Source organism: Parambassis ranga, unplaced genomic scaffold (genome assembly GCF_900634625.1).
Source record: "Parambassis ranga unplaced genomic scaffold, fParRan2.1 scaffold_160_arrow_ctg1, whole genome shotgun sequence".
NCBI lineage: Eukaryota > Metazoa > Chordata > Actinopteri > Ambassidae > Parambassis > Parambassis ranga.
The window spans coordinates 1-62,701 of NW_021144725.1; the positions used below are offsets into that span (position 1 = coordinate 1).

At 44.3% G+C, this 62,701-nt stretch overlaps 3 protein-coding genes across 5 annotated transcripts; all 3 read left to right on the top strand.

The window, feature by feature from the left end:
- Window positions 1-1,570: 1,570 nt before the first annotated feature.
- On the top strand, window positions 1,571-9,418 carry LOC114429584 (serine/threonine-protein kinase H1 homolog). Its single transcript, XM_028398319.1, is given in 5 exon segments — window positions 1,571-3,298; window positions 3,390-3,819; window positions 3,822-3,848; window positions 3,851-4,314; window positions 6,410-9,418. Coding segments are annotated over 5 exon segments (1,308 nt in total). The 5' UTR covers window positions 1,571-3,229; the 3' UTR covers window positions 6,728-9,418.
- A 1,028-nt stretch (window positions 9,419-10,446) lies between these two features.
- On the top strand, window positions 10,447-33,133 carry mbtps1 (membrane-bound transcription factor peptidase, site 1). 3 transcript variants are annotated; one of them, XM_028398317.1, is made up of 25 exons: window positions 10,447-10,605; window positions 11,243-11,289; window positions 11,509-11,637; window positions 13,540-14,092; window positions 14,741-15,004; window positions 20,532-20,747; window positions 20,856-20,966; window positions 21,081-21,190; window positions 21,323-21,439; window positions 23,090-23,157; window positions 23,404-23,506; window positions 24,069-24,220; window positions 24,895-25,056; window positions 26,919-27,063; window positions 27,261-27,449; window positions 27,592-27,764; window positions 27,870-27,985; window positions 28,097-28,253; window positions 29,144-29,268; window positions 29,622-29,699; window positions 29,806-29,946; window positions 30,030-30,161; window positions 30,458-30,584; window positions 30,752-30,882; window positions 32,244-33,133. In XM_028398317.1, the coding sequence occupies exons 4-25, from the start codon at window positions 13,864-13,866 to the stop codon at window positions 32,450-32,452; spliced, it is 3,255 nt and encodes a 1,084-aa protein (XP_028254118.1). In that variant the 5' UTR covers window positions 10,447-10,605; window positions 11,243-11,289; window positions 11,509-11,637; window positions 13,540-13,863; the 3' UTR covers window positions 32,453-33,133. The 3 variants fall into 3 exon arrangements, with proteins under 3 accessions (XP_028254118.1, XP_028254119.1, XP_028254117.1); XM_028398318.1 differs by lacking the exon at window positions 11,509-11,637; XM_028398316.1 differs by lacking the exons at window positions 11,243-11,289; window positions 11,509-11,637.
- A 16,317-nt stretch (window positions 33,134-49,450) lies between these two features.
- Window positions 49,451-52,591, top strand: LOC114429585 (putative sodium-coupled neutral amino acid transporter 8; the record flags this gene model as incomplete). Its single annotated transcript, XM_028398320.1, has 5 exons — window positions 49,451-49,700; window positions 50,484-50,682; window positions 50,936-51,092; window positions 51,309-51,413; window positions 52,534-52,591. Coding segments are annotated over exons 1-5 (717 nt in total), but the record flags the coding sequence as incomplete, so codon positions are not given.
- Between the last annotated feature and the right edge of the window lie 10,110 nt (window positions 52,592-62,701).

Genomic DNA, 62,701 nt, shown 5'->3' on the forward strand with positions numbered 1-62,701 from the left:
CCCCCTCCAAACCCAACAGGAAGTCCGCCATTTGAAGGTTTGTGGCCATTTTTGGCGATGTGTGACCCTGCTGCCAAACTTTTCACGCCTCGCATACGTCATCGGATTGAGCTGAAATTCGCCGTGTCCACTCAGGACACCATAGGGAATAGACGCATTCCAAAACTCTTACAAAAGTCTGACGGTGGTGGCCGGGGCGTGGCCTCAAAGTTTGACCATTTCTGAGGACACAGAAAGTCTCTATAACTTCTTCGTTTTCTGTCCGATCTGTACGAAATGTCACATGTATGATCAGAGTCTGACCCTAAACACATCTATACAACAATATTGAGGCTTTGACAGAGCGCCACCTACTGGCTACACAAAATGTTGTGTTTTCATAGGTTTTTCTGCCTGCCCCCCTGGCCTGTTTTGTAGGAGGGTCATGAAAATTGGTACACATGTGTATCACCCCAAGATGCACAAAAAAGTCTCTTGGACCCCCCCTCCAAACCCAACAGGAAGTCCGCAATTTTGAAATTTCTGTTAATTTTTGGCGATTTTGTGACCCTCCTACAAAACTTTTCACGCCTCGCATACTTCATCCAAATGAGCTAAAATCACTGGTCCACTCAGGACACCATAGGGAATAGACGCATTCAAAAACTCTTACAAAAGTCTACGGTGTGGTGGGGGGCGTGGCCTCAAAGTTGACCATGTCGCCATTACAAAGGAACTCACTGTATTTATTGCCCTAATGCATAGCCCCGCTGGCCAGTTTGACACAGGATCATGAGAATTAGCACACATGTGTATCACCCCAAGACGCACAAAAAAGTCTCTTGGACCCCCCCTCCAAACCCAACAGGAAGTCCACCATTTTTGACTTTTGTGGCCATTTTTTGCCTATTTGTGACCCTGCTTCAAAACTTTTCACGCCTCACATACTTCATGCAAGTATGTCTGAGGAACCTCTCTCTGTATCCAGGAAGTGACGGTGGGGACCTAATGGGGTCGAAACAAGTCGATGGAGGTCGTCCCGTCTCTACAAGGAAAAAAAACGAAGGAAAAAAAAGTTGGGTGGAAGAGGAGAGGTGCGTCCAGCTGCGCAGCAAAACATCAAGATGCACAGGAAAATGGAGGAGTCGGCCTTCAAAGTAAGAGTGTGCAGATATGTTAAATTTGTGAAGGGTAAGAACAGGCTTACAAAAGGGCTACGTTTCTAGTGGTGACCTTTGTTTGAAACAAGTTAAAAACACAAATTAGCCCCTTAATCGATCAAGCTACCTGTGATATGTTAAAAAGATCACAATGTCTGATCACATTCAGTGGTCACAATCAAGAAACTTCTAAACTGAATTATGGGTAAATGGGCCCCTGGCACAGCAAGGTGTACACAATCCCATTTTTCTAGTATGTGAGCCATGAAACAGAATGTCATGTTTATAATCTCTGGGACTATTTTGTGGCACACATTTTTGTTTTGTTTGTTTTTATTCTGTGTGTCTTTTTGGTCATTTTATACCTGCTTTTGTTTATTTGTCATCTCCCTTACCTTCTTTTTGGCCTGTTTTTGCCCCTTGCGAAATAATTGACTGTATTTGTAGTCTTTTGTGGCTGTTTTGGCTGTTCTGAGACTCCCGGAATTTTTAGTTCATCTGAGGGCTTTTATTTTGAAGAAGCTAACCGGAACTTGTGCGCAGACTCCGTCCCGTTTGTCTGTACTGTGTGTCTGTGGGAAGGTGGTCCTCCTAGTCGAAAAACACCGTCCAGGAAAGCGACGGACGGGGGTAACTTTACATGCTCATGTACACTACCTTCACACCTTTAAAAGTCTACAAACCACTAAACTCCGGGGCTGACAGACAGAATCTCCAACAAAGGCCGTAATGGATTGGTCGTGTTTGTCCTCGGGAGTAAAGTTGGGAAAGGAGGTAAAAATGGAGAGCCTAGCTGAGTGAGAGTGGGGTGAGGAGGCTGGATTTGGCAAAAGTTGGGAGTCCTGCCCTGCTGCTAACTAGCAGGCTAGTAACTAGCAGGCTAGTTAGCATGCTCAGAAACCTGGCTGTCTCGGGTACGTTTGAATTCGAGATTTAAAGTTGCCTTTGCACTTTTAATTTAAGATATTGTGTATTATGTTACTATGTGATGAAACAAGAGTAAAAAAAAATAACTTTTAGTCCTAAAGAAACATTAAGATAAGTAGGGCCTTAGCTTTTTATTTTAAATAAAGTTGAATACAGATCTGTAGATGAATGTATTCATTTCTTTAAGCTGTAGAGTAGTTTTAGGTGTGTTGCAATAAGATTAATATTTAGTGCATAAACCTTTTAACAATACATGAAGCAGACTTCCAGCTCAGATATAAGTGACCATCTGTGGCAGTGCTGTTATTATTCACAGCAGTTTTCTTGCCCATTTGAAAACATGTCTGGATAGCTTTAAACACATTTTGGCTGAAAGGCTCACAATATGGCCTTATACAGAAACCTTCAGTCCTAAAACAAGCCTGTTGCTGTTATTACTGCATGGTTTAAATTTTTATGTTATCTGATAAATATGAACATAAACACATATTTCATTTTGCATTTCATAGCTTCCCTCTGCTCTTCTGCAGCTTGTGATTTCCCCAGATGAGCTGCTTTAGCTGTGGCAACACTGTCGCTGACATTACAGCTTTCCCAATGGATCCAAGTGTTGTTGATTTTCTTATTTGCTGTGCAAGTTCTCTATAATTCCCAGTGGTACATTTCTACGAAAGGCACCCACTTTTAAACTTCTTTAAGAGGAGCTGGATGCCTGTAGCAGAGCATCCTTCCTGATCAATCATTTTTGTATCCATCACATCCATACTGACTCTACTCTGCAGTTTTCTCTGTGAATTGCAGAGATGGGACCTTAGTGGGGTCCTCGAGGGGTCTTACCTCTAGCAGCCAACTGTGTGCAAAAACCTGGGGTACAGAAGACAATCAGCGCTCGCTGAAGGACAAAATTGTGCAAATGTATTCATGAAGTCTTTGGAGTTTTTCAGATTAGATTTAGTTGTATTCACGAACTTTGCCTGCTGATGCCAGCACATTGGTACCTGTGTGGGTGTAATCAGCTTTCTTCACAAGCCCTTTGTCTGAGTGTGGATACAGCCTGGATATTGGATGTCCTGAGTGTGTGGAATCAGCTGTTGCGGTGATGAGGCAGGGCTCCTGGTGGCCTGTGTGGCTGGCTGGGCAGTGGCCCAAGGTGATGTGATGTGATGGGGTGCCGGAACAGTAAGGTCCTCCCTGAGCCTCCAGGGGATGTTCAGCTGGACCTTGTCAAAAAGGTCAGTTGTGACTGTAATAATGACTAGATTTTGTTTTTAGTATTGTAGTTCACTTCTTGTATGCATGAACATGTGTTTATATATTTTCCAGGTTGATCCTCTCCAACCTCCTCAGACAGATATCTATAAACACTTCATACGAGGGGATGGCACTGGAAGCAAGATGGGTGTGGCTGGTGGAGGGGCGAGTGACAAGGCAGAAGTCACCTCCCCGTATCAAGCCCAGGCACAAGCTGCCACTCCCACTGCCTCGGGCCAGGCCCCAAAGGACCCATCTGAACTATCAGACCCTCAACGGAAGAAGGTGGCAAAATACCGGGCTAAGTTTGACCCCCGGGTCACAGCAAAGTATGACATCAAAGCTCTGATAGGCCGTGGGAGTTTTAGCCGAGTTGTTCGCGTGGAGCACAAAAGCACGAGGCAGCCGTATGCCATCAAGATGATTGAGACACGTTACCGAGAAGGGAGGGAGGTGTGCGAATCAGAGCTGTGTGTGCTGCGTCGTGTTCGTCATACCAATATAATCAGCTGATGGAGGTGTTTGAGACGGCGGACGTGTCTACATGGTCATGGAGCTCGCCACCGGAGGAGAGCTCTTTGACCGGATTCATCGCTCGCGGCTCCTTTACCAGAGCGAGGATGCCACCCGGGTGCTGCAAATGGTGCTGGATGGTGTCAAGTATCTTCACACTTTGGGAATCACTCACCGAGACCTGAAGCCTGAGAACCTGCTGTACTACCACCCTGGAGCTGATTCCAAGATCATCATCACTGACTTTGGTTTGGCAAGTAGCAGAAAAAAGGGAGACGAGTGTCTGATGAAGACCACCTGTGGCACACCAGAGTACATCGCCCCAGAAATACTGGTGCGGAAGCCCTATACAAATGCAGTAGACATGTGGGCACTTGGGGTGATATCGTACATCCTGCTTAGTGGAACCATGCCCTTTGAGGACGACAACCGCATGAGGCTCTACCGACAGATCCTAAAGGGGAAGTACAGTTTCTCTGGAGAGGTGAGGAGTTAGATTTGGTCTTCTTACCACAGATTTGAAAGACATTCCTCACCACTGCATGAGGCTTTGTCAACAGATTTCTAAGAAGTCAGCTTTCCTCCATGAGATGACATAGTTTTAAGAGGACACGATTTTTTAAGTAACCCTTCGCTTGTCTCTCCTAACTCTTCTGATCTCTTATTTAAACTGCTGTCTGCTCTCATGCATGTATCTTTTCTTAATCAATATGTTCTCTTTGCAAGTGTGTGCACACTTATTTGCATACATGTAGTTAGAAGAATGCTGAGCAGCCTGTTCCTTTGTTGCACAGTGTGGGATGTTAATGTTGTCCTTGGTTAATGTTTGCCCAATACTGCCACAGCAGCAATAATAACAGCTGAGTAGTTTTGTAATATTTAATGAGACACTGTTGAATCATCTCAGGGATTTGTCCAGATTTTCTTTTCTTTAAGTGTCTGACAGGTAAGTTAAGTTATACCTGACACTTTTAATAATTGAAATAACTTACAAAGCCAGTATTTTAGCTGAGGTCTGCAAGTATTGAAGCTGAGCTGAGTATGAAGAGCAGAATGTCCAGAGTGCATTAAAGGATGTTGCTGTAGCTGAGTTTGCCAGCATCAATACAGACTATAACCCCAAAATAGGAAGGGAAAAGAACCCCATATGCATGGGCTCCAAAATATGTCGATATCTAGAGAAATATTTTTTTTCCATTAACGTATGCTTTTGTATTCTGCGCAAATCACCTTAGATGTGAGATGAAACATTCAGCTCTGTTTAGTTCTGATATAACACTACTGTTGTAGCCAAAGCTAAAAATAAATAGCTTGTCATTTAAAACTCAGATGTAAACAATTATCTTAGCTCTGTTCTCCTATTTATTCTTGTTTGCTCTCAAGCCAATATCAGTTTAAACATGGATGGAATGGATGCTAGCACTCTGGCACTGCCAAGATGGAAATGGTTGGGGAGGACACACTAAACTTTTAAACTGTGCTGAAATCTAAAAGAGTAGTTTCAGGATTTTATTTACATTGCTTTTAAGTGCTTTTAAGTGCTTTAAGTCGGTATATAAAATAAGCCTGCAGAGGTTGCAGGATTGTGTATCAAGAGAATCCTCATACAGCAGATTAATTAAAACTAAACTGGCCCTTGTGGTCCGAGTGTAACTTTGGGTGATACTACCTCAATGTAGCTTCAGCCTTGGCTTAACCTTTAAGCAAACAACTTCATTCTTGAGGGGCTGTATGGAGAGAAGGACATTTTTTTTCTTTTCTCTATTATATTATGGCCACATCAATTTGTTTTTTTAAAAAGAATAAAATCCTGAAACTACTCTTTTAGAAATGCCTGTCCTAATGGGAGGAGCTGTGGTAGAGCAGGCTTGAATGCTCTTCCCTTTGGGACACTTTTCTTTACAGCTGTGATAAATAATGTTCACATTTACAGCTGCAGTTCAGGAAGTACCGTAATCATGGTCCAGACATTGTTGTAGTTGGGAGAGAAATGTATGTCGTAGGGTTATATATGTGTTGTGTATCTTTAGCCAACACTGGTGATTTACCTGCTTTGTGAGAAGAAGGGGAGGCAGTTGTCTACTGGGAGACTGAAAACACAGCTGGTTGCCAAGCAGGACATTATGTACTGTGTGTGTGTGTGTTTGTGTGCAAAGGCATGCAGCATTAATATTACCAATTCCTGTCTAAGTAGGGGGTAGATTTTGACTCGTGCTAAATACAGTCCTTGTATCAGAAAGTCACCAGCTGTTACAGAGCTGCTTCAGAACACATGAAATGTACACAAGCAGGGGCACAAATTCTTTAACCTCTGACATATAAAATATCTGGAAGGTAATTAAGTCAAAATGTGTAACTCAGCAGTACTTGCAGTTTAATTCCCTTGCTAAAGCTGCAGATTCTTGCTTTTGTGCTTCTACTGCCATCTGGTGTTTAGTGGATAAAACATGCAGCTTTTAGGAAACCTAACCTTTAGCAGCTTAAATAACAATTATGTTTTTGCTGTTATTGATCTTGGGGTAAGAAATGTTCAACTTTTTTTAGCTGTTTGTTAATTACAATCTTTTCTGTGGTCTCAGCCATGGCCCAGTGTGTCCAACCTGGCCAAAGACTTTGTAGAGCGTATTCTGACGGTGGACCCAAGCGAGCGGCTGACAGCTGGCCAGGCCCTTAAACACCCGTGGATCGTCACCATGGCAGCCTCGTCATCCATGAAGAACCTGCAGCGCTGTATATCTCAGAACCTCCTCAAACGGGCGTCCTCACGCTGCCACAGCACAAAGTCAGCTCAGTCCACCCGCTCCAGCCGCTCCACCAAATCCAACAAGGCCCGGCGTGTGCGAGAAAAAGAGCTGCGTGAGCTGAACCGCCGCTATCAGCAGCAGTACAATGGTTGAAACACAGACTGACAGCCAACTACCACAAAAGACCTTTCTCTTTTAGGGGAAACAATGACTGACTTTTACAATGACTCCCATCATTGTAAGTTCTTGCCAGTGTTAGAGGCCAAAATGGCAAAATGACCAATGATTGCCTTTAAAACAGGTACAATGACTTGACTGAGGGCTACAAAAGAATCTAAATAGCAGCTGCTGCCATGGAGTGTGTATGACAAGTCAAATAGACCAACCATTGAACTCCAATGGGAGCATGTTCCTAATGTGAACACACCAGTGCAGTGTTGTGCTGAAACAGTTACATCATCTCTCCATCCATTCATTCACCACATATGTTTAGCAGGATGGTCCCTTCCACTCCTTCCTTTATTTTCCTTTAGTCTCTGTGTCGCTTCATATTTATTTATTATTGTTGACTCTCCATTCAAATGGTCACTAGATGATGACCTTCCACACGGATCTGTTGAACAGAGTTCTGGATGCTGAAGAAGAGGTGGAATCAAGTTCCTCTCGTTCATGTCTGATTGAAATTGCTGTGAATTTATTATTGTATTAACTATACAGACCTTGTCTTAAAGATGTGGGCAATCATATCACACTGCAAACACAACCACACCCTTGAAGGCCAAAAATGAAGGCATAGTTTTTAGTCACTTCTAAGCTTATCTGATCTTGCCATTTTTGCTTTATGAAAAGATTGTGAAGCTGTTGTTTGTCAGTCGATGTATTGTGCTTGACAGTATTAGGTCACACAGACAAGTGATTTTTCTTCCCTTATGAAGTAACAGCTATGAGCCTGCCCTGTTGCATAGAAGTGATTCATTTGTAGTAGCTGCTCAGGTTTCACCAGCTCTTTGGAAGTCCAAACTTGTTATAATGTAACACCTTTTACATTATACAGAAAGGCAGCCAGTCTTTGCCATCTCAGCCAAAAACACCATCTGTCAACTAGTCCAACCAGCTAACTTGCTAATTGACGTAACTAACTAGTTATTACTTGACTTATTGCCAAGGTGTAGGTGTAGGTGACATGCATCAATATATAAAGGAAGCTTAACAGTTTTAAATGTAAAACAGTGTACTTCTTGTAAGTATTATGCTTAGAAGTCCATACGTACACCAAGTTGTGCACTCACTCTTAATGATGGTAGCAAAGCACTTGCCAGCTAACCTGCTAGCTAGCATTTTGTGCTTTTTAATTATGGCAGGCCCAATAGACTGTAGCTTCTCTCTAACAACTCAAACTGCCCCATCTTCCCGTTGACCTTTTGCTCTTTGTCCCTCTTCCTCTGCTTCAGTGCCAAATATGGTGACCATTAGGAGGAGGAAGTGGCCTTTGTTCCACAAGCAACACTACAGTGCACTACCCAGGTGCACATAGTGCACAGCATGTCATGACCCAAAATCTTAGCTGGGTTAGCATTTTCACTCATTAAAACTGCATGAATGCTACATGAGCATTGAAGTGTGAAGACAACAGCAAAGGATGATAAGATAGCTTTGCTCCATATGGTTAAATTGTTGGAAGGCTGTGATGCTGGATGCTAGAATGGTAAAAATGAATTTATCTGAAAGTAACTACAGTTTTCTATTCTCACAAATCTGGTCAAAATATCATGAACTGCAGCTAGAATGCACTTCTGAAGTCTGAGCTACCATTTGCTACTGTAACATCTACTTTCAGTTGGTATACACTCCGAGTAATTATAGGGTACTTGTAATTATTTGTGTGAATGGTAGTAGAATACTATCCACACAGGAAATCCACAGCAAATATTTATTAGCTGGGGGAGGAGGGGATGGCAGTGCTGGCAGAGTGCAGTAATGTGTCTTAAATTACAATATTATCAACCAAGTACATACAGTTTGTAAATCTGGTGGTACAGAGCGATGCCCCCCCCCCCCCCCCTTCTTCTTGTTTTTTGCTGTGATCTGACCCACAGTTAAAGGTGTGCTGTTGTTGTGAACTTTGTATAATGTACTGGAAATCCTATTGAGCCATGTCACCTGACCTCAGTTCTTTCTTTCTCTTGTTTTTTTTGTTGTTGCCATTTTTCTGACATGACACTTTCTCTTATGGTTTATTTTTCTTTCTTCCTTATTGCTATTGACTGTCCTGATATGTCACCTCCTGTGAGTAAATTGCTTACACCTGTAAGACCTTAAGTGAGACTTTCATTAGAACTGGTAGTGGTGCCCTCAAATCTTCACTCCACCTACTGATGATATGTCTCAAATACACCCTCTGCAGGCTTTGGACATATTTAAAGCAGCTGTAGTCAGATTTTGGTAAAGGTGTCCTGCATCATGCAGGTATTATTTTAATGAATTTCATCAGGAGAGTAGTATCTACATGAATTGAGATATTACGGTTAATAAAAATCATTTGGAGGAATTGTAATTGAATTAGTCAGCAGCAGTGTTGAGTGCCTATCATGTTCTGTATTTAATGAATAACCAAATCAGTTTGATTTTCACAATGTCAGCATGTGTTGTAAGTGTGTTTCCTGTTTTTATATATCTCTGTGATTTTTATATAAATGCTGTCTTCCTAAATGAAGTAGCCAACTCAACATTGTTACCTGAACCAGTTGTGTTAAAAGACGATAATACTTTGATTCCTGTATCATTAATTTTTTTTAATGTCTTCAAAACAGTGAGCTGTGTGTGCCAATAAAGCACTCAAACCTGCTTCTTTGCATTTGCACAGTGTCCACAACGATCTGATTAAACGGTAGGCTTTGCTGCAAATTGCTACATAATCTAAATGAAAGTTGTGACATGCAGCAAAGACTTAGTCTTTTTTAGTTCTCTGTTTCAGGGTCACCACCAAACACCTAACGGCACTCCATGTCATTCTTGTAAACAAGACATCTTGTGGGAATTTTACAAGGGCACAAAAGTTTGAGGATAAATTAAGAATTTGGAGGTCAAAAAAGCAAAAACACAAGACACATTTTTACCCATAGGAAACTATAGGCTAGGCTTGATGCTGTATTTTACATATGTGAAGTCTCATTTCAGGAACACTGAGCTGTAAATGACAGAAAAGGACACTCACTCATCACTGCTTCGCCACCAAGAGGTCCAGCGGGTCATCTAGGACTTTTTTCTGCTCTGTCCAGCAGTGGGTTCAGACAGCAACCTTACCTGTCTATAAGCTGCAGCCACATAGCTCTTCCAGCAGGCACAGCAGGGTTCAAACAATACATTTTCCTTTGGACATTCTTGAGGTCAACTCAAAGAAATTAAAAAAGTTATTTATTTATTTTAAATTAATCTAAAATCAGATTAATGTATGGTTGGCATTCATGCTCTTGAATTTTCATGGACCTTCTTTTGTCTTGCTGAGCTTTGTGGGCCTTGTTATTTTACACAGGGTTGGTGTGTACTGCTGCCACAGATTCTGGTGTGTATTCTGACAGTAGAATAGCGCCCACTGTGGGTGAAAATGCAGCATTGACTGTGAGGCTGCATTTAGGCCTGTTGGGTTGCCAGGTTTAGTAGAAAGCTTCACACACCCTGACTAAAGGTTTATTTGAAAAGGGTAAGAAAGTATCATCGACTATAGTGTCAGTTATGGTTGTAGTTAGGTGTTATACAATGTGGCTTTATTAGCTTTATAACCCTTTATTAGCAGACATGTATGGTGCAGAAGACTGTGGCGGTGGTTTGAAGAGGATAAATTACTCAAACCTGGCGCCCTTTGTAAACCAGACGTCAGTGGTCTGCGGCTGAAGCATTCAGTGAGTTTGCTGCTAGCTTTTGTTCGGGAGACATTTATCTAACCCTCGAGAAGTCGTCAACACATCAGTACACGGATATTAAATGGCACAAAGCTACAGATAAACGTCACGACCGGGACGTTCCTGACCGCGGTGAGTACATTTAGCACACAAACCACTGGCAGCCACTGTAAAATACTACTGAGCTAGCAAGCTAACGATCTACATGAGATAGACTGCTGCCTCTGAAAAATCTATTAGCACATGTTCTTGTTTACAGTTTCATATGGTAAGAAGCAGCTGTCAGGACATTTACGCGCCCAAATCAGGCCATTTACTGTATTTGTCCTCCATGAAGATATTTAACCTCCGGCATAAACATCTGCTGGATGTTTATGCTAATAAAGTCGTGGTGGCTACATACGGTAGCTTTGTTTTTTTTTTGGCGTAGTCAGCGAGCTAGATAGCATTTTGTTAGGCTCAGTCTGTTGTGTAAACGTCGTGTTACACCGCAGAATTGCAGACGAATCATTTACGAGGAGTTGTACCATATAGTACGTATTTAAATCCCTCGGAGCTTTCATGCACTGTGTACACCATAATTTGCAGGTATTCAGGTGTGTTGTGTCTTGCAGTGTGTTTTGATTTGCACTAGAGTTAACATCACCTGTACAACACGAGGCGTCCTTAGTGAAGCATTTGAATTGTTCTGTGTATATGAGGATCATACATGTTGTTATTAGCTGCGCTTATACGCTTATAAGTATTTTTTCCGGTTTTTTTACCCCAGAAATTTCACTGATCGATAACACTGATGTTGGTCTCCTGTCTTAAAAGGTAGGTTTGGGTTGAGGGGGTAGGGGAGGGGGGGGGGGTCCTCTTTATCTTCTGATGTTGCCTGGGGGGGGGGGGGGTTGATCTAGTTTTGTGGCTATGCGTCATGTTGACATAAGTGGTCCAAGCCTGTCTTTTACAGCCCAGCCCTAACCAGTATGACTATTTTTAATGCATTGTGTATAAACCAGTAGTCATTTGGTGCCGTATTGTCTGTTGCAGCCGTGGATCCTGTCCCTGAGCCGGAACTAGTGATTGATCCACCTCCTGTCAGACTAGACGAGGGGATTTAATTACATCTTCTACTCCCCCTAACCCTTATCTCAAGTATTTATCCACTGTATCATTGAGGTAAAGCTGCAGGAGGCATGTCACCACACAGAGAATGAAAATAGAACATCTGATTGATATAAAAAATACTTATGGATAATTAGAGTACTAGTTCAGGGTTATTATGACTAACTTGTTACCACATGTTAAACTGCATGAGAAAAGCAGCAAAAAATGACTGCGGTCTCACATCTATGTTTTGACCTACTCAGCATGCTAAATTAGCTAAAACATCTGTCTGTGGTGGGAGACCAGCTGCAGTTAACAATGGCTTGACATTGATCACCAACTGGTGACTGTGCCATGTCCCTTAGCATTTGAAACTACTGCAGAGCTTTACATGTTAAGTTTGAAGAGCTATTTATCAAAATAATGATCAAGGTAACAGCATGATACAGAAAATATTTCAGCTGTGTTTAGACACCATCGTTTGTTTCTAAAGAAACAAAATGGCTGTGTGACTTTTTCATAGTAATGACTGATGTGTGAGACAGTTTTTTCATCCTGTCATGCAAGTGATTGATTTTTCATGACAATATTAACAATACAACACAAGTACCTGGATAAAATGCACTATTGCTGCACGTGGCTGTAAAGCTCACAGTGTAGCTGCACGCTCCTTCTTGGAACATGATGCACATGTGCTCTGTGCAGCAGTAAACCTCAGCAGTCAGACAACAGCTGGTTTGTGACACAAGACTAGTTAGTGAGCAGGTTGATAAAATAGAACCTGGAAGTGAGGATAGGTGGGCACTAAGTAAACATGTTTTTATCAGTCAGTAAAACTGCACCTACTTACTGGGCCAGTCAAGCCTCAGGCCAGAAGGAAATGATCTGGCCCAGAATTCCTCTTCTAATGCAGCCCAGGAGGAGATGGGACTTTGTGTGTGTTTCTAGAGTCATATATGACACACAGTTTCAGGTTAGTTAGATCTAGCTGTTTCCTTTTGTGATCAATGTTTCTTTAAAATCTTTAGTGTGTCTGTAGCCCTTAGGTCCTGTAAGGTAGATGTAGGATGAGATTAACAGTGTTTTTGATGAGGACCTTTAGTTTTGAAGCAGCTTATAACACATCAGATAGATATAGGCTTGCTTACTGGGAATTTAGTTGCTTGTATCTGCATAATTCGGTGAGCCATGTCATCCTTACAGGTAAGATAACTTTTATCTCAGTTTACGTGCTGCATCTGGTTACAGGGCTGATCCCTGAAGGGCAGCACAAACTCCTTATGAGTGGCCAAATGAGGAAGGATTGATTCCTAACACGTTCTACATCCCTGCACCTCCCTTCCTTTCCTCCAGCACTGCAGAGGAAACGCTCCATGGCTGAATAGAAATAGAAAAAATAAAACCATTGTATTGCTGTTTGGTCTGGGATAGTTCATTATTTTTGTTGGTTTGACAGTTAGCTGCAAATCACCGGAACATGAATGGTTTTCATTGAACAATATACACAGTTCGACCCAAGGCCAAGGAGCAACTGAACAGATTAAAGTTGGCTGATGTATCACAGCAGATATCATATCTGCCTTGCATAAATGTTGGCAGATAGGCAGAAAGAAAAGAAGATAAATTATATTTTAATGATTCTTAATTACAGTTGTTGGGCTTCAACCTGTGTTACTGTGCCCCTGGTCTGATTCTTGGATTTCTGCGGACAGATTGTTTTGCTGCCACAGCTGTGGAACTAATGGGCACTTGCTTCCATATCTCTGAGTGTGTATGCAGGGTCACAAAATCAATTTGCTATTAATCTCAACTGATGAAATGAATGTTGTTGTGTGCCATAGGAAGTTTTCAAATTGTTCACTGCTGGTAGTCACTGTGCTCACTGATTACCTTCTACTTGGATACCATGCCATGTACTACCATTTGTCACCAAGCTGTGTTCTAATATGTGTTTTTTGTCTCTTTTCCTTGCAGATAAAAACAGAAAGGATTGGAGAGGAATTCTGTACTGGAACGAGTGTCTACTCCATCGCTGATCCTCCTCCAACCATCTGCTGCTCTTTATGATTTCCTGCTTCCTCTAGCTATCAACATGCCATCTTTGTTCCTATCCTGGCAGTGCTGCTGAACCGCCACCCTGGGCTGCCACCATGGAGAGAAAACGCAGAAAGAAATTAATCTAGGTTCTCAGGCCATTTGTAGTATGGACTTATTCTTGGAACTGTGGACCTGAAACGCTCTGTCCCAACCACTGATCCAACCAGGTGTTAGCTGCTGCGGCTGCTGCTAATCAAACTGATGATTTGCACTACTTCACAGCTCAAAATGCTCCTGTTTTATGTGTGGGTGTCCATGCTTTTGGGGCAAATGGCAGCCCTCTTGCCTGTGGTGGGGATGGAGCCAAAGGGAGGAGCTAAATTAAGTCCTGATCACACAGTCAATGATCAGCCCCTCCCCTCACAGCCTGGCTCCAACTGCTCACAGTTAACACTCAAACTGGAGTTCTCCTCCAAGGTGGTGGAACATGGTAAGAAGTCACTTAAACTGCTGGAAGTCATTTTTATTGTGACTTGTGACTGTGACATAAGTTAAATCTACCTAATTTGTTCAGTTAATTGAGCTTATAGGTACATATAGGTATTAAAAGTAGAGACTAAATCTGTAATTTGTGAACACAGGCAGCAGTGGAAGAATTGTGGGTTTTAGGACATGACCACAGTTTATTATATAAAATCATAACAAGAACTGTGGCCTTGTAGTGTCATCAAATGATGATCTAGCACACCCCAGGACAACTTGATATTCAAGTCACATGTTATTCTGATAGAGATTCTATTGTAATGCTGAATTAACCTGCTCGTTTATCCAGTTTAGAAAGTAAACTGGTTTTCCTTTCAACTGATTTCCTATCTCAGAAGCTTACAGCTTCTGATAAGTTAGTCATATTAAGAGGAACTTCACACTTGGTTCAAATACTTTACATTTTTTGTATTCCAGGTGTAGCTTCTGCTGTTCAAGCAGCAGTGTTGATCTGGCCTAACACATTTGAACTTGAAGTTGAGATTGATGTTTTTGTCAGTGAAATGTTGCTCACCTGTGTGTACACACTACAAATCTGCACGCTTTCCCTCTGGTCTGCTTCTAAAAACCATCTTCTTCCCTCCTCCCTATCTAGAGTACATAGTCACGTTTACGGGGTATTTCTCAGCTAAAGCTCGCAACCTGTACATCAGCAGCGCCTTACGGAATGCCGGTGATGGCACATTGGATTGGCACATCGTCCCCAGAGAAAACCCAGCTTCCGTCTTCCCCAGTGACTTCGAGCTGGTCCACATCCGTCAAGCTTCACCCAGCAGCCTGCTGACCTTAGAGGACCACCCTTACATCAAGAGGGTGACACCGCAGCGCAAAGTGTTTCGCTCTCTCAAATACATTCCCTGTAAGTCTGACAATATGGTGTTATTGTGTAGAAATAAGGGTTACAGTGTTTGTAAAGTTGGCGTATCTCAGAAATATAAAACTCTGGACAGATACAGAAAGCTGTCTGATGGCTATAGTTCACAGTTCACTTTGTTTATTTACTCAGAGGATGTATTTCTCTACCCCTGTGTTTGTCCTGTAGAACAGGATTGTATATCCTAATGTGAAGTGCAGGCCAACTTGGGGGTGTTGATGCTAGACTGTGTGTGATTTTGGGGGATGGGAGGAAGTACAGAGAAAGTTTGTGTTTGCTCTCCCTGGGAGGGAATAGGTGAGTCAGTGTGGTGTGGCTGGCCTAGACAGGAGGGTACGCCCTGAGTCTGGCACTGGATGAAAGACTTTAGTGTGCCCCTAGTCTTACATGCAGTATCAGTATGGAGGCCATATGTGATGTATGTAGTTTTATTAGGGCCTGAGCACCGAACGGTGCAAGAGCCCTATTGAAACCTTAGGAATTATTAGGGTCCGAGCACCAAATGGTGCAAGAGCCCTATTGAAACCTTAGGAATTATTTTTCAGGGCCCGGGCACCGAATGGTGCAAGAGCCCTATTGAAACCCTAGGGATTATTAATTTTCATTAGGGCCCGAGGACCGAATGGTGCAAGAGCCCTATTGAAACCTTAGGAATTATTATTTAGGGCCCGAGCACGAACGTGCAAGAGTCCTATTGAAATGCAAGCGTTTCTTCTTATTATTATTCCCTACTCTTGTTCCGGCTCCGGTATCGCCATTTTGACCCCCTGAGCGTGCTCAAACAATTAAAACAACTTTGCACAAAATTGACACTGTCGCCATTGCACACCCCGCACTTTCGCGAACTCCTCCTAGGGGAATTGCTTGATATGGCTGAAAATTGCACTTGCCCTTAGGGGATTCGGGACCAAAAGTTATCAAAAACGCAGCACTTCGTCACACGGTCTGGCTGTGGCATCGCCACGAATTTGACCCTTCCCCAATGCACAGGAAATGGATGTATTTGTGCCTGTATCTCCCACATACTTCATCCTATGTGGATGAAAAAAATCAGGCATGCTGAGCCTGTCATTCTGAACAGATTGATATGCTAATGAGCTGATACACTCACCTGCCACCTACTGGCAGTATGATTTCTGTTCAGGCTGATTTTCCATGTTCCACACCTCGTATTTTAACAAACTCCTCCTAGGGAAATACTCTGATAGACCTGAGATTTTGTCACATGGTTCTGAAGACATGGCTGAGCAAAAGTTATCAAAAACGCAGATCGAACGCCACGAAGTTGACCCTTCGCCAATGCACAGGAAACAGATGTTTTTGTGGCTGTACCTCCCTCATACTTCATTCTATGTGGATGCAACTTTACAGTTATGCTGAACATCTGAGTCTAGATGCATTAATATGCTGATATGCTACAGTCACTGCGCCACCTACTGGCCGGAGGACTTGGATTTTGTATTTGTGTGTTTTGGTGTACTCTTCTGCCCTGCAGACCACAGCTCGTGCTGGTACCAGGGGAAAGATAGGACGTGGGACGATAGGGGACGGCCCCTGCGAGTCCCGGGGACTGCAAGGAGTGCGAGGGCCCGTCATCACTGCTTGCAGCTTTAATTAGGGCCTGAGCACGGAATGGTGCAAGAGCCCTATTGAAATGCAAGGAAGTATTATTATTAGGGCCCGAGCACGGAATGGTGCAAGAGCCCTATTGAAATGCAAGCGTTTATTATACGTATTTCTTGTTCCGCCCACGGTATCACGATTTTGACCCCCCTGAACGTGCTCAAAAACTCACCAAATTTGGCACAAAATAGTCCCCCGACGAAAATCGCAACTTGACACTTTCGCCTTTGGTGGGCATGGCAAGAGACTTTTTGGTGCGTCTTGCTATGATAAACATGTGTACCGATTTTCGTGCACCTACTTCAAACTAAGCCAAATGCGAGGGGTGTTTTGAAAATTTCAAGGGGGCGCCATAGAGCCATTTTGCCCCGCCCCTTTGCAGCGACCACAAAATATCGAATTTTTCGCCACCCCTGATGAGTGTGCAAGGTTTTGTGAGTTTTCGTGTATGGCAAAGGGGCGAAAATGCAGCGTAAAGAGGCACAAACAAAAATAATAATAAACACTACAATTACAATAGGGCCTTCGCACCACTCGGTGCTCGGGCCCTAATAATTCCTTGCATTTCAATAGGGCTCTTGCACCATTTGGTGCTCGGGCCCTAATGTGCGAGCAAAATGTGCAGTCCTATGTACAGAGGGTAAAGTGTTATCAGTGTTTAAGGTGCATTGTTTATGCATTATTGTCAGAGGTAGGACGTTTAGAATGTGCAAATATGTTAAGAGATGGTACATGCAAAAACAATTATGTGCAATTTTTGCACTTTTAGTCTGGTATCTGATATCCTGGCACCAACTCTGACGGTCTGGGGTCTGTCTGTGAGGAAGTCCTGGACCCAGCGGCAGAGGGGGGATGTCAGTCCAAGAGTGAAGAGCTTTTCAGCCAGTGTGCTGGGAATGACAGTGTTAAATGCTGAGCTTTAAGCTGGATCCATACTCCGCGAGACAAAGACATTTTCCCCCCCTGCAGATGTTACGCCCACAAAATGACGTCATTTTTTGTCTCTGACCGCCCGCTGATCCGCACTTTTGTGCACAGGGTCCGGGCCGAACTTTGTCTTTCAAGGCTGTGCGGCAACCATGCTGTGATTGGTCGGAATTTATTGTGGGCGTGATGAAAGTGGAGAAGCGCAAGAGCCTCTCCAGGTATATAGGTAGGTGTATAAACAGCACTGATTCAACAGATTTAGGTAAGACCATACTGGTTTTGCATGATGAGCAATAAAAGAAAGAAAGAAAGGCAAGTCAGGGTGATTTGTCACCAATAACTCCAGACAGCCATTCACACATACCAGATGGTGACTGTTATTACCATTCTATATACTCATACATACCCGGGCATAATAGGCTCGTTAACAATGTCTGTATATCTTTGCTATTGTTACTTTTAATGTCGCATCTTCACAGCTCATCACCGGACAGTTTGAAGTATCGCAGGCACATTGGAACACAGTAGATGTGCAAATGTGGTCATAAAGGCACAATCACTGAATCTTTGCTATTGTTACTTTTAATGTCGCATTTTCACAACTCATCGCCGGACATCTCACGCTGTTGCAGGCACCCTCTCTGTATAATGCCCTCTTGCCATGGCACAAGTCCTTGTGGTGTGTTAAAAAACTCTGTAAAGTCTTTCCTTATAGTTTCGTGGGCGGGCCGTATGAGGAGTTCTGCACACACGCGTCTCGCGGAGTATGGTACCTCAGTGCGGAAAAGACCTTTTTTTTGTATCTCTTACCACCTGTGGAGCGCGTTCTCCGCTCTTTGTCTCGCGGAGTATGGAACAGCCTTTAATCTATAAACAGCATTCTAACATAGGTGTCTTTGTGTTCGAGATGGGACAGAGCTGTGTGGATGGCTGCATTAACAGCATCGTCAGTGGAACGGTTCTGACGGTATGCAAACTGCAGGGGGTCTGCGCACCTCAGTTGAAGTCACAGTGAGTGAGGAGCTCTGTGCTGCCTCTGCTGGTAGAATCCCTCTGTGCTGTTTTGTGTTGAGGGTGTCGAAGCGAGCGTAGAACTCATTCAGCTCATCTGGTAGTGTTCTGTGGCTGTCTGTGACCGTACTGCTCCTCTGCTGGAAGTCTGTGATGAGACGTAGGCCCTGCCACCTGCTCCGGGAGTCTGAGTTGTTGTAGTATCCCTCCAGCTTCAGTCTGTACTGCCTCTTGGCTTCCCTGATGGATCTACGTAGATCATATCTGGCCTTTTTGTAGCATCACCAGAGTTGAATGCAGTGAAGCTTGCATGCAGCATAGAGCGTACCTGACAGTTCATCCAGGGTTTCTGATTGGGAAATATTTTGCAGCACTTGGTGGGGACAATGTTATCAACACAGGTGCTGATGTAGCTGGTGACGGCTGATGCATATTCCTCTAAGTCCACAGAACAGTCCTCCTCTCTCCAAGGAGCAGTTTTAAACACGTCCCAGTTTGTAGCATTAAAGCAGTCCTAAAGCACCATGTCAGTCTCTTCATTCCAAACTTTGATGGTTTTGCTTACCTGGGGGGCTTGTTTGAGGAGCTGTCTGTAGGCTGGGTAGAGGAACACAGAGATATGGTCACATTGTCCAAAGTGGGGGCAGGGCGCGGCCTTGTATGTGCCCTTCACGTTGCTGTAGACCTGGTCCAGAGTGTTGTTGTTCCTTGTGGGAAAAGTCACATATTGGTGAAACTTTGGGAGCACAGACCTGAGGTTGCAGTGGTTAAAATCCCCGGCAACAACAAACACAGCATCTGGGTGTGCAGTCTCGTATTTGCCAATGATGTCATGCAGTAGTCCTAACGCTATGGTCTGATCGGCCCGCGGTTGGATGTAAACAGCCAGCAGAAACACAGCACTGAACTCCCTTGGCAAATAAAAAGGTCTGCACTTCACCATCAACACTTCGATGTCCGCACAGCAGTGTTTCTCCACCACCTGAGCGTCAGTGCACCATCTGTTGTTAACGTAAACACACACACCGCCACCTGTACTTGCAGCAGTCCATGTTTCCGTGAAGACAAGAGCACAGCACTCTCTGACCTCACGTTGAGATGTTGTCCTTGTTCGTAGCTCATCCATTTTATTTTCCAGAGAGCGGACGTTACTACCCAACAGAAGGCTGGGTAGTGGTGGTTGTGTGCCTCTAGCCTTTAGCCTAGCCCTCCTCTCTTGCCCCGTTTCCGTCTTGCTGTTTGCCGGTCCCTTTGTTTACTCGGGCCTTGTGGTGGTGCGGTCTGCCGGCTGGAGTTGGTGGGATCCGTGCAGAGGAGAAGAGAGCTGTAGTCCAAAAGTTCTGAATTTAGTTCGTGGTAAAGTTTTCCGATGTCCAGAAGTGATTCTCTGCTGTACGTGATCCTTGTAAACAGGCACTGAACATTTGCAATCGTTATACACACTAAAATAAACAATAAACAAGGTCGATGTCGGGAGCTCCTCACAAACACGTCTGCCACGTGGGGTGCCGTGACAGCACAGTTTTGATCTGTAAGGTTAGTCTTTCATACAAATATTTGGAAAAGTTTTTGTTTTATATCTTCAATGTAATGATTCATTAGAAGGAGAGATAAGAAGGAAGACTACACCCATGTGCTCCACTCCTATTTAAAAATTATCAAAAATCCCTGCAGGGCTCACTTATGGTTGCTAATGACCTGATCATAATTTGATCTGTCCAAGTGTTTGTTATGAGATTTCATTAAAATAAGACTTTGATCAGCCTCTCATTACAGCTAATAGAGGCACAGAGGAGGGTGGGAGGGTGACGGATGTAAAAGAAATTACTTTCAATGACAGATCAGAACATGATAAGCATCATTAGTTTAGCAAGAAAACGTTTAGCCAGCAGGCAATGAAAGTGTTATCATAAATATTGTAATACATTCAGTCGGTCTTTTGTGTCCTTAGCACCCGAACCAGCTGCACCCTGCAACACCACTCATGGTACTCAAAAATGGCAGTCGTGGCAGTCATCCCGCCCTTTCAGACGGACCAGCCTGTCACTCGGTTCAGGTTTCTGGCACGCCACCGGTCGCCACTCCAGTCGACGACTGCTGCGGGCCATCCCCCGCCACGTTGCTCAGATCCTGCAGGCAGATGTTCTTTGGCAGATGGGACACACTGGTAAGAACAGCTGATGCCTCTCTCTCTCTTTCACGACATCTGCATCAAAATGTCATGAAATTAAAGGACTGCTGTTCATGGATCGATGATGTCATCTTGCACATGCAGGTTCTGGTGTGAAGGTGGCAGTGTTTGATACAGGCCTGAGTGAAAAGCACCCACATTTTAAGAACGTGAAGGAAAGGACAAACTGGACAAATGAGAAGACGCTGGATGATGGTGAGGAGGAGGAGTGTATTAGAGGAGTGTAAAAGCATGAAGGCACAGTCATTGTGTCTGGAATGTATGGGATACAGAGGGATGGATGTTGATCAGCTGACATTGCTTTCTTAGGCCTGGGTCACGGTACTTTTGTAGCAGGAGTGATTGCCAGTATGAGGGAGTGTCAAGGCTTTGCCCCCGACTCAGAGCTGCACATCTTTAGAGTGTTCACCAACAACCAGGTACACACTTCTCAGCATTTGAGTGCAGTAGATCATTAGATTCGAAAAATAAACAAACCTCCTCAACAACCACTCTTGTTTTCACATGAGGTGCATCTGTGTTTAGATTCTGAGATTTCTCTCATCTTGTAGGTTTCGTACACCTCATGGTTCCTGGACGCTTTTAATTATGCTATCCTGAAGAAGATTGATGTTCTCAACCTCAGCATTGGAGGACCAGATTTCATGGACCACCCCTTTGTTGATAAGGTAATACACTCCTGCTACCCAGAAAAATCTTTTTTTTTTTAGCACAAAGGAAGGCGTCTGATAAGGAAAAAAGGTGGATCTGAGCAGACAAACACATCAAACCTTCCTAACATGGTTGTCACAGTGTGTTGATGAGCAGGGAACTAAGCAGGTCAGCTGTCAGGTGTCTGACCCATTATCTAAAAACACATTCTGTAAAGTGTTTACTGCTCACTGCACACTAAATACTGAATGTAGAAATATCTGCCTTGTAGCAAGCTGTTAATCCAAATACAGTGTGTAATGAGAATACTCATTTGTATGATGGGAATGTCAATTGGCTTGTTGTTGTCAAAATGTGACATGTGACACGAGTAACAGACATGAAAATCCCTCACCTTTCGGCGAAATTCGCCGTTTTGAAACCAAAATAGATGATCTACGTGAATCGTGTAGATCTGATAAGAAAAAAAATGGGGGTGGGGGGTGTTGAAGCGAAGGCAAGGCCATAGCGTCCGGACCTCGGTATGTGCCGACGTCCCACTCATTGCGAGTTTGTTTGTTGGAACGTGCATGTTCGCAGGAGTGAGACCTTTTACTGTTAAAGATCTTTGTTCAATACGGACGTGAACCGCCATACGGACAGAGTCAGACCTCTGTCTCTCCTTTAGCTGACTCTAGATAGAAGATTAGTGTAGCTGACTATGTGTGAGTTTAATTCTGTTAACGTGTAAATGACTGTCTGCAATAATACATCCCGTCTCCCGGTGTTTAATGTGCGCGTCCAGCCACTGTAACGCTGTGATCAATACTGGGATTAATTTTTATCGCCACCTTTTGGACAGACACTCTCCTCTGTGCGCCGTGTTTCTCCTTCCAGGAGCTGTTTGCCAGCAGCTCATCTAAACTGTCCATCATCGCTGTACGTCCTCCTACGCACCTGAAGAAGCTTATGTGCTTCACCACATTCATCACGCCCACTAAATTCCGACCAATCACAGAATTCTTCTCGCACACTACTGACAGAAAAGTTCTGCCCGGGCCATGTGTCGAGACTCGAGAACAGGCTGCGAGAGCTGCCGAGCAGGCGCTCAGAGAGCGAGAAGAAGTTCTTTGTTCATGTGCTTAAAACACAACTAAGGGGATTTCTCACAAAGACCCGTAAACTAAGGGTTTACTACTGTAGGTAAAATAGGTGTTTAATGACCTGTTAAAATCCACCAGAAAAACAGGAAATGAAAAAATCCCCCCCCCCCCCCCCCCCCCCAAAAAAAAAAAACAAAACAAAAAAACAAAACGAAAAAAAAACAAAGCTCCCCCCATATTTTTTATGGCATGACATGGGAGGACAAATAACTGGCTTAGATATTTAGTATGTTCAGACTTGACTAGTTTGCCAATAAATGTTTTAATTTAATTGTGTTCATCAAACACAATCAAAATTAATTTTATTATGATATGTGATCATTTAGCCTGCTCATATATTTCGTGCACCCTTCTCACCTTTTTCACCTCTGACCCGTTTTCATGTCTGGAGTAGCCATGGAAGTGGTTTACAAAACTTTAAAAGAATCAGTTCTACACTCCTGATTTCAGCCTCATTAAAAAGAAATGTAAGATTTTCCACCACCTCATCTTAGTTTATGATTCTCTGGTATATTTCACTGACAGGTGTGGGAGCTGACTGCCAACAGAGTGATCATGGTTTCTGCTATTGGCAATGATGGGCCTCTTTACGGGTATGTTATTCTCTCTTCCAGACGACATTTATGCTCAAAAGGAAAGAATACATAATCCTAACTGTGTTATCTTGTCACAGATGTTTGACTGCAATATCACTATTGATGTTCCTGACATATATTAATGTAAAAATACCATTTTGAAGTATAATCAATCCACACTTCAATTTGTCTGTTCTTGTACTGATTTTATTACCCAGTGCATTTTCGTCACTTTAAATTATGTAAAATACATTTTTCTTTTAGCACCCTGAACAATCCAGCAGATCAGATGGATGTGATCGGAGTGGGAGGAATCGACTTTGAGGACAACATTGCCAGGTTTTCTTCTAGAGGCATGACCACCTGGGTGAGTTATTACAGAATACAGACCGTTATCGGGTGAGAGATCTGTCATAATGTCCTGATCCCTCATGCATATCCCATTAACCAGCTAGGCCACACACACACCTCTTCTTTTAATACTCCAAGGGAGACATCTGATTAAGACCTCCATGATCCAATCAGTTACTCTGCCCACTGTGTCAGTTGGCCACTCAGCTTCTAACCTGCATTCATTTTTGCTCGGTCTCGCAGTCTGTGTTTTTTTTTGTGTTAGTTATCAATCACAATTCAAACCACCCCTGATGTCGTACAGAGTTCTACTGCCTTAAAGAGTAGTGAAGATTTAGGAGAGTCATACCGCGGCTTCAGTGTGACTCCATAGTGTAGGCATAATGACAAGTGGAACATACATTTAAGCGTGTGAATACTTAGACACAGCTTGTCTGTGTGTGTATGAATGTGTAAGAGGCCAGCGCATCTCATTTCAAAACACTGAAGGGGCAAAGAAAATTAGTATGTTACCTACTTTAAAACCTCTTTAAACAGCATATGTGTCTTTTGTTGTGTGTTTTTGTCCCTCTGTGCAGGAGCTGCCTGGAGGATACGGCAGAGTGAAGCCTGATATCGTCACCTATGGCTCCGGTGTCAGGGGTTCAGGAATGAAGGAGGGATGTCGCTCTTTGTCTGGCACAAGTGTGGCTTCTCCCGTGGTGGCTGGTGCTGTCACACTCCTTGCCAGGTCAGTTGCCTAAACGGGGGATGTATTCATCCTTCCCGATCTGCTGTCCTATCAGAGAAAAGGGGCTGTGCCTAAAAGGTAGTAAGATGTTTTTGACTTGCTGCCTTCTCAGCTTGTTGCCAATGCCCGTCCAAAACAAATGCCGCTGCAGCATAGTAACTCAGCTGGCAGTGCATGACTCAGCCACAAAGTTGCATCTAGGGGAATTTTACCATCTGTGCCTGCTTTATTCAGAAGAAGTGTGGAGCTTTCTGAGGCTTTCTGAAGTGTTGACAGTTTAACTCAATGTAGTGTAATCTTAAGGAGTTATAGGGTTTAATTACCTGTGTTTTTGTAATCCTGCCTGCACAGGCAGTGAAATGAGTCCCAAAGGAAGCAGGTGTGTCACTGATTAATGCTCGGCATTATTCCCAGCCTGTCAATATCCTGTCGTTACATGGTGAAAGCCTTCTTGTTCCAGAGCTGTAACTGAGCTCATCTGTGAGTTCATGTTGCCGGGTTAAACATCGCACCACCCTTGTTGACACTCTCCCTTCTCTCAGGACATTTACACACACACAAATAACATCCCTCCAGCACTATTCTCAGGTAAATTCTGGAGAGTATGACACCAGCAGAGTAACTGAGATACACACACACACACAAAAATCAACCTGTTCTTTTCTTTCCTCCAGCACTGTGCTCAACCGGGAGTTGGTGAACCCAGCCTCCATGAAGCAGGCACTGATTGCCTCGGCCCGCAGGCTGCCTGGGGTCAACATGTTTGAGCAGGGCCACGGGAAACTAGACCTGATCAGAGCCTACCAGATCCTGAACAGCTACAGACCTCAGGCCAGGTAAACGTCTCCAACAAGACTTTGTTTGTGAAGACAGAACCCCTTGAAGGAGAAAAAACTGCAAAAAGTCTCTTACACTTGCTGTCATATTCAGCACATTACGTCACACTAAAGGAGACCAACCCAGTGTGTCACTGCTTAGATGTAAAGAGCAGGCCCAGACCAGCAGAACTTTTAAAGGACTAATTACCAAAAAAACTGGTTATTCTATGTAATATGCTTACAGTTCCTCCTTCATGCAGGGCTGCAGGTGGGTCTGTGGCTATACCATGATATGCTGCAATACTACTGCATGTCATTGATTTCAATTACCACAGTAATTATTATTGAAAAGCCATTTTTAGTTCATTGTTCCTGCTGTTCCTATATTTTTTATTGGAACTTAATGACTAAAGTAATTAGTCTGATATCAGAAAACACAGCACACCCCTAGTGAGGAGACACAGGGATATTGATGAGAATCAGGTACGCTGTTAACAATGGAGGATCTACAGCTATTGGAGCTACGTGTAGAATCTGGCTAAGACCTTATCAGAATGTGGCCCGGTGATCCAGTTACATTCCAGTGTAAAATTACACCAAATGCAGTACTTTATGCATTTACAGGCAGCAAATATGTTGCAGTCTTATATACAAAAACACGTTTTTTAAATTTCATGCTGCCAGCACACCGCGGTATTAAACTGGTATGAGCCCGTCCCGATGTGTTTTTGTTTGTTTTTGTAATTTTACCATGTTAAGAGTGCAGTATTGCATTGTGCAGTATTTAGGTTAGAAGTTACGCAGGGTTAAAAAAAACACTTGTCCGGTAGACTGAAAACCTGCCGGTCACGCTTTCCGCTGCCAAGTTTTTCTAATGGTAACAATTAAAATTCTAAATGTAGGCTCAGACAGCTACACCTTTCAGAAACTAAATACCATCTCAGCTCTGGCTCGTCCTCTAAAGCGCAGCAGTGTTCTTCTAAGGGACCCAGTCACAGGTGCGACTATAGCTCTCTCTCTCTCTGGATTTTTTTTTTTTATTGACGGTATTAAAAATGATACCGCCGCTACCTGTGTGCCCCGCCGGTATACCTTAATACCTTAATACCGCCCAACCCTAATGGTCACCATGTTTTTCTGTAGGGAGTATTAGCATATCTGTTTATTAACAGGAGGTTCATCAATACCTTTATCCTAACAGTGTTAATTTTGGCAGCAATTTCTGATTTAGTTTTTATTTTAGTCTGGTGACTAAAATGTCATTTGATTTTAGTCACATTTTAGTCATCAACATTGTTTAACTTTTAGTCTAGTTTTAGTCAACTAAATATCAAAGAATTTTGATATTTAGTTGATATATATATGATATATATATATATATATATATATATATATATATATATATATATATATTAATGTGTGTTATTATTTTTTTTACCGCTGATAGTCGCTCCACACGGTTTGCAAACCATCTTGTTTGTCTTGACATCAAATGTGTCCGTGTGTCTGTTCTTCTCCTGTGTTGTGTTACCATGCATGAGTACGCCTTCTTCCAGCATCGCGGGGTAACGTCCTTACGCAGAGAGATCACTTCTGATTGGCTCTCTGCCGCCGTCTCCTGATTCGTCCCTCCCTTCCACAAACAAAATTTGCTCTGATTGGATCTCGTCTCCATCAATAATTTCGTCTTGTTTTTATTAGTTGACGAAAGTGTCAGTACATTTCGTCTTCATTTTTGGCACAGTGCTTTTTTATTTTATTTTTATTTAGTTATCGTCTCATTTTTATCAGCAAAAAAAGGTTGTTAATGAAAACTATGACGAAAATGATTCGTCAACAAAATTAACACTGTATCCTAACACGTCCTCTGCTCCTCTCAGTCTCTCTCCCAGCTACATCGACCTGACAGAGTGCCCATACATGTGGCCCTATTGTTCTCAGCCACTCTACTATGGAGGAATGCATACCATCGTCAACGTGACCATCCTTAATGGCATGGGTGTTACCGGCAGGATTGTCGACAAGGTGAGCAAACATTGTAATGCAAACACAGTGAAATCATGTCTCCATTTCCTGTAAGGAGGATTAAGTGTCTCTGCACACTGAAGTGCTGCAAAGGGATCCTTGACTGACCTGGTTTTTCATCATGATAAACTCATAGCTGTTTATAAAAAAGAACATCTTGCCTCTAAGCCTATCTAAGGTTGCTCTCTCCTGTTCAGCCCATCTGGCAGCCTTACCTCCCCCAGAATGGTGACCACATCGATGTGGCCGTGTCATATTCACCCGTGCTGTGGCCGTGGGCCGGTTACCTGGCTGTGTCCATCTCTGTGGCCAAGAGAGCAGCATCGTGGGAAGGGGTCGCTCAAGGTCATGTGATGGTTACTGTGGCATCTCCTGCAGAGAATGATGTGAGTCACAGCACTTAAACCGCAACAAAAACCTGATGATTTGAAACCCCTCATGTACTAATTTAAGTTGATGTTTACAGTAATATCTTTTGGTTTGTTACTGCCACTTTGTAAACTTCTTGACCTTCCTTACTCTTTGCAGTCGGAGGTGGGAGGGGAGCTGACCTCAACAGTCAAACTGCCTATCAAGGTAAAAATTGTTCCGACTCCCCCACGCAGTAAGAGAGTGCTGTGGGACCAGTACCACAACCTACGTTACCCACCTGGCTACTTTCCACGAGACAACCTGCGTATGAAAAACGACCCTCTGGACTGGTGCGTGTGTGTGCAGTTATTGCTTTGTGAAGGGTTAAGAAATTAAATTCCGCATTTAAAAAAAAAAAAAAAAAAAAAAAAAAAAATGTTTTCTTCTGTTTTCAGGAATGGGGACCACATCCACACTAACTTTCGGGACATGTACCAGCACCTGCGGAGTATGGGGTACTTTGTTGAGGTGCTGGGAGCTCCCATTACATGCTTTGACGCCAGCCAGTATGGTAAGGGTACACACAGAACAAAATAATGTGAAGGATTCTAATAAGGTCTCCTTTCTCAGATTTACAAGCAGATTACCTGTTAATGAATGGTTTACCTTTGTGCACCTGCAGGCACACTGCTGATGGTGGACAGTGAGGAGGAGTATTTCCCTGAAGAGATCACTAAGCTGAGGAGAGACATTGACAACGGTTTATCACTTATTATCTTCAGTGACTGGTACAACACGTCTGTTATGAGGAAGGTCAAGTTCTACGATGAAAACACAAGGTATTTACCTCTCTCACAGCAAAAACACTGACACTAATGTTAAAGGGCACCAAAACCTGTTTTTTATTTTTATTTGGCTTCTATATTTTGGTGCAATTGCAAATTGCAGCTGTCAACATGACCAAACCTTTTAGTTTTTTTTTTTTTTTCATTTTTTTGGAACCTGAGATGAAATTTCACTAAATTAACAGTGTTGCTGACATATTTTGTGGGAAGCAAGATGTTATTTATTCAGCCAAACTGCCACTGTCTTTACTAGGTAAATTATAGATGCGTTATTTATGGCACAATAAAAAGGAATCCATGTGTTTTTTTTTCTGGAAATGGTCTACTGCGCTCCCCTGAGAGTAAGTCCCTTTTACCAAGGCTGTGTGTTTCCAAAAAATATCAGCATATCCCTGCAGAACATCTCTGCACCATTATTTTAAAACATCGTCAGTATGTGATGCTCATTGACAGAAATCGTTTCTATTTCTTTAAATGATTGATGTGTCCTCTTCCTCCATCACTTCAGTGATTAAATAGCCATTACCTCACAAATGCTTTCATCAGGAGCTTCATCGTGTTGCAGTGATGGCAAGATAAATGATGTTGTCTCACACTCTGTCCGCCTCACGCTGTGTAGCAATGTGCTTTTTTTTAAGCGTCCCCAAAATATTATGCTGAGTAATCATTCACAGCTGCTTTTTCTGGACAAAGGCTTCACAGGGAACAGCTTGAAATTTTCTTTTAGAAATGAACTGCTAATACGAAGGTTTTTGAAGTGACCATTTGTGTTCTGGTGTAACCTGCTTTAGTTTTAGTTGTGTTGGAGATACCTTTTTTTCCATGTAAGTTTGTTACATGTTGTTTGAACTGAATGGTTGTGCTTTTCTTGTTGTAACCTGCAGGCAGTGGTGGATGCCAGACACAGGGGGTGCTAATATTCCAGCTCTGAACGACCTGATCTCGGTGTGGGGGATGGCTTTCAGTGATGGGCTCTATGAGGGAGATTTCACTTTGGCTGATCATGACAGTAAGATAACCACTCTTTATTTTCTGTGGTTGTTAGTTCTCTGGTCATACTTCATACTACATTTAGAATAGAATAGAATAGAATAGAATAGAATATACTTTATTAATCCCTTTGGGAAGGTCCCTCTGGGAAATTTGGGTACCAGCAGCACTACAACACCGACAATCAGAGCAAGAGTTAAATAGAATAAAATAGAATATAGTGCAGTAAAAAAAATAAAAGATAAGAGGAATTATGTACAAAATTTGCACAGCAGCATACATGGTACAGATAATTATTATATTTATATATTATATTTATTTTATTTACAGTTTTTTTTCAGATATTAAAGCTCTCACTCTCTTTCCCCTTAGTGTACTATGCCTCAGGCTGCAGTATCGCCCGTTTCCCAGAAGATGGAATAGTGATCGCCAAAAACCTGAAGGACCAAGGTACCAGTCGCCACTTACTGTAGTGTAGCCCAGTGTTGGCCAGCAGCCTGTGTCATTATTTCAGATGTAACACCTCAAAGTGTATGGGTGTGTTTTTTTTTCACAGGTCTAGAAGTGTTAAAGCAAGAGACCGCAGTGGTGGAGGGAGTTCCCATCCTCGGACTATACCAAACACCATCTGACGGGGGAGGGCGTATCGCTCTGTATGGGGATTCTAACTGTATAGACGACAGCCATAGACAGAAAGGTGACCTGTCTGACATGGTTTATTATATGTATAACACACAGAACTGTATATATTATATTTAAATATCTTTGGTTATTTCACAGACTGTTTCTGGCTCCTGGATGCTCTTCTTCAGTATACTTCGTACAGCATGACTCCTCCCAGCCTCAGCCACTCCCACAGCAGAGTAGCACCTCCCACAGTCACCGACCGCCCACTACCACAGAGACTGGAAGGTAAAGAGGGATTTAGTGTTGGCTGTTACACCGTACATGTGTCAAACTCAAAGCCTGCAGGCCAGATCCGGCCCACTGAATGTACCATCTAGCCCAAATCTTTTTTTGCAAATGTGAGATTTTTTTATCGGATGGACATCAGACAATGAGTTATCTACTTTCTTGACTGAAAGTGTCCTACTCAGATCATGGTCCAAATGTTTTATATCTTTAAGAGACAGATTAAAACAGTTTGAATCCAGTTTGAATCTCATTGTCACTAAATATTCATATATATATATTTTTATTTGTGCCAGGGAACCATCTCTATCGCTACTCCAAAGTTCTAGAGGCTCACCTGGGAGACCCTAAGCCACGCCCCCTCCCTGCCTGCCCTCACCTATCCTGGGCAAAGCCACAGCCAGTCAATGAAACTGCCCCCAGGTAGTGTTCTCAGTATGAACATCTGCAACTGTCGTTGTTCGTAGCTGTCGAAGTTACTCAATCTCAAACTGTGTGTTTGATGATGTTTTATCGTGGCTTGCTGTCTTCCAACTTATCATGCAAGAGTGAATCTAAAGTCTTGCACTTACGCTCTCTCTCTCTCTCAGTAACCTGTGGAAGCACCAGAAGCTTCTTTCTGTGGATCTGGACAAAGTGGCTTTGCCTAATGTGAGAGCGTACCGTCCTCAGGTCAGACCTCTGTCTCCTGGGGAGAGCGGAGCCTGGGACATACCTGGAGGTAATCGAGAATCAGAGATCAGTTATAATTGTACTCAAAATATGGATTTAAAATCATAGAACAAAGATGATGATAATTAACATTAGCATTATTACAGTTACCTGCATACTCCACTGATTAAATTCATATAACTAAAAAATACTGTTTACTGTCTGAGCTTTAGAGGATCAAAAAGCAAGTGATATTTCTAAGCCTCAAGATTATTACTGGCATTATAAATCTTACAGCTGACACCGAATGTAACTGATAGAAAGAGGTGTTAGTGTCTGTCTCTTCATAAATGTCAGCAAGCTTTATGCATTTTTGTTATTATACTGCTTTCTGTTTTATTCTCAGTAAACTGTCCATAAATCTGATTGTTCCACATCTGCAGACTTTGAATATAAATGGCAAGAATTTATTATAGTTATAATTAGGGGTGGGCGATATGGCAAAAATTCAGAATCACAATTCTTTAATGATAAAATCACGATCACGATTTTATCACAATTTGTTTTTACATTGACACTAATTTGCATGTTTCTTTGTAAATGACTTCAGGTAGCCTACTCTGTCACTTCTCAAAAACTATCAGTAGATCTAAAAGTAAACTCTGATAACGTGCACTCAGTATTAGTTTTCAATAAACATGAAAATTTAAATAACAATTACAGAACAAAATAAAGTTTTATTTCAAATGGGTTAAAAGAAGACTAATGTAATTCTGTAAAGTATTATTCAACAGTCATTTAAACAGACTGAAGTGTGCCTCCTAAGGTTAAACAATAAATACAGTATTGAGACTTAAGTAACTTCTAAAGTTCAATGTGATTTAGAACACATGATCAAACTTTAATGGGAATCATATCTAAGGACAAATGGAGCTGCTGCTGTCACCTCTGTCCACCGTTTACTAGAGTCCTCATATGGAGCCTCTTCATCAAATCTGCACACACACACACCCACACAGGTGTAGAGGAGCTGCTGACGGCACAACAGCAGCAAACCTGAATATAACGAGCTGGTAATGTTCAGAGAGGTGGGCGCGTACGTGCTCGTAGCATTATAATACATTCGTATCCGCGCGGCCCTTCCACTGCGACACACGGCGCGCGCACATACACAGGCTTAAAAGACGCGCCGCTGCTGCTGGCAAAAACAGTAGCGAACATAAAGGTGGAGTTCATTTTAGGAAACCAGTTCCTCCATTTTCTTTTCGTTTTCAGCCGTAGCATTTGACAAAACAAAACCTGATTCAGTTAGGAGCAGTGCAAAAAAAACGTGGCTTTGACGATCTCAAAATCGCGTTGTCTGAGTATAATAATAGTCTGAATAATTTTTGATGATGCTTCTTGTGTCCTCTGTGCCTTCCTCTCCTTCAGGTATAATGCCTGGTCGCTACAATCAGGAAGTGGGTCAGACCATCCCCGTGTTCGCCTTCCTCGGAGCGATGGTCGTCCTGTCGTTCTTCGTTGTCCAGCTCACAAAGGCCAAGAGCAGACCCAAGCGGAGGAAACCTCGCATCAAACGGCCAACATACCTCCAGCAGCAGCAGCAGCAAACCACGACGGGGAAAAACCCCACAGTCTGACTGCAGCTCTGAGCTGATTACTAAAGCGAAAAAAAGGACAAGTATTGACGTGGAGGTTTAGATTCACATGGAGTTTCACAAACTGTTGATGCAGACGTCTGACTTTATTAAACTCCAGCCAGCCACACATGAACATACTCCAGCCCATCTGCTGGATGCCGAAATGGTTTTTTGTGCCTCTTGTCTGATGAAAGCTGTTGTGGGTGTTTGTGTGTTTGTGGACCAATGGACAGTATTAGAGCGTTACACATGACATCAAACACACATGGCCCTGAAACGCCTGTTCTAGTCAGACATGGTGTCTACATTTCTTTTTCTTTGACCAAACTGTTTCTTTATGAAATGTGTCTGACTTTTATATTTATTGAATTTGTTGCTACCCCAACACAGAAGTTCAAACCGTTCCACATAAACACACACACACACTTTGAGAACATAACTGTTGGTACACAGAAACACACACAGAATCATGCAGATATTTGGACCACATTTGTCCCTGGTTTTGTAAGTCCCGCCCATGTCTGTTTAAAAACATACTGTCTTTCATTTTTTTCATATTTTCTATAATGAACAAACTGTGGCCATGTGTTCTGTTTCTATCATCCTTCATGATCTCAAAGTAGCAGTGACAGACCTGTTCAGATATATCTCGTCAATTAAAAAGCATAACCAAAGTTGAAATCTGATTTATTTTCTTAATTAATTTAAGTCTTAATGTGAGGGTTAACATTAACCTGATCAAACGTTGTGTCCACTACCCACAGTGCAGCTCAAAGATTTGGGGTTGTAAAAAGGAGTGCAGTACTAAAAACAGTTCCGTAAGTCAATTCTACTATAGACCTCCATGTTAAAGTGTCCAGCAGACATACATATTTTTACAGGCTGCTAAACCCTCTGTGATGTTAATCAATCTTCTGTTAATCAGTCTGTGGGGATTGACTCACTTTTCAACCTCAAGTGGCCATTTAAGGGATTGCACTTTTTGGCACTTCTGTATTAGGTTATCAGCCACACAGGTTGCTTCTCCTGCCCATTGCAGCTTTGATAAATATGAACAGCCCATTTTGATTTGGTGTTTTTATGACACATTAAAGTTGTATTTTTAGCTTTAAGCTAAGGCTAGTAACATTTCCTTAAAAAATGTACGCTTACAGCTATTTGTTACTACGTATCCTATGGATAAAGTAGACAGTTCATGTATTATTCTGGTAATCAAACAGACTCCAAGCAATCAGTATAAAAAGAGTGGTCACATCTTCCAAAGAATTGTGAATCACAATCAGATTTAAAATGTATGGAGGCACTTGTTTTATTTTTTTAGCTATCCTCTAGTAGAGAATTGATACACTCATGTTTGAGACTCCTGTCCTTGCTGCAATGAAAATGAGTGTGTGTGTGTGATAGCAGCTAACATTAATCATATTGTTTTATTCTCTTTCACATTCCTTCATACTGTTGAAAGAGGTGATGAAACCTGTCCAAACATTCAGCTCCTGAAGTGCTGCAGAGTGAAAGTCCAAAAAAAAGGTGGAAGTTCAGTCATTACTTTTTACTCTGCAGGTTACTAAAAAAACATTTTGTCTGTTTCCTTTGCAGAGTGGAGAAGAAATAATTGCATTCTTTTGTGAGGAGTAATTACAGATTGAAAGGATGAATTCCATCCCACTCATGTGTTTAGTATTGGTTGTGGTCTGAATTCAGTGATGCAGGTTGATTTCATCAGTGGTGATGTGCGCCGGTGTGCTCGGGGGGTCTGAGCTTTGGCTCTTTATCCGAGCCTAATAGGCCAGATCAGCCTGTGAATCTGTCACCTGTCTTCTGGGATGACGGCCCCACTAGAGAACTAATCTCCGCCGGAACCTTGAGAAACTGGAAAACGACCCCGGAGCCAGCTAGCAGCGCTAACAAGATTTGGGAAAGCTGGTGGTGAGTGGAGGTCACATGCCCTTTTTCCCTCCACGGTTCCCAGATGCCAGCACTTCCTGTCGGACCAATCAGGTGGCCTTCTCTCACCCTGTACAGGCAGTTGAAAGAGACACTGTGGCGGCTCTGAGCTGAATTTTCAACAGATCCATCAGTTCCTTCCTCGTCATACGGCCCACCAGGCTGTACCAGTCTCTGCCCACCTCTGTGCTGGCGGACAGACGAATTTGAGTTGATAAAACTTGTTGAGGTGTTATCCATCCATACATCCATTATTTGAACCCGCTTTGTCCTGCAATGCAGGGTCGCAGGGGGGCTGGAGCTTATCCCAGCTATATATGGGTGAGACGACAGGGCACACGCTGGACAGGTCACCAGTCCATCATGGGGCTTAAACAGGTTTTATGGTACTGTGAGTAGAACAAGCGTTTGGAAATGTGCTCGACCACTCTATGTTTCTCAACCTGTTTGTCAGTGCAGGCCTGTGAACACCTCCCTCCCCCTGGTCATCTGTTCTTCCATATTCATAGAGAATCTCTGAGATTAATCAGGGCCCGAGCACCGAATGGTGCAAGAGCCCTATTGAAACCTTAGGGATTATTATTAGGGCCCGAGCACCGAACGGTGCAAGCGCCTTATTGAAAACCTTAGGGTTATTATTAGGGCCCGAGCATCGAATGGTGCAAGAGCCCTATTGAAACCCTAGGGATTACTTTTAGGGCCTGAGCACCGAATGGTGCAAAAGCCCTATTGAAACCCTTAGGATTATTATTAGGGCCCGAGCACCGAATGGTGCAAGAGCCATATTGAAACCCTAGGGATTATTATTTTTCATTTTTAGGGCCCGAGCACCGAATGGTGCAAGAGCCCTATTGAAACCCTTAGGATTATTATTTTTTTTAGGGCCCGAGCACCGAATGGTGCAAGAGCACTATTGAAACCCTTGGGATTATTAGGGCCCGAGCACCGAATGGTGCAAGAGCCCTATTGAAACCCTTAGGATTATTATTTTGTTTTTTTTCTTTCCCCCCCTGAGATCGCATTTTTGGGGGCCTTAACATGCCCAAAAACTCACCAAACTTGGTAGAAAAATTCATTCGCTCGAAAAATTTTGAAATTTGCTGAGTTTTGAAATGCACATAGGAAAATGGCTCTATAGCACCCCCAACGCGTAGCCCCTCTGGCCGGTTTGATTATGAAAATTGGCACACATATGTATCACCTTAAGATGCACAAAAAAGTCTCTTGGACCCCCCCCTCCAAACCCAACAGGAAGTCCGCCATTTGAAAGTTTGTGGCCATTTTTGGCGATGTGTGACCCTGCTGCAAAACTTTTCACGCCTCGCATACTTCATCGGATTGAGCTGAAAGTCACCGTGTCCACTCAGGACACCATAGGGAATAGACGCATTCCAAAACTCTTACAAAAGTCTGACGGTGTGGCCGGGGCGTGGTCTCAAAGTTTGACCATTTCAGAGGAAACAGGAAGTCGCTATAACTTCTTCGTTTTCTGCCCGATCTGTACCAAATGTCACATGTATGATCAGAGTCTGACCCTAAACACATCTATACAACAATATTGAGGCTTTGACAGAGCGCCACCTACTGGCTACACAAAATGTTGTGTTTTCATAGGTTTTTCTGCATGCCCCTGTGGCCTGTTTTGGGGAGGCTCATGAAAATTGGCACACATGTGTATCACCCGAAGATGCACAAAAAAGTCTCTTGGACCCCCCCCCCCCCTCCAAACCCAACAGGAAGTCCGCGATTTTGAAATTTCTGTTAATTTTTGGCGATTTGTGACCCTGCTACAAAACTTTTCACGCCTCGCATACTTCATCCAATTGAGCTAAAACTCACTGTGTCAACTCAGGACACCATAGGGAATAGATGCATTCCAAAGCTCTTACAAAAGTCTGACGGTGTGGTGGGGGCGTGGCCTCAAAGTTAACCATTCGCCATTACAAAGTAACTCCATGTATTTTTTGCCCTAACGCGTAGCCCCGCTGGCCAGTTTGACACAGGATCTTGAAAATTAGCACACGTGTATCACCCCAAGATGCACAAAAAAGTCTCTTGGACCCCCCCTCCAAACCCAACAGGAAGTCTACCATTTTGATTTTTTTTGTAATTTTTGGCGATTTCTGACCCTGCTACAAAACTTTTCACGGCTCGCATACTTTATGCAATTGAGCTGTAATTCACCGTGTCCACTCAGGACACCATAGGGAATAGACGCATTCCAACACTCTTTCAAAAGTATTACCGTGCAGCGGGGGTGTGGCCTCAAAGTTGACCATTCGCCATTAGAAAGGAACTTGCTCTATTTTATGCAGTACTACCCATATACTTCATGCAATGTGGACAAAATCTTACAATACTGCTATGGACCCGAGTCTGAACAGATATATATGCTAATAGGATGATACGGTCATAGCGCCACCTACTGGTAGCAGGAAAGCCCTATTGAAATGCAAGGAATTATTAGGGCCCGAGCACCGAAAGGTGCAAGAGCCCTATTGAAATGCAAGGAATTATTATTATGATTCTCCTGCGTCTTTGGACGCGATTTTGACCCCCTGAACATGGTCAAAAACTCACCAAACTTTACCCAAAATTGTCCCCCAACTAAAATCTTTACTTAACACTGTCGCCATTGGCGGGCGTGGCTGCATGGCTCTGCAGCGCCCCCTAAAGTGTGAAAATATTCACCGCAAGTGCTACAGACCTGAAACTCGGTACACTGATGTATCGCCTCGTGACAAGAAAAAAAGCGTCTTGGACGAAAATTCCACAATGTGCAGGAAGTCCGCCATTTTGAAAAAACCACGCCTTGTTCCAATTTGCACACCCCGCACTTTTGCGAACTCCTCCTAGGGGAATCGTTTGATACGGCTGAAAATTGGTGCACTTGCCCTTAAGGGGTCAGGGACCAAAAGTTATCAAAAACGCAGCACTTCGTCACACGGTCTGGCCGTGGCGCCGCCACAAAGTTGACCCTTCGCCAATGCACAGGAAATAGATGTATTTCTGGCTGTGTCTCCCACATACTTCATCCTATGTGGATGAAACTTTAGAGTCATGCTGAACATCGGACGCTGCACAGATTGACATGCTGGTATGCTACAGTCACTGCGCCACCTACTGGCCGGAGGAGCTGTCTTTTGTACATGTGTGTTTTGCTGTACTTTTCTACCCTGCAGACCACTGCTCGTGCCGGTACAGCTGGGAGAGAGGTCGTGGGACGATAGGGTAGCTGGCGGCTGCTGGTCCCGCGGACCGCAAGGGCTGCGAGGGCCCGTCATCGCTGCTTGCAGCTTCAATTATTAGGGCCCGAGCACCGAGTGGTGCGAAGGCCCTATTGTAATTGCTGTGTTTATTAGGGCCCGAGCACCGAGTGGTGCGAAGGCCCTATTGTAATTGCTGTGTTTATTAGGGCCCGAGCACCGAGTGGTGCGAAGGCCCTATTGTAATTGCTGTTTATTATTATTCTTATTATTTGCCTGCCTGTTTAACTGCATTTTTCACCCCTTTGCCATGCACGAAAACTCACGAAACTTTGCACACTCATCAGGGGTGGCGAAAAATTTGATATTTTGTGGTCGCTGCAAAGGGGCGGGGCAAAATGGCTCTACAGCGCCCCCTTGAAATTTTCAAAACACCCCTCGCATTTGGCTTAGTTTGGAGTAGGTGCACGAAAATCGGTACACATGTTTATCATACCAAGACTCACCAAAAAGTCTCTTGACACCATGACCTTAACCCAACAGGAAGTCCGCCATCTTGGATGGAAAATGGCGATTTTGGCGATTTACACCATTGGTATGTGAGCGAACTCCTCCTAGAGCTGTTGCCCGATTGACCTGAAATATGCTGGAGGTCACCTAAAGGACCTGCTGATCAAAAGTTATCAAAAGCTTTTCTCTAACTTACAGGGCGTGGCCTCTGTGGCTCGCCAAAGTCTGGCGACGATTCATGATTTCGCCATGTAAATTTGAACGGCTCTCACGCCTGCATACTTTATCCAAACGTCTTCAAACTTTATGAGCATGACGAGGGCTCCGCCCTGAACACCTCCATATGTTGAAACCCTTACTTACTCGTGGCGCCCCCTGCTGGTAACAGGAAATGGCCTCTTTTTACTCTGACGTGTACTGCTCCACGTGTACTGTCATAGTTGACAGCATCAACTTCATTTCACCTCTAGAACCTTCCCAACTAGTTGGTTAAGCTACACTATGAAGGCCGTGAAGCTGCGTGCAATGGTGTCCGTGTGGCGGGGCGCCAACTGTCGATCCTTCGCCATGAGATTACGTTTGAGTATTTAATGACCTTAATGACCTTCTATGATCATGAAAATTCATACACACATTCTCGGGGGCATGTACTAGCAACTGATGGGGGTCTCGTAAGTGGGCGGGGCAAAATGGCTCAATGGTGCCCCCTTGAATTTTTAAAATACCCCTCTCCATAGGGGTTTTTTTGGAGTAGGAAGACAAAAATCGGCACACACACAGAACACGTCCAGGCGCACATAAAAGTCTCTTGCACCATTGATCTAGACCACACAGGAAGTCAGCCATTTTGATTTAGGCGGTCAAATTTCAGCGATTTCCACCTTTGGTATGCGGACGAACTCCTCCTAGGGATTTCGACCGATTGACTTCATATTCGGTCGCTGTCACCTAGAGACCATGCTGATCAAAAGTTATCAAAAGCTTTTCTCTAAGTTAAAGGGCGTGGCCGCTGTGGCGTCACTTCGCCATTCATACACGAACAGCTCTCTCTCCTACATACTTGCTCCAAACGGCTTCAAACTTTCTGCACGTGGTCAGAGCCCCTCCCTGAACGTCTCTATGTCATCATGATCTATGGCGCTCCCTTGTGGTGGAGACAGGAAGTGCCATGTTCTTCACTGACATGCACTCTGTTTAATCCTTCCCTGTCATTACACAGCGAAATGAGGATCACACATTTGACGTCCCACAGAGACACCTGTGTGGATTTTTGTATCATGCTGCCCATGGCGGTGGCGACTGTTGAACCTTCGCCATGAAACATCAACTGCTTATAACTTCGCCGTGCATCGTCCTAGCGCCCTCAAATTTTTTTCATGTCCTAACGGTCCGTCCCCCCACACGTCTGCATGCTCATGAGTCACCTGCGCAGCGCCACCTACAGGAAACCGGAAGTAACTGCTTCTGGACATTTCTCATGTATGAATCAAATGTTTTTTGAGGTTTGATGCACAGACAGGTCTCCACTATTCTCACGGTGTCAGGCTCCACCCAGTGGACACATAGGGTACTGCAGCTGGTATATCTCTACCACGGATGTTCCTAAAATCCTCACATTTTTTACATGTAATACAGACCCAACCCCGACCACGTGTGGACATCTGTGGACAGCGCCACCTACTGTAAACAGGAGGTTACTGCACACTAACATTTTTTACATATATTGACAGATTTGTTGCACTGACACATCTCTGCTTCTGTCTGCCGCCTTTTTACCACCACTAGCAAAATCGCAGCAGCTCGTAGGGAGAGCTGGAGAGAGAAGGGACGGCGTGACGGGGAGGGGGCGGTCACGCGGAGTGCGAGGGCCCGATCATCGCTGCTTGCAGCTTTAATTATTAGGGCCCGAGCACCGAGTGGTGCGAAGGCCCTATTGTAATTGCTGTGTTTATTATTAGGGCCCGAGCACCGAGTGGTGCGAAGGCCCTATTGTAATTGCTGTGTTTATTATTATTATTCTTATTATTTGCCTGCCTGTTTAACTGCATTTTTCACCCCTTTGCCATGCACGAAAACTCACGAAACTTTGCACACTCATCAGGGGTGGCGAAAAATTTGATATTTTGTGGTCGCTGCAAAGGGGCGGGGCAAAATGGCTCTACAGCGCCCCCTTGAAATTTTCAAAACACCCCTCGCATTTGGCTTAGTTTGGAGTAGGTGCACAAAAATCGGTACACATGTTTATCATACCAAGACGCACCAAAAAGTCTCTTGACACCATGACCTTAACCCAACAGGAAGTCCGCCATCTTGGATGGAAAATGGCGATTTTGGCGATTTACACCATTGGTATGTGAGCGAACTCCTCCTAGAGCTGTTGCCCGATTGACCTGAAATTTGCTGGAGGTCACCTAAAGGACCTGCTGATCAAAAGTTATCAAAAGCTTTTCTCTAACTTACAGGGCGTGGCCTCTGTGGCTCGCCAAAGTCTGGCGACGATTCATGATTTCGCCATGTAACTTTGAACGGCTCTCACGCCTGCATACTTTATCCAAACGTCTTCAAACTTTATGAGCATGACGAGGGCTCCGCCCTGAACACCTCCATATGTTGAAACCCTTACTTACTCGTGGCGCCCCCTGCTGGTAACAGGAAATGGCCTCTTTTTACTCTGACGTGTACTGCTCCTACATAGTTGACAGCATCAATTTCATTTCACCTCTAGAACCTTCCCAACTAGTTGGTGAAGCTACACTATGAAGGCCGTGAAGCTGCGTGCAATGGTGTCCGTGTGGCGGGGCGCCAACTGTCGATCCTTCGCCGCGAGATTACGTTTGAGTATTTAATGACCTTAACGACCTTCTATGATCATGAAAATTCATACACACATTCTCGGGGGCATGTACTAGCAACTGATGGGGGTCTCGTAAGTGGGCGGGGCAAAATGGCTCAATGGCGCCCCCTTGAAATTCTAAAATACCCCTCTCCATAGGGGTTCTTTTGGAGTAGGAAGACAAAAATCGACACACACACAGAACACGTCCAGGCGCACATAAAAGTCTCTTGCACCATTGATCTAGACCACACAGGAAGTCAGCCATTTTGATTTAGGCGGTCAAATTTCAGCGATTTCCACCTTTGGTATGCGGACGAACTCCTCCTAGGGATTTCGACCGATTGACTTCATATTTGGTCGCTGTCACCTAGAGACCATGCTGATCAAAAGTTATCAAAAGCTTTTCTCTAAGTTAAAGGGCGTGGCCGCTGTGGCGTCACTTCGCCATTCATACACGAACAGCTCTCTCTCCTACATACTTGCTCCAAACGGCTTCAAACTTTCTGCACGTGGTCAGAGCCCCTCCCTGAACGTCTCTATGTCATCATGATCTATGGCGCTCCCTTGTGGTGGAGACAGGAAGTGCCATGTTCTTCACTGACATGCACTCTGTTTAATCCTTCCCTGTCATTACACAGCCAAATGAGGATCACAGATTTGAAGTCCCACAGAGACACCTGTGTGGATTCCTGTATCATGCTACCCGTGGCGGTGGCGACTGTTGAACCTTCGCCATGAAACATCAACTGCTTATAACTTCGCCATGCATCGTCCTAGCGTCCTCAAATTTTTTTAATGTCCTAACGGTCCGTCCCCCCACACGTCTGCATGCTCATGAGTCACCTGCACAGCGCCACCTAGAGGAAACCGGAAGTAACTGCTTCTGGACATTTTTCATATATGAATCAAATGTTTTTTGAGGTTTGATGCACAGACAGGTCTCCACTATTCTCATGGTGTCTGGCTCCACCCAGTGGACACATACGGTACTGCAACTGATATAAGTCCACCACGGATGCTCCTAAAATACAGACCCGACCCCGACCATGTGTGGACATCTGTGGACAGCGCCACCTACTGTAAAGAGGAGGTTACTGCACACTAACAATTTTTACATATATTGAAAGATTTGTTGCACTGACACATCTCTGCTTCTGTCTGCCGGCTTTTTCCCACCGCTGGCAAAATAGCCGCAGCTCGTGGGGGGAGCAGAGGAGGGAAGGGACAGCGTGATGGGGAGGGGGCGGTCGCGCGGAGTGCGAGGGCCCGATCATCGCTGCTTGCAGCTTTAATTATTATTATTATTATTCTTATTATTTGCCTGCCTGTTTAACTGCATTTTTCACCCCTTTGCCATGCACGAAAACTCACGAAACTTTGCACACTCATCAGGGGTGGCGAAAAATTTGATATTTTGTGGTCGCTGCAAAGGGGCGGGGCAAAATGGCTCTACAGCGCCCCCTTGAAATTTTCAAAACACCCCTTGCATTTGGCTTAGTTTGGAGTAGGTGCACGAAAATCGGTACACATGTTTATCATACCAAGACGCACCAAAAAGTCTCTTGACACCATGACCTTAACCCAACAGGAAGTCCGCCAACTTGGATGGAAAATGGCGATTTTGGCGATTTACACCATTGGTATGTGAGCGAACTCCTCCTAGAGCTGTTGCCCGATTGACCTGAAATTTGCTGGAGGTCACCTAAAGGACCTGCTGATCAAAAGTTATCAAAAGCTTTTCTCTAACTTACAGGGCGTGGCCTCTGTGGCTCGCCAAAGTCTGGCGACGATTCATGATTTCGCCATGTACCTTTGAACGGCTCTCATGCTCGCATACTTTATCCAAACGTCTTCAAACTTTATGAGCATGACGAGGGCTCCGCCCTGAACACCTCCATATGTTGAAACCCTTACTTACTCGTGGCGCCCCCTGCTGGTAACAGGAAATGGCCTCTTTTTACTCTGACGTGTACTGCTCCTACATAGTTGACAGCATCAATTTCATTTCACCTCTAGAACCTTCCCAACTACTTGGTGAAGCTACACTATGAAGGCCGTGAAGCTGTGTGCAATGGTGTCCGTGTGGCGGGGCGCCAACTGTCGATCCTTCGCGGTGAGATTACGTTTGAGTATTTAATGACCTTAACGACCTTCTATGATCATGAAAATTCATACACACATTCTCGGGGGCATGTACTAGCAACTGATGGGGGTCTCGTAAGTGGGCGGGGCAACATGGCTCAATGGCGCCCCCTTGAATTTTTAAAATACTCCTCTCCATAGGGGTTTTTTTGGAGTAGGAAGACAAAAATCGGCACACACACAGAACACGTCCAGGCGCACATAAAAGTCTCTTGCACCATTGATCTAGACCACACAGGAAGTCAGCCATTTTGATTTAGGCGGTCAAATTTCAGCGATTTCCACCTTTGGTATGCGGATGAACTCCTCCTAGGGATTTCGACCGATTGACTTCATATTCGGTCGCTGTCACCTAGAGACCATGCTGATCAAAAGTTATCAAAAGCTTTTCTCTAAGTTAAAGGGCGTGGCCGCTGTGGCGTCACTTCGCCATTCATACACGAACAGCTCTCTCTCCTACATACTTGCTCCAAATGGCTTCAAACTTTCTGCACGTGGTCAGAGCCCCTCCCTGAACGTCTCTATGTCGTCATGATGTGTGCCGCTCATGGCGCTCCCTTGTGGTGGAGACAGGAATTGCCATGTTCTGCACTGACATGTACTTATCTCTCACAGTTTAATCCTTCCCTGTCATTACACAGCCAAATGAGGATCACAGATTTGAAGTCCTACAGAGACAACTGTTTGGTTTCCTGCATCAGGCTGCCCGTGGCGGTGGCGACTGTTGAACCTTCGCCATGACACATCAACTGCTTATAACTTCGCCGTGCATCGTCCTAACATCCTCAAATTTTTTTCATGTCATAACGGTCCATCCCCCAACACATCTGCATGCTCATGAGTCACCTGCACAGCGCCACCTACAGAAAACCGGAAGTAACTACTTCTAGACAATTTTCATGTATGAATCAAATGTTTTTTGAGGTTTGATGCACAAACAGGTCTCCACTATTCTCATTGTGTCTGGCTCCACCCAGTGGACACACAGGGTACTGCAGATGGTATAACTCCACCACGGATGCTCCTAAAATCCTCAAATTTTTTACATGTGATACAGACCCAACCCCGACCATGTGTGGACATCTGTGGACAGCGCCACCTACTGTAAACGGGAGGTTACTGCATACTAAATTTTGTGCATCGTCCTAGCGTCCTCAAAATTTTTTCATGTCCTAACGGTCCGTCCCCCCACAACTCTGCATGCTCATGAGTCACCTGCACAGCGCCACCTACAGGAAACCGGAAGTAACTGCTTCTGGACATTTTTCATGTATGAATCAAATGTTTTTTGAGGTTTGATGCACAGACGGGTCTCCACTATTCTCATGGTGTCTGGCTCCACCCAGTGGACACATACGGTACTGCAACTGATATAACTCCACCACGGATGCTCCTAAAATCCTCAAATTTTTTACATGTGATACAGACCTGACCCCGACCACGTGTGGACATCTGTGGACAGCGCCACCTACTGTAAAGAGGAGGTTACTGCACACTAACAATTTTTACATATATTGGGAGATTTGTTGTACTGACACATCTCTGCTTCTGTCTGCCGGCTTTTTCCCACCGCTGGCAAAATCGCCGCAGCTCGTGGGGGGAGCAGAGGAGGGAAGGGACGGCGTGACGGGGAGGGGGCGGTCGCGCGGAGTGCGAGGGCCCGATCATCGCTGCTTGCAGCTTTAATTAGGGCCCGAGCACTGAGTGGTGCGAAGGCCCTATTGTAATTGCTGTGTTTATTATTCTTATTATGATTTTGACCCCCTGAACGTGCTCAAAAACCCACCAAATTTGGCACAAACTTGTCCCCCGACGAAAATCGCGACTTGACACTGTCGCCATTGCCGGGCGTGGCTGCATGGCTCTGCAGCGCCCCCTAAAGTGTGAAAATATTCACCGCAAGTGCTACAGACCTGAAACTTGGTACACTGATGTATCGCCTCGTGACAAGAAAAAAAGCCTCCTGGACAAAAATTCCACGATGTACAGGAAGTCTGCCATTTTGAAAAAAAACGTGCCTTGTTCCAATTTGCACACCCCACAAATCGCTTGATACGGCTGAAAATTGGTGCACTCGCCCTTCAGGGGTCGGGGACCAAAAGTTATCAAAAACGCAGCTCTTCGTCATACGGTCTGGCTGTGGCGCCACCACGAAGTTGACCCTTCGCCAACGCACAGGAAATAGATGTGTTTGTGCCTGTATCTCCCACATGCTTCATCCAATGTGGATGCAAAAAATCAGGCATGCTGAGCCTGTCGTTCTGAACAGATTGATATGCTAATGACCACAAACTCTCATAGCGCCACCTACTGGCGGTATGAATTGTGTTCAGGCTGATTATCCATGTTCCACACCTCGTATTTGAACTCCTCCTCCTAGGGAAATACTCTGACGGACATGAGATTTTGTCACCTGGTTCTGAAGACATGGCTGAGCAAAAGTTATCAAAAACGCAGCTCGATGTTACACCGTGTGGCCGGGGCATCGCCACAAAGGTGACCCTTCGCCACCATACAGAAAGCTGCTGTGTTTCTTGATTTGTTCATCCTACCTGCCTCTTTCTCTATCATGACATCAGCCCCTGGTCACCTTTTCATATCACCCCATCGTCATATGTGGGCATGGCCGTATGGCTCTGCAGCGCCCCCTGGAATGAGATCTGCTTCCCCGTTTGACCTACAGACACGAACATTGGTACGCATATGTATCACCTCTACACAAGAAAAAAAGTCTCTTGGAGGTATCCTCTAAAACGCACAGGAAGTCCGCCATTTTGAAAAAAACGCGCCATTTTGCATTTTTCACTCCCCGCACTTTTACGAACTCCTCCTAGAGGATTTCCCCAATCCGCCTGAAACTTGGTCTGCTTACTCTTAAGGCATTAGGGACCAAAAGTTATCAAAAACGCAGCACTTCGTCACACGGTCTGGCCGTGGCGCCGCCACAAAGTTCACCCTTCGCCAACTCACAGGAAATAGATGTATTTTTGGCTGTATCTCCCACACACTTCATCCTATGTGGATGAAACTTTACCGTCATGCTGAACATCGGAGGCTGCACTGCTTGACATGCTGATATGCTACAGTCACTGCGCCACCTACTGGCCGGAGGTCCTGTCTTTTGTACATGTGTGTTTTGCTGTACTCTTCTGCCCTGCAGACCACAGCTCGTGCCCGTACAGCTGGGAGAGAGGTCATGGGACTATAGGAGAGGCGGCGGCTGCTGGCCCCGCGGACCACAAGATCTGCGAGGGCCCGTCATCGTTGCTTGCAGCTTTAATTTTTCATTTTTTTTTTCTTTCCCCCCCTAAGATCGCATTTTTGGGGGCCTTAACATGCCCCAAAACTCACCAAACTTGGCAGAAAAATTCATTCGCCTGAAAAATTTTGAAATTTGCTGAGTTTTGAAAAGCACATGGGAAAATGGCTCTACAACGCCCCCTAAAGGACAAAGGAACTCCCTGTATTTTTTGCCCTAACGCGTAGCCCCGCTGGCCAGTTTGACACAGGATCATGAAAATTAGCACACATGTGTATCACCCCAAGACGCACACCCCCCTCCAAACCCAACAGGAAGTCCACCATTTTGACTTTTGTGGCCATTTTTTGCCTATTTGTGACCCTGCTTCAAAACTTTTCACGTCTCACATACTTCATCGAATTGAGCTGAAATTCACCGTGTCCACTCAGGACACCATAGGGAATAGACGCATTCACATTTCACAATTCACATTTTTGGGGGCCTTAACATGCTCCAAAACTCACCAACCTTGGTAGAAAAATTCATTCGCCTGAAAAATTTTAAAATTTGCTGAGTTTTGAAAAGCACATGGAAAAATGGCTCTATAGCGCCCCCTAACGCATAGCCCCTCTGGCCAGTTTGACACAGCAGCATGAAAATTGGCATACATATGTATCACCTGAAGTCGCACAAAAAAGTCTCTTGGCCCCCCCCCCCCCCCCCCCCCTCCAAACCCAACAGGAAGTCCGCCATTTTAAAGTTTGCGGCCATTTTTGGCGATTTGTGACCCTGCTGCAAAACTTTTCACGCCTCGCATACTTCATCCAATCAAGCTGAAACTCACTGTTTCCACTCAGGACACCATAGGGAATAGACGCATTCAAAAACTCTTACAAAAGTCTGACGGTGTGGCCGGGGCGTGGCCTCAAAGTTTGGCGATTTCACAGGAAACAGGAAGTCGCTATAACTTCTGTGTTTACTGTCCGATCTGTACCAAATGTCACATGTATGATCAGAGTCTGACCATAAACACATCTATACAACAATATTGGGGATTTGACACAGCGCCACCTACTGGCTACACAAAATCTTGTGTTTTCATAGGTTTTTCTGCCTGCCCCCCTGGCCTGTTTTGTGTAGAATTATAAAACTCGGTACACCTGTGTATTAACCAAGACGCACTAAAAAGTCTCTTGGACCCCCCCTCCAAACCCAACAGGAAGTCCGCCATCTTGAATTTTCTGGCCATTTTTGGCGAATTCTGACCCTGCTACAAAACTTTTCACGCCTCGCATACTTCATTGAATTGAGCTGAAATTCACTGTGTTCACTCAGGACACCATAGGGAATAGATGCATTACAAAACTCTTTCAAAAGTATTACCGTGTGGCGGGGGCATGGCCTCAAAGTTGACCATTCGCCATTAAAAAGGAACTCACTGTATTTTATGCAGTACTACCCATATACTTCATGCAATGTGGACAAAATCTTACATTACTGCTATGGACCCGAGTCTGAACAGATATATATGCTAATAGGATGATACGGTCATAGCGCCACCTACTGGTAGCAGGAAAGTTTGGTTGTAAACATGTGTTTGTTGTATATCTGTGGAAATGAGAGGACAGGAGAGCATAGGACAGGAGAGTATAGGAGAGGACAGCATAGGAGAGAAGACTGCGATGGCCCCGCGGATCGCAAGGTGCGCGAGGGCCCACAATGCTGCTTGCAGCTTTAATTTTTTTTTCTCTTTCCACCAAAAGTCTTACAGTGTGGCGGGGGCGTGGCCTCAAATTTGGTAATTTCACAGGATACAGGAAGTCGCTATAACTTCTGTGTTTACTGTCTGATCTGTACCAAATGTCACATGTATGATCAGAGTCTGACCATAAACACATCTATACAACAATATTGAGGATTTGACACAGCGCCATCTACTGGCTACACAAAATCTTGTTTTCATAGGTGTTTGGGCCTGCCCTTCTGGCCTGTTTTGAGTAGGGTCATGAAAATTGGTTTGCTGCCATTTTTGGCGATTTGTGACCCTCCTACAAAACTTTTCACGCCTTGCATACTTCATCCAATCCAGCTGAAATTTACTGCGTCCACTCAGGACACCATAGGGAATACACGCATTCCAAAACTCTTTCAAAAGTGTTACGGTGTGGTAGAGGCGTGGCCTCAAAGTTGACCATTCCATTAATTATTACCAGCTCTTTTTGTCAAGGGGATTGTAAGATGGCGGACACAAATGCAGACTTAGCCGGAGGTGAAGGCAAACTCAGTGTTTAATTCAAGCAAGGTTCGGTACACAGGAGTTCAGTCCACGAGGCAGAGGTATCCAAAAAGGCAAAGGCAAAAAGCAGTAGTCAAGTCCAATCCAAGTCACACGCAAGAGCATCCAAAACTTACTCGAAAACATGTAGGAAAAAATCACAAGAATGCAAACCTACTCGAAAACACGTAGGGAAAATCACAAGAGCGGAAAGGCTACTTGGACGGCTGTGTCGCATGGAAGACTCACAAAACGAACTGGCAACAAGGGGCAGGAAACACACAGGCTTTATACACAGGAGGGCGGGAAGACAATTGGACACAGGTGAAGCACATTAGGGCGGAGCAGGTAATCACAGGAGGGGGAAGGGAGCACACATGAGGAAGGGGAAGTAAACAGAACTGAAACACAAGGGGAAGATCAAGTTTCAAAATAAAACAGGAAGTGACTAGTAAAACTAAACCTAATACAAACAGAAAATGAACTACAAAATAAAAGACCTGGCTGAAACCATGACACTTTTTCTGTAATTGCTGTTGAATAAAACTTTTGCAAAAGATAAATAAAAACATGATTTTCTTACAGCTAGCCCGTTATAATACTATATAATAGTATACTATATAATAGCCTTAGTCCCATTGTTATTTTATTAGACACAGTAATAGTATTGTCTGCTTAAAACCTAGTTTAAATGAACAAAGCACAAAGACGAAACCTGTGTCTCTTGCGAGTAAACACTCCATTCTCCGAGCAGTACGTGAATGCAACATAAGACCCAGTCTACCCTCCCTCCTGCTCACCTGCGGCCAGCGGAGCAGCAGCAGAAGCAGAAGGAGCTGACCGGCACATGTGTGCTCACTGCCGCGTCCTGCTCTGAGTTTCTCCTGGGTTAAAGCATGGAGGAGTTGGCCAGAGAGAGCATTAGTCTGCTGGCTTCAGCCTCCACCAAGCCCCCGCTGGACGTCGGGCCGCGGCTCGGTTGTCTTGGGGCCATTTTCATCATGCTGAAGTCTGCCCTGGGCGCAGGACTCCTCAACTTCCCCTGGGCCTTCGAGAGAGCCGGGGGGATCCGCAGCGCCGTCACCGTGGAGCTGGTGGGCTTTACTTTATTTATCTGCGTATCTCACAGTTCTTGTACCAGCTCAAGTTACCTTTGTATTTATTGATTGTTTATTGATATTTATTGATATACAGATGTTTATCCCCTCAGAGTTGAGGTCCTTTAAGATCAATTCAGGTGATCAGCTCCATCTGCAGCTGATTTTATTTTACTCATTTTCTAGTCTGTCACAAACACCCTGCACTTCTGAATGCAACTTTGTCATTTTATCCTGCAGACTTTAATGGTACATTTCTTGTGAGAAGTTCAGAAAAAGATTGAAAGACTTGATTTAGCTTCATTTGATAGCTAAGAAGCTAATGCTAGCTGTTGCACACTGATGCATCACATAGAAATCTAACAGATGCTTACAGATGGTGTCCTGTCTGTTTAAAGTGGATATAAATAATGTGGAGACATGTCAGTATTTAAATATACAAGCAATGTGTGCATTTTAAAGATGACATGAGATGTCGCAGGAAACACATGTTCTTGGTTGGTTGGCTGTTGTCAGCTGTCATGATCTGGTACTCAGCATTAAATCGACTCGTCACGACTCGTCTGCTTTGCTAAATGACACACATCCATCCAGGCATTTAATAATTCTATTACTGTCACTTTGTGCTACCCGTCAAACTAAATGCCACACATTTAAATGATGAATAAAAATATAATTTATTCTGGATTAAAAGTGCAGCTCCAACATCACTTTGGCAAGATTGTTACACCACGCTGTTGGTTGTTGGTTGTCTTTGAGCTCGTTTTTCTCTCCGTTCAGGTCTCACTCGTGTTCCTGATCAGTGGCCTGATCATCCTGGGTTACTCCTCGTCCATCAGCGGTCAGTGCACCTACCAGGCGGTAGTGAAAGAGGTGTGCGGGCCGGCCATCGGTCAGCTGTGTGAGATCTGCTTTGTCTTCAACCTCTTCATGATCTCGGTGGCCTTCCTGGTCATAGTGGATGACCAGCTGGAAAAATGTGAGTTTCAGAAAATTTGTAAGCTTTATTGATGCTCTTGGTGAACAACCTGGCAGCTCCGTTAGGTCACCAAGAATATAGAAACATAAGCTTGACAAATCACCATTGTATGGCTAAGCAGGTTTTTGACCATCCTGTTATCCTTCTCCTGCTCCACCCTCTCATTCAAATCTGTCTTTGCGGTGGATAAAGAGTACTTTTTCTGCCTCTTTATGTGCGTTTGAACTCGTGTTCTTGTGTCTGTGCCCGTCAGTGTGTGACTCCCTGTATGATCTAGTGGCTAGTTTGCCAAAATCCGAGTTGCCGTACCATTTCTACACAGACCAGCACTTTGCCCTGGTGCTGCTCTGCTTCTTCCTCATTCTTCCACTGTCCATCCCCAAAGAGATCAGCATCCAGAAATACATCAGGTCAGTTCTTAGCAATGATGTCTCCTGCTGAAACATGAAATAATGATAATAATAATAATCATGCTCCTTTGTGGGTAATTGTGTGGCTCTCACATGACCCCACTGACTGTGTGCTGACCCTTGTGGTCAGCTCTCACTAATCCCCCCCCCCATCAATGTCACTTTGACTTGGTTATCCGGCGTCTGCCTGATTTCTGTCTCCGCCCCCCCTTACAGCGTTCTGGGTACTCTGGCTGCGACCTACCTGACCATAGCTATCATCATCAAATACCACACCATGCCTGCTGTTCTGGTTCACAACACACCCCTCTACAGCAGTGGGTAGGTACTTGTGAGTGTGTCTGTGTGTGTGTGTGAGAGAGAGGACAAACAATGGGATCCAGGGCTCTAAACAAACTTTGGTTTGGTTCAGTCGTCACAGTAAAGTCCCAATTGGGCTTTGGATAAATTGGTCCATTGAGAGTGCAGTGAATTATCAGTGCTGTTATTATTATTATTTCCCACTGTTTGTGCATCATTGCTTGGAGACAATTAGCATAGCATAGCCTAAAGTGTACAGCAGTGAACTTTATATTTGTGTTGTGTGCTACGTTCTGCTCAATGAGTAAAATGTTGCTGATTTATAGTGTCCCGTTTCACACCCGTGCTTGTCATACATACTGCACTTGGATAACAAGGTAAGCAAGGAAGTATACAAGACAGCATGCTGCTAGGCAGGGAAAGCAATCTACACTGAGATATAACATTAATTTTATCCTAAGCTAATGGTCTCCTGTGGTTCCATAGTTACATCTTTTCACAGTTGATGTTGTCTTTTTTCATCTGTAAACATTACAGAAGCATTGGTTAGCACTTGAATTAGAAAAACCACAATAAATGTAATAGTCCTAAACTCTAATCTACAAATTCAATACAGAACGCCTTTGTAAAACTATCCAAAGAGTGTGAGACACATGATAACTATCACATAAATTGGAAACCTGTGTTTGTGGCTTGTAAGCTTGGTGACATCACCGACACTGTAGTCTGTGATTACACAATACAACTGTTTGACTGCTCCTTTATGCTCATTTTTTGTCAATAACAAGTGTTTTGTCAAGTGTCAATAACAAAAGAGAAATGAAATATATTTTAATTGGTGTCATAGATCGTCTTTACTGTGTCATAAATATATATGATGACTAGGCCAGGTCAACATTATGGAATTGTCTCTCAGGAGCCATAAATCACTGATGAATCCAGGACACCGTTGCACATGAGACGTCTGGATCACTGACTGTACCTAGGTCTCTCTGTGGCAGACAGATTAACTCTGTAGTGAAGTGCCTCTAAATGCCACAGCATTCTGAATGCCCTAATAACAGCTCATATCTTCTTCTGGTGTCAGTGGTGAACAGAGATTGATCCATGTGCCTGTGTTCTCCTGTGTGTGTGTGCGCAGGATCGGCTCCTGGGCCTCCATGTTTAGCGTCATCCCCACCATCTGCTTTGGTTTCCAGGTGAGTTTTGAGAGCGTGTGTGGCTATAAGGCTGAGAGTGCAGAGGCCTGTGTGTACATATGATGCAGCAGGGAAAACACTGCAAACATGTGACTAAGTGTAAAAGTTATATCACACAAATGGCATGTGACATTTAAAGGGTTGTTTAAACAGATTTCTTTCAAACTCTCAAACACTCACAAATTATGTGAAAATAAGAACAAAATTAAAGCTGCAAGCAGCATTGCGGGCCCTTGCACACCTTGCGATCCGCAGGGCCATTGCAGTCCCCTCTCCTCTGCTCTTCTTTCCTCTGCTCTCCTTTCCTCTCATTTCCAGAGACGTACATGTTTACAAGAGAAAGTTCGTGTTGCCAGTAGGTGGCGCTATGACCGTATTAGCATATATATCTGTTCAGACTCAGGTCCATAGCAGTACTGTAAGATTTTGTCCACATTGCATGAACTATATTGGTGGTACTTCAGAAAATAGAGCGAGTTCCTTTGTAATGGAGAATGGTCAACTTTGAGGCCACGCCCTGGCCACACCGTAACACCTTTGAAAGAGTTTTGGAATGCGTCTATTCCCTATGGTGTCCTGAGTGGACACAGTAACTTTCAGCTCAATCCGATGAAGTATGCGAGGCGTGAAAAGTTTTGCTGCAGGGTCACACATCGCCAAAAATGGCCACAAACTTTCAAATGGCGGACTTCCTGTTGGGTTTGGAGGGGGGGTCCAAGAGACTTTTTGGTGCATCTTGAGGTGATACATATGTGTGCCAATTTTCATAATCCTGTGTCAAACCGGCCAGAGGGGCTACGCGTTGGGGGCGCTATAGAGCCATTTTCCTATGTGCATTTCAAAACTCAGCAAATTTCAAAATTTTTCGGGCGAATGAATTTTTCTACCAAGCTTGGTGAGTTTTGGGGCATGTTAAGGCCTCCAAAAATGCGATCATTGAGTCGGAAAAAAAACTAAAAAAAAAAAAAAAAATTAAAGCTGCAAGCAGCATTGCGGGCCCTCGCGCACCTTGCGATCCGCGGGGTCATCGCAGTCTTCTCTCCTATGCTCTCGTCTCCTATACTCTCCTGTGCTATGCTCTCCTCCTCTCATTTCCACAGATATACAACAAACACATGTTTACAACCAAACTTTCCTGCTACCAGTAGGTGGCGCTATGACCGTATCATCCTATTAGCATATATATCTGTTTAGACTCGGCTCCATGGCAGTACTGTAAGATTTTGTCCACATTGCATAAAGTATATGGGTAGTACTGCATAAAACACAGCGAGTTCCTTTGTAATGGCGAATGGTCAACTTTGAGGCCACTCCCCCACCACACCGTCAGACTTTTGAAAGAGTTTTGGAATGCGTCTATTCCCTATGGTGTCCTGAGTGGACACAGTGAATTTCAGCTCAATTGCATGAAGTATGCGAGGCATGAAAAGTTTTATAGCAGGGTCAGAAAACGGTAAAAATTACAAAAAAAAATCAAAATGGTGGACTTCCTGTTGGGTTTGGAGGGGGGGGGTCCAAGAGACTTTTTTGTGCGTCTTGGGGTGATACACGTGTGCTAATTCTCATGATCCTGTGTCAAACTGGCCAGCGGGGCTACGCATTAGGGCAATAAATACAGTGAGTTCCTTTGTAATGGCGAATGGTCAACTTTGAGGCCACGCCCCCACCACACCGTAAGACTTTTGTAAGAGTTTTTGAATGCGTCTATTCCCTATGGTGTCCTGAGTGGACACAGTGAGTTTTAGGTCATTTGGATGAAGTATGCGAGGCGTGAAAAGTTTTGTAGGAGGGTCACAAATCGCCAAAAATTAACAGAAATTTCAAAATTGCGGACTTCCTGTTGGGTTTGGAGGGGGGGTCCAAGAGACTTTTTTGTGCATCTTGGGGTGATACACATGTGTACCAATTTTCATGACCCTACTCAAAACAGGCCAGGGGGGCAGGCAGAAAAACCTATGAAAACACAACATTTTGTGTAGCCAGTAGGTGGCGCTCTGTCAAAGCCTCAATATTGTTGTATAGATGTGTTTAGGGTCAGACTCTGATCATACATGTGACATTTCGTACAGATCGGACAGAAAACGAAGAAGTTATAGAGACTTTCTGTGTCCTCAGAAATGGTCAAACTTTGAGGCCACGCCCCGGCCACACCGTAAGACTTTTGTAAGAGTTTTGGAATGCGTCTATTCCCTATGGTGTCCTGAGTGGACACGGCGAATTTCAGCTCAATCCGTTGAAGTATGCGAGGCGTGAAAAGTTTGGCAGCAGGGTCACACATCGCCAAAAATGGCCACAAACCTTCAAATGGCGGACTTCCTGTTGGGTTTGGAGGGGGGGTCCAAGAGACTTTTTTGTGCGTCTTGAGGTGATACATATGTGTGCCAATTTTCATAATCCTGTGTCAAACCGGCCAGAGGGGCTACGCGTTGGGGGCGCTATAGAGCCATTTTATATGTGCATTTCAAAAGTCAGCAAATTTCAAAATTTTTCGGGCGAATGAATTTTTCTACCAAGTTTGGTGAGTTTTTGGGCATGTTAAGGCCTCCAAAAATGCGATCTCGGAGGGGGAAAAAAAAAAAAAAAAAATTAAAGCTGCAAGCAGCATTGCGGGCCCTCGCGCACCTTGCGATCCGCAGGGTCATCGCAGTCTTCTCTCCTATGCTCTCGTCTCTTATACTCTCCTGTCCTATGCTCTCCTCCTCTCATTTCCACAGATATACAACAAACACATGTTTACAACCAAACTTTCCTGCTACCAGTAGGTGGCGCTATGACCGTATCATCCTATTAGCATATATATATCTGTTCAGACTCGGGTCCATAGCAGTAGTGTAAGATTTTGTCCACATTGCATGAAGTATATGGGTAGTACTACATAGAATAGAGCAAGTTCCTTTGTAATGGCGAATGGTCAAATTTGAGGCCACGCCCCCACCACACGGTAATACGTTTGAAAGAGTTTTGGAATGCGTCTATTCCCTATGGTGTCCTGAGTGGACACAGTGATTTTCAGCTCAATTGCATGAAGTATGTGAGGCGTGAAAAGTTTTGAAGCAGGGTCACAAATAGGCAAAAAATGGCCACAAAAGTCAAAATGGCGGACTTCCTGTTGGGTTTGGAGGGGGGGTCCAAGAGACTTTTTTGTGCGTCTTGGGGTGATACACATGTGTGCTAATTCTCATGATCCTGTGTCAAACTGGCCAGCGGGGCTACACATTAGGGCAATAAATACAGTCAGTTGCTTTGTAATGGCGAATGGTCAACTTTGAGGCCACGCCCCCGCCACACCGTCAGACTTTTGTAAGAGTTTTTGAATGCGTCTATTCCCTATGGTGTCCTGAGTGGACACAGTGAGTTTTAGCTCATTTGGATGAAGTATGCGAGGCGTGAAAAGTTTTGTAGGAGGGTCACAAATCGCCAAAAATTAACAGAAATTTCAAAATTGCGGACTTCCTGTTGGGTTTGGAGGGGGGGTCCAAGAGACTTTTTTGTGCATCTTGGGGTGATACACATGTGTACCAATTTTCATGACCCTACTCAAAACAGGCCAGGGGGGCAGGCAGAAAAACCTATGAAAACACAACATTTTGTGTAGCCAGTAGGTGGCGCTCTGTCAAAGCCTCAATATTGTTTTATAGATGTGTTTAGGGTCAGACTCTGATCATACATGTGACATTTCGTACAGATCGGACAGAAAACGAAGAAGTTATAGAGACTTTCTGTGTCCTCAGAAATGGTCAAACTTTGAGGCCACGCCCCGGCCACACCGTCAGACTTTTGTAAGAGTTTTGGAATGCGTCTATTCCCTATGGTGTCCTGAGTGGACACGGCGAATTTCAGCTCAATCCGATGACGTATGCGAGGCGTGAAAAGTTTGGCAGCAGGGTCACACATCGCCAAAAATGGCCACAAACCTTCAAATGGCGGACTTCCTGTTGGGTTTGGAGGGGGGGTCCAAGAGACTTTTTTGTGCGTCTTGAGGTGATACATATGTGTGCCAATTTTCATAATCCTGTGTCAAACCGGCCAGAGGGGCTACGCGTTGGGGGCGCTATAGAGCCATTTTTATATGTGCATTTCAAAAGTCAGCAAATTTCAAAATTTTTCGGGCGAATGAATTTTTCTACCAAGTTTGGTGAGTTTTTGGGCATGTTAAGGCCTCCAAAAATGCGATCTCGGAGGGGGAAAAAAAAAAAAAAAAAAAAAAAATAAAGCTGCAAGCAGCATTGCGGGCCCTCGCGCACCTTGCGATCCGTGGGGTCATCGCAGTCTTCTCTCCTATGCTCGCGTCTCCTATACTCTCCTGTGCTATGCTCTCCTCCTCTCATTTCCACAGATATACAACAAACACATGTTTACAACCAAACTTTCCTGCTACCAGTAGGTGGCGCTATGACCGTATCATCCTATTAGCATATATATCTGTTTAGACTCGGCTCCATGGCAGTACTGTAAGATTTTGTCCACATTGCATAAAGTATATGGGTAGTACTGCATAAAACACAGCGAGTTCCTTTGTAATGGCGAATGGTCAACTTTGAGGCCACTCCCCCGCCACACGGTAATACTTTTGAAAGAGTTTTGGAATGCGTCTATTCCCTATGGTGTCCTGAGTGGACACAGTGAATTTCAGCTCAATTGCATGAAGTATGTGAGGCGTGAAAAGTTTTGAAGCAGGGTCACAAATAGGCAAAAAATGGCCACAAAAGTCAAAATGGTGGACTTCCTGTTGGGTTTGGAGGGGGGGTCCAAGAGAGTTTTTTGTGCGTCTTGGGGTGATACACATGTGTGCTAATTCTCATGATCCTGTGTCAAACTGGCCAGCGGGGCTACGCATTAGGGCAATAAATACAGTGAGTTCCTTTGTAATGGCGAATGGTCAAGTTTGAGGCCACGCCCCCGCCACACCATCAGACTTTTGTAAGAGTTTTTGAATGCGTCTATTCCCTATGGTGTCCTGAGTGGACACAGTGAGTTTTAGCTCATTTGGAGGAAGTATGCGAGGCGTGAAAAGTTTTGTAGGAGGGTCACAAATCGCCAAAAATTAACAGAAATTTCAAAATTGCGGACTTCCTGTTGGGTTTGGAGGGGGGGTCCAAGAGACTTTTTTGTGCATCTTGGGGTGATACACATGTGTACCAATTTTCATGACCCTACTCAAAACAGGCCAGGGGGGCAGGCAGAAAAACCTATGAAAACACAACATTTTGTGTAGCCAGTAGGTGGCGCTCTGTCAAAGCCTCAATATTGTTGTATAGATGTGTTTAGGGTCAGACTCTGATCATACATGTGACATTTCGTACAGATCGGACAGAAAACGAAGAAGTTATAGAGACTTTCTGTGTCCTCAGAAATGGTCAAACTTTGAGGCCACGCCCCGGCCACACCGTAAGACTTTTGTAAGAGTTTTGGAATGCGTCTATTCCCTATGGTGTCCTGAGTGGACACGGCGAATTTCAGCTCAATCCGTTGAAGTATGCGAGGCGTGAAAAGTTTGGCAGCAGGGTCACACATCGCCAAAAATGGCCACAAACCTTCAAATGGCGGACTTCCTGTTGGGTTTGGAGGGGGGGTCCAAGAGACTTTTTTGTGCGTCTTGAGGTGATACATATGTGTGCCAATTTTCATAATCCTGTGTCAAACCGGCCAGAGGGGCTACGCGTTGGGGGCGCTATAGAGCCATTTTTATATGTGCATTTCAAAAGTCAGCAAATTTCAAAATTTTTCGGGCGAATGAATTTTTCTACCAAGTTTGGTGAGTTTTTGGGCATGTTAAGGCCTCCAAAAATGCGATCTCGGAGGGGGAAAAAAAAAAAAAAAAAAATTAAAGCTGCAAGCAGCATTGCGGGCCCTCGCGCACCTTGCGATCCGCGGGGTCATCGCAGTCTTCTCTCCTATGCTCTCGTCTCCTATACTCTCCTGTGCTATGCTCTCCTCCTCTCATTTCCACAGATATACAACAAACACATGTTTACAACCAAACTTTCCTGCTACCAGTAGGTGGCGCTATGACCGTATCATCCTATTAGCATATATATCTGTTCAGCCTCGGCTCCATGGCAGTACTGTAAGATTTTGTCCACATTGCATAAAGTATATGGGTAGTACTGCATAAAACACAGCGAGTTCCTTTGTAATGGCGAATGGTCAACTTTGAGGCCACTCCCCCACCACACGGTAATACTTTTGAAAGAGTTTTGGAATGCGTCTATTCCCTATGGTGTCCTGAGTGGACACAGTGAATTTCAGCTGAATTGCATGAAGTATGCGAGGCACGAAAAGTTTTATAGCAGGGTCAGAAAACGGTAAAAATTACAAAAAAAAAAGTCAAAATGGTGGACTTCCTGTTGGGTTTGGAGGGGGGGTCCAAGAGACTTTTTTGTGCGTCTTGGGGTGATACACATGTGTGCTAATTCTTGTGATCCTGTGTCAAACTGGCCAGCGGGGCTACGCATTAGGGCAATAAATACAGTGACTTCCTTTGTAATGGCGAATGGTCAACTTTGAGGCCACGCCCCCACCACACCGTCAGACTTTTGTAAGAGTTTTTGAATGCGTCTATTCCCTATGGTGTCCTGAGTGGACACAGTGAGTTTTAGCTCATTTGGATGAAGTATGCGAGGCGTGAAAAGTTTTGTAGGAGGGTCACAAATCGCCAAAAATTAACAGAAATTTCAAAATTGCGGACTTCCTGTTGGGTTTGGAGGGGGGGTCCAAGAGACTTTTTGTGCATCTTGGGGTGATACACATGTGTACCAATTTTCATGACCCTACTCAAAACAGGCCAGGGGGGCAGGCAGAAAAACCTATGAAAACACAACATTTTGTGTAGCCAGTAGGTGGCGCTCTGTCAAAGCCTCAATATTGATGTATAGATGTGTTTAGGGTCAGACTCTGATCATACATGTGACATTTCGTACAGATCGGACAGAAAACGAAGAAGTTATAGAGACTTTCTGTGTCCTCAGAAATGGTCAAACTTTGAGGCCACGCCCCGGCCACACCGTAAGACTTTTGTAAGAGTTTTGGAATGCGTCTATTCCCTATGGTGTCCTGAGTGGACACGGCGAATTTCAGCTCAATCCGTTGAAGTATGCGAGGCGTGAAAAGTTTGGCAGCAGGGTCACACATCGCCAAAAATGGCCACAAACCTTCAAATGGCGGACTTCCTGTTGGGTTTGGAGGGGGGGTCCAAGAGACTTTTTTGTGCGTGTTGAGGTGATACATATGTGTTCCAATTTTCATAATCCTGTGTCAAACTGGCCAGAGGGGCTACACGTTGGGGGCGCTATAGGGTCATTTTCCTATGTGCGTTTCAAACGTCAGCAAATTTCAAAATTTTTAGGGCGAATGAATTTTTCTACCAAGTTTGGTGAGTTTTTGGGCATGTTAAGGCCCCCAAAAATGCGATCTAAGGGGGGGAAAGAAAAAAAAAAAAAAAAAAAATTAAAGCTGCAAGCAGCATTGCGGGCCCTCGCGCACCTTGCGGTTCGCGGGGTCATCGCAGTCTTCTCTCCTATGCTCTCGTCTCCTATGCTCTCCTGTGCTATTCTCTCCTCCTCTCATTTCCACAGATATACAACAAACACATGTTTACAACCAAACTTTCCTGCTACCAGTAGGTGGCGCTATGACCGTATCATCCTATTAGCATATATATCTGTTTAGACTCGGCTCCATGGCAGTACTGTAAGACTTTGTCCACATTGCATAAAGTATATGGGTAGTACTGCATAAAACACAGCGAGTTCCTTTGTAATGGCGAATGGTCAACTTTGAGGCCACTCCCCCACCACACGGTAATACTTTTGAAAGAGTTTGGAATGCGTCTATTCCCTATGGTGTCCTGAGTGGACACAGTGAATTTCAGCTGAATTGCATGAAGTATGCGAGGCATGAAAAGTTTTATAGCAGGGTCAGAAAACGGTAAAAATTACAAAAAAAAAGTCAAAATGGTGGACTTCCTGTTGGGTTTGGAGGGGGGTGGTCCAAGAGACTTTTTTTTTTGCGTCTTGGGGGTGATACACATATGTGCTAATTCTCATGATCCTGTGTCAACTGGCCAGCGGGGCTACGCATTAGGGCAATAAATACAGTGAGTTTCCTTTGTAATGGCGAATGGTCAACTTTGAGGCCACGCCCCCGCCACACCGTCAGACTTTTGTAAGAGTTTTTGAATGCGTCTATTCCCTATGGTGTCCTGAGTGGACACAGTGAGTTTTAGCTCATTTGGATGAAGTATGCGAGGCAATGAAAACGTTTTGTAGGAGAGTCACAAATCGCCAAAAATTAACAGAATTTCAAAATTGCGGACTTCCTGTTGGGTTTGGAGGGGGGGTCCAAGAGACTTTTTTGTGCATCTTGGGGTGATACACATGTGTACCAATTTCATGCCCCTACTCAAAACAGGCCAGGGGGGCAGGCAGAAAAACCTATGAAAACACAACATTTTGTGTAGCCAGTGGGTGGCGCTCTGTCAAAGCCTCAATATTGTTGTATAGATGTGTTTTAGGGTCAGACTCTGATCATACATGTGACATTTCGTACAGATCGGACAGAAAACGAAGAAGTTATAGAGACTTCTGTGTCCTCAGAAATGGTCAAACTTTGAGGCCACGCCCCGGCCACACCGTCAGACTTTTGTAAGAGTTTTGGAATGCGTCTATTCCCTATGGTGTCCTGAGTGGACACAGCGAATTTCAGCTCAATCCGTTGAAGTATGCGAGGCGTGAAAAGTTTGGCAGCAGGGTCACACATCGCCAAAAATGGCCACAAACCTTCAAATGGCGGACTTCCTGTTGGGTTTGGAGGGGGGGTCCAAGAGACTTTTTTGTGCGTCTTGAGGTGATCATATGTGTGCCAAATTTCATAATCCTGTGTCAAACTGGCCAGTAGGGGCTACACGTTGGGGGCGCTATAGAGTCATTTTTCTATGTGCGTTTCAAAAGTCAGCAAATTTCAAAATTTTTCGGGCGAATGAATTTTTCTACCAGTTTGGTGAGTTTTTTGCATGTTAAGGCCCCCAAACATGCGATATTAGGGGGGAAGGAAAAAAAAAATGAAAATTAATAATTCCTAAGGGTTCAATAGGGCTCTTGCACCATTCGGTGCTCGGGCCCTAATAATAATCATAAGGGTTTCAATAGGGATCTTGCACCATGCGGTGCTCGGGCCCTAAAAAAAATAATAATCCTAAGGGTTTCAATAGGGCTCTTGCACCATTCGGTGCTCGGGCCCTAATTAAAGCTGCAAGCAGCATTGCGGGCCCTCGCGCACCTTGCGATCCGCGGGGTCATCGCAGGCTTCTCTCCTATGCTCTCGTCTTCTATACTCTCCTGTCCTATGCTCTCCTCCTCTCATTTCCACAGATATACAATAAACACATGTTTACAACCAAACTTTCCTGTTACCAGTAGGTGGCGCTATGACCGTATCATCCTATTAGCATATATATCTGTTCAGACTCAGGTCCATAGCAGTACTGTAAGATTTTGTCCACATTGCATAAAGTATATGGGTAGTACTGCATAAAACACAGCGAGTTCCTTTGTAATGGTGAATGGTCAACTTTGAGGCCACTCCCCCGCCACACGGTAATACGTTTGAAAGAGTTTTGGAATGCGTCTATTCCCTATGGTGTCCTGAGTGGACACAGTGAATTTCAGCTCAATTGCATGAAGTATGTGAGGCGTGAAAAGTTTTTAAGCAGGGTCACAAATAGGCAAAAAATGGCCACAAAAGTCAAAATGGCGGACTTCCTGTTGGGTTTGGAGGGGGGTCCAAGAGACTTTTTTGTGCGTCTTGGGGTGATACACATGTGTGCTAATTCTCATGATCCTGTGTCAAACTGGCCAGCGGGGCTACGCATTAGGGCAATAAATACAGCGAGTTCCTTTGTAATGGCGAATGGTCAACTTTGAGGCCACGCCCCCACCACACCGTCAGACTTTTGTAAGAGTTTTGGAATGCGTCTATTCCCTATGGTGTCCTGAGTGGACACGGTGAGTTTTAGCTCAATTGGATGAAGTATGCGAGGCGTGAAAAGTTTTGCAGCAGGGTCACAAATCGCCAAAATTAACAGAAATTTCAAATGGCGGACTTCCTGTTGGG

What these genes read in the sequence shown, in the direction of transcription:
- mbtps1 (XM_028398317.1), top strand. Translation starts at nt 13,864, where the DNA reads ATGATTTGCACTACTTCACAGCTCAAAATGCTCCTGTTTTATGTGTGG. An exon ending in CTCCAAGGTGGTGGAACATG is followed by an intron (nt 14,093 to 14,740) that starts GTAAGAAGTCAC and finishes CTCCCTATCTAG; the next exon opens with AGTACATAGTCACGTTTACG. An exon ending in ACCACCCCTTTGTTGATAAG is followed by an intron (nt 21,440 to 23,089) that starts GTAATACACTCC and finishes TTTCACTGACAG; the next exon opens with GTGTGGGAGCTGACTGCCAA.